At 46.1% G+C, this 60,948-nt stretch overlaps 7 protein-coding genes across 10 annotated transcripts; 4 read left to right on the forward strand and 3 right to left on the reverse strand.

The window, feature by feature from the left end:
• The first annotated feature begins 9,893 nt into the window (after window positions 1–9,893).
• On the forward strand, window positions 9,894–42,655 carry Cad87A (cadherin 87A). The gene is made up of 15 exons (XM_002137879.4): window positions 9,894–9,925; window positions 34,101–34,163; window positions 34,222–34,568; window positions 34,640–34,785; window positions 34,861–35,168; window positions 35,235–36,334; window positions 36,701–37,717; window positions 37,780–37,830; window positions 38,981–39,580; window positions 39,646–40,244; window positions 40,305–41,088; window positions 41,149–41,424; window positions 41,601–41,863; window positions 41,925–42,258; window positions 42,321–42,655. The coding sequence occupies exons 2-15, from the start codon at window positions 34,109–34,111 to the stop codon at window positions 42,393–42,395; spliced, it is 5,955 nt and encodes a 1,984-aa protein (XP_002137915.2). The 5' UTR covers window positions 9,894–9,925; window positions 34,101–34,108; the 3' UTR covers window positions 42,396–42,655.
• Window positions 38,082–38,906, reverse strand: LOC13036446 (uncharacterized). Its single transcript, XM_003736781.3, has 3 exons — window positions 38,616–38,906; window positions 38,351–38,551; window positions 38,082–38,285 (listed from the first exon to the last, which is right to left on the reverse strand). Exons 1-3 carry the CDS (start codon window positions 38,846–38,848, stop codon window positions 38,150–38,152), a joined length of 570 nt encoding a protein of 189 aa, XP_003736829.1. The 5' UTR covers window positions 38,849–38,906; the 3' UTR covers window positions 38,082–38,149.
• Window positions 42,656–43,974: 1,319 nt separating the features above from the next.
• Window positions 43,975–45,102, forward strand: Dnali1 (Putative inner dynein arm light chain, axonemal Dnali1). Its single transcript, XM_001359602.4, has 2 exons — window positions 43,975–44,571; window positions 44,626–45,102. Exons 1-2 carry the CDS (start codon window positions 44,202–44,204, stop codon window positions 45,003–45,005), a joined length of 750 nt encoding a protein of 249 aa, XP_001359639.1. The 5' UTR covers window positions 43,975–44,201; the 3' UTR covers window positions 45,006–45,102.
• Window positions 44,625–54,823, reverse strand: LOC4802795 (RNA helicase aquarius). The gene is made up of 7 exons (XM_001359603.5): window positions 54,617–54,823; window positions 53,734–54,552; window positions 47,988–49,022; window positions 47,461–47,924; window positions 46,168–47,383; window positions 45,658–46,026; window positions 44,625–45,595 (listed from the first exon to the last, which is right to left on the reverse strand). The coding sequence occupies exons 1-7, from the start codon at window positions 54,728–54,730 to the stop codon at window positions 45,113–45,115; spliced, it is 4,500 nt and encodes a 1,499-aa protein (XP_001359640.3). The 5' UTR covers window positions 54,731–54,823; the 3' UTR covers window positions 44,625–45,112.
• mthl5 (G-protein coupled receptor Mth-like 5) lies at window positions 50,448–53,732 on the forward strand. Of its 2 annotated transcripts, none has more exons than XM_015182608.2 (6): window positions 50,448–51,073; window positions 52,090–52,214; window positions 52,277–52,447; window positions 52,515–52,696; window positions 52,756–53,259; window positions 53,324–53,732. In XM_015182608.2, exons 1-6 carry the CDS (start codon window positions 50,725–50,727, stop codon window positions 53,580–53,582), a joined length of 1,590 nt encoding a protein of 529 aa, XP_015038094.2. In that variant the 5' UTR covers window positions 50,448–50,724; the 3' UTR covers window positions 53,583–53,732. The 2 variants fall into 2 exon arrangements, with proteins under 2 accessions (XP_015038094.2, XP_001359641.4); XM_001359604.5 differs by having other exon boundaries at window positions 52,759–53,259.
• Window positions 54,824–55,209: 386 nt separating the features above from the next.
• On the forward strand, window positions 55,210–57,985 carry LOC4802797 (sphingomyelin phosphodiesterase 4). Its single transcript, XM_001359605.4, has 6 exons — window positions 55,210–55,345; window positions 55,404–56,518; window positions 56,587–56,856; window positions 56,922–57,219; window positions 57,276–57,536; window positions 57,611–57,985. Exons 1-6 carry the CDS (start codon window positions 55,313–55,315, stop codon window positions 57,914–57,916), a joined length of 2,283 nt encoding a protein of 760 aa, XP_001359642.3. The 5' UTR covers window positions 55,210–55,312; the 3' UTR covers window positions 57,917–57,985.
• On the reverse strand, window positions 57,918–60,369 carry sad (Cytochrome P450 family protein sad). Of its 3 annotated transcripts, none has more exons than XM_001359606.4 (6): window positions 59,898–60,355; window positions 59,626–59,835; window positions 59,261–59,484; window positions 58,680–59,059; window positions 58,410–58,616; window positions 57,918–58,336 (listed from the first exon to the last, which is right to left on the reverse strand). In XM_001359606.4, the coding sequence occupies exons 1-6, from the start codon at window positions 60,122–60,124 to the stop codon at window positions 58,031–58,033; spliced, it is 1,554 nt and encodes a 517-aa protein (XP_001359643.3). In that variant the 5' UTR covers window positions 60,125–60,355; the 3' UTR covers window positions 57,918–58,030. The 3 variants fall into 3 exon arrangements, with proteins under 3 accessions (XP_001359643.3, XP_015038095.2, XP_015038096.2); XM_015182610.2 differs by having other exon boundaries at window positions 58,206–58,336; window positions 58,688–59,059; window positions 59,898–60,369; XM_015182609.2 differs by lacking the exons at window positions 59,261–59,484; window positions 59,626–59,835; window positions 59,898–60,355 and adding an exon at window positions 59,128–59,193.
• Window positions 60,370–60,948: the final 579 nt, after the last annotated feature.

Raw genomic sequence — 60,948 nt, forward strand, 5'->3', positions numbered from 1 at the left:
CATATTTGAGGAGTAATTAGTATGTGAGGACGGCAAGAAATATTCGATTTGGTTGGAAAGTCCATGTGTTTTTTTTTTAACTTTTTTTTTATGGGAAAAGGAGTCCTAGGAGTCTAAGGAGTTGTTTGTTTCTCGTGGAAAGCTTTAAGGATTCCCAGGAAATTGTGTATTTCCTGAATCTAAACTGAATACTACATCATTTTCCTCAGTAAATTTACAGATGAGGATTGCTAACTCGTTTTTCGTTTTTTCGAAGGACAACGACGACTGTCCGCTAATGGCCTAAGCTGCAAAACGAATCCAAAACCAAATCTGAATCCGCAACCAAACCGAACCGAAAAAAAAGAGTGGCGATTGTCTGTCGACAGGATGTCTCCGGCGACAAAAGTCTGGCAGCAGCCGCAGCAGCAGCAAGGATTCCTCCTGCCATTCGACTGCATTGCCGCCGCACTGCCGCCTGCCCCATGAACTTGAGTTTTTTTTTTTGTCGTGGCTTTGGTTGGGGAGTCGAATCTCTCCTCTCCTCTTCCCCTCCTGACCCTGTGAAACCAGGGAAACGGTTGCCTTTCTTCTCTAACGAGTTCTCTGCCGCAGCCGAGCTCCAGTGCCAAATTTACTTCAGTTTTTTATTTGTCGCTGCTGCTGCTGTGGCACGTAGAGCGTGTTAAATTTTCCGCACGCATTCTGCTATTCTCCCGTATCTCCATGGCTATCCCTATCTCTGTCTATACCTATACCTATCTCCATCTATCCTTCCTGTCCTTGTATTTATCTGTCGCCCTTTTGGCTACAGGGTAGCACTCAGAGGGTCTACCCTGGAAAATTCCTAGAATAGATAGCCCTAAGGATGGGTTGGATCTATGTTATTATCTACTAGGCGACTTTTAGCACCAAAAAGATACTGAAATTGTATTTTTAAATTTTCTTTAAAATTTTTTTATTCAGAATCGTAATCTTTCAATTGTTGTGGGTGACACAATTTTTTAAAATAGAACGCTCTAGTTTTCTACAATGCTCTATGAAGGAAAGAACTACGTGTTGCCAAAGCTTGATCATAATCAGGAATTAAAAACTAAAGTTTCTTTGGGAATTAGCTCCAATTAGAAAGTATTCTCCAGCATGCCTCGAAAAAAGTATTTTCCGTCTATAATTTCACATATTTTAATAGAACTGCCAATGGTTTGAATCCCATTAGAGCGTACCTTTCAGTCGCAACATTCTGTACACTTTTGTTGTTTTTTTCCCCTCTCGATGAGTGCACTCCATTGCGAGTGGCCGTCTGGCAGTTTGCCAAAAAACTGTCAAAGCAATACGAGACAACGTGCCGCATGCCCCCAAAAACATCCCCAAACCCCTTTTATACCCCCCGGAAAAGTGGAATCTCCTGCCGCCAGGAGACAGGGACATGTGTGAATGCCGCCAGGAGGTGAGTCTTCCTTTGGTCCAGTGGGAGGGAGGGAATGCCATGGAAGTTCTATACAAATGAAAATGCAATTCACACAAATGGACTTTTCTCTCGTTTCGGCGTAAAACAGTGGATGGGGAAAATGGTAGAAGGGGAAGGGGCGTTGGTTGGGGTGTCACCAAAAAAAAAAAAAATCAGCGATAAACGTGGACAAGCGGCAAAGATTGAATTAGTTTGTTGGATTCTTTTTTGGAGAGTAGGAGGGAGAGGGACTACAGAGGACTACTCCACTGCAGCAGAGAGCATCCAGTAAACGGATGACAGAGGAGGATAACGGGAGTATATCAGAGGGATAGAACGAGTATAAATGATTTTTTGGGGGGGGAAGAGAGGCGGAAGTCTGACGGTTTTCCCGCTCGTTCCCCTCTCTTGTCAAATGCATTTATTGATTTACTCCATAAATCTTTTGTGTTCAATGGTTTTGCAAAAACGAACAACAAACAACGAATAAAATGCTGGCTGCTGAAAAACAAGACCCCCGTATGGCCGTCAGATCCATCTCTATCGGTGGCATCTAATTGGAAGACATGCAACATGCAGCAGCAGCAGCAGCGGTGGTATCAGAATCTATTGTTTCGTTGCGGATTTCGTTATATTTTCTATTTTCATTCAACATTTAATTGAAAAATGTGAAAATGGATCTCCATCAAGTGGTGCCAGATGCGGAAATGGTGTTTCGAGAGGCTGAGGATTACGATTGGAAGTTTTGATGGGTGTTTGAGTGTTTTTGGGGTTGCTGTTAAAGAAATAGGGTCCTTGGGGACTTTATTATATTTGAATCAACTTGTGAGGGGTTCAAGAATCCCCTAGAAACCCTTAAAGAAAACATAGTCGGCTTTAAATCCGCTTAAAAATAAATAAAATAAATCGATAAGGATATCAATTTGAAATCGATTAATGATTAATCATAATCATAATAATTAAACTATCATCATAAATTATATATTATAAATTATATATTACAAATTATTTTTATAAATTATATATTATAAATTATATAAATGGATTATCTATGAGGATAGACTTTTGATTTTGACTGATTCAAACCTCTTGGGATCGATTTCGATGGATGCATATCGATTTGGAATAGAACATTGTCATTTTTGTATTATCGAAGAATGATCTATTGTATAGATTATTATGGATGTACAAATGGCTTTATTTCCTCATTTAGTTTGCCCACGATTCAAAGAAAAATAGTTGGCCTTATACAAAACTTGAATCGTATTTCTGAAGTAGATCTCTTTTCTAATAAATTGAGTAAACTCTCCGAAAGAAGAACCACAGAAACATAACTGCTAAGAATGCAAACAGACGCCGCCAGAAAGGGGAAGAGGCTTGACCTCTGGCCTCTGTCTCTGCCCCCAAAAAAAGATACAAACGAGTAGTTTGGAACACTCGTAGTTTTGCCTGCAATGGCAATTCTGTGTCCAGTCAACAACACTTTGTTATTAAGACTCTTTTCCATATTCATGAATTCCCAAGGAAATGCTGAATGAATGATTTTGAATAATGATTAGACTATGCATTCGATTGGCCATAGAAGCCACAGCAGAAGCAGAACAGAGTGCAGCATCATGGGGAGATGCACTTTCATAAATATTCAAAACGCATTTTGTGCATCCTCCCCCATGTGTGACATTGATGCCACACGAGGCTTGGTGCCTGCTGCCTGGGATGTGAGTGCCAACTCCATGTGTTTGGTGTGTCCGAAAAATACCAGAGATAATGCCTGTTGTATGAATTCATTGCCGAAGAGAGTCTTGGGACTATCCCTTACATTTGGGAAAGTAATTATGAAAGGTATCTACTACGAAGTTTGCATTTGTGGATCCCATAAGAGAGACGTTGAAAGAGTTATATAGAATAACTAGAATTAGACGTAAAAACTATGCCGCACAATCTGTGAGATTTTCAAGTGTTGTTCCAGTGAAATCTTGGGGCTCTTTTATTTGGAATTGAGTGGATTTCTAGCTTTTACTTAATTTGAAATCTAGCGACTATTTTCCCAAGGGGTTTATAGCACGGGGTTTTGGTAAAAGTTGTTCCTTAAATGTTCCCTTCTGTTGATTTCTGCATAACATATTGCAGGGCATCAAGAGCGGAGGGACTGCCCTGCTTGTTCCAGGACTCGCTGCTGATGTCCATGACTGATGTGCTGTTGAAAATGCATTTATTAAATTCATGCACTGCCCACACGAGGCACTCGACACTCGACAGTCGACAGTCGAGAAGAAGTGCTGCAGTCCTTAGGAGGCACGGGGATGACAGGGACAGGGAGAGGGACAGGGACGAAACGGATGGATGGATGGACAGAATCCATTTCCTGAGACTTACTCGAGTGGTTCTTTGCTTATAGCTTGATTTATTTATTTGCTTACCAAAACAACAAGTGATGTGAGTGTGGCAGAGTCAGGGGCGGGGGGCAGGGGCAGGGGCGGGGCAGGGGCAGGGGCAGGGCTAGATAGAGTCAGAGGCAGAGGCAGAGGCATCAAGCCATCAATTAGGCCCCAAAGTAAGCCAGCAACAACAGTTGTCAATTAAATTCGAATGCCAGGCAAATTGTGAGCTCTATTTCTTCGGTCTGTTCTCCGTTCTGGTTGGTTCTGGGCCCCTGGCCGTTGGGCTGGCGACTAATTGGGTCTCTAAAAGCGGCTGAAACCGAAGACGGGTGAAGCAGTGAAGCAGTGAAGCGGAGCGGAAGAGTGGAATGAACATCTCTCAAAGATTTCCATTAATTTCGAGGAATAAACGGAACAGCCTTCACCTTTACCCCAGAATTTACCCCAATGCCAGAATCCCCGACTAAGACAGAAAAATGTATAATTACAGGGCAAAGCAGAATCCATCGCCATCCGTTGAGCATATTGACCTCCGGCCAAGTGGAACGTGTCGTCGACTGTTGACGACGAGTACGGTTAGTTAGAGCGAGAAAGCGAGTCATCGAACCCTTTGATGGGTGCTTCAGACACCCCGAAAGCAAAAAAGCAAAAGCAAAAGAAGGAAGGAAAACACAAATGAACAGTTAGCCAATGTCATTAGCTTTCGTTCGAGCTTTGGCTCTCGGAAGAGAGGGTTACCCAAACAGTTTGCGAGGGGTACCCTCTACCTCTACCTCTATGGCGACCTCCTACAAGTGAAGGATTTTGAGGAAATTGTTAAAAGTTGGAATGTTGGAAAGCTTTATCATCATTTCATTCTTGAACCTGAAAAGACTTTCTACTCGTACAGTAGATTTCCAGTAGATGGGTCCTCTTCTAGGTCTGGTTATCCCTCCATCCGGTTACCATAGAAGGAATACTTTCATTAACACCACAGACTACCCTCTTTCTCCGTCTGCACTCCGACTTTTGCTCTTCCATGTGTTTGCTCCTGTTGTTCCTCCTTCTTACGGTTTTTGTTGTGCTTGTTGTCTGTCTTTCACCATCATCCTGCGGGTCACGCGCATATGCATGAGGATGGAATGAAGGAGGAGAGAGTCTGGTGGAAGGCTAGGGGGCATGGCATGGATTGTGGAAGTGTTTTGGTGTGTGTGGGGCAGTCAGTATTCATTGGTGCGTGGTCTGTTTGGTGGAGAACCCGTCTCCCTGTCCCTTCCTGTCGTCGTGACGTCGGGAAACCTTTTCTGTTGACTTTTCCACTTTGACGAAATTAAATCTGCAATGCAAAAATGATGATGGACATGGGGCACATGGCACATTGGGACTGGCGTGTGTGTTGCGCTTGAATGGTAATTGAGAAAGTCAGATAGAGACAGAGAGAGAGCGAAACAGAGAGAGAGAGAGAGAGAGACACAGTTTTACAGTTGAGAAGAGATTCTGAAACGCTTAGAGTATGTGACTTTTCCATGGAAATGTTTAAGGAATTGGCCTTCATTGTAAAGCGAATTGGCTATCATTAAGATGCCAGATGGCGAATGGACTTGATTTGAACTGTACATTCAAGGTATGTTCAAAAGACATATTTTTGAACACGGGTACAATTTCAGTAAACCGAGAGGCAGAGTACAGTCCGAGTCATACATTTCCACACATGTATTGTATGTTTGAAATGCCTTTCCATGCCTTTCAAGTCCGAGTATTCCTTGATTCTGTGTCCTTTGCCATTTTGCCTGAAGTTCACTCACTCTCAGTTCTCGGAGTACCCCAAAATGCTCAGCAGCTACGTCCAAGTCCAACAGGAGGAGAGGGTGGAGCAGGATGAAGGAAAAAGCGGAATCAGCAGAAAAGTATGTTTAAAAGAAGGTGTTGCACGAGTCCATTCTTCCAACTAACCGATAATGTTCATTCTTAACCTGCGCGACCCGATCTCCGCATGTTCATGGGAACTATGCCTTACCTTCTATGGAATGTACCTTGTCCTTGGAAGCAGCAGCAGCAGCAGCAGCAGCAGTGGGCAGCGGCAGAGGTAAGAGAATCAGCAGGAGCGGCGAGAGATAGGGCCCCGCGGGGGAGGGGGGAGAACAACTGAAATGGCTTTAGAGTGAAACACTTTAGTAATTGGTAGCTTATTTCCATCAGCAGAAGCAGGCGGACAAAGAGAGGAACAGCAGGGATAGAGATAGAGGCCACTGCCTCTAGACGGAGGGAGAAGCAAAGTAACGGAAATGAAGGGACAGTGTCGGAGCCGGAGAGCAAGAGCAAAAGCTAAAGCTAACGGCATCACGATTATGCACAAAAGCAACGACACGACTGTCACAAGCTTAATGTGGAAACGTCGCACAAATGAAACAAATGCAAAAAAGCGATAGCAGAGGGAGGGGAGGCGAAAAAACAGCCGAGCTTTAATGTACATGTGTGTGTGTTTGTGTGCGTGTAGACAGATGAACTTTACATACATACATCTACAATCTACATACATCTACAATCTACATACATCTACAATCTACATACATACATCTTTCTACTGCTATCTCTGCCAATCTTAATCTATGAAAGTCCAAGTTCTCTCTATCTCTTCACCTGTCCGTTAAAAATATATACATATGTGTGTGTGTGTGTGTGTGTGTGTGTGTGTGTGTGTGCCCTTCGGGAACAGCAGCAGCAGGAGAAAAAAGGACCGGTTCTCTCTTTGACATAATTAAACGCATTTGAAAGATGAAGATGTCGTCCTTGTCGCAAATAAGAAATGTTGAGGAACAAGAAGGAAGGAACAACCAGCAAGATGAAGATGAAGATGAAGATGAAGATGTGGGATGGTGACAGGCAGAGACCCACCTCATCTCATACTCCCCCCCCCACTCCCCTCCCCCGTCACGATTCCTGTCATGGTTACGTGCTGTAGGGGGTAAAAGGTGTGGCCATGTTGCCACCTACGCTACTACTCCTCTCTTCGATGCCTGGAACCTCTCACTGATGATGAAGCTGATTATGTGAGGGCTCTCTCTCTCTTCTAAGGCACTTCTTGTGCTGCTGGCTTCTTATTCCACTTGTTCTGCCTCTTCTGCCATTTTTTGTGCCTGTAGACCGTTGATGAAGATGAAGTGCGCCTTGTTTGATCAATATTGCACTGAGAGAAAACTAGCATGCCATTATATCACACATTTTAGAGTGGTACTTCTTAAAGAAATGTTAGAGATTTCTTTTTATAGATCCCAAGAAAATAAATCTAGAGTTCTGCCTCTTCGGCTTAGCTGCCAAGCAAGATCTTTAATCAATTTCTCTCAGTGTACACATGCAATAGATGTAGCAGGCAGTCACCCAGGCATCCTCACCTCAAGTTGAAAAGATTTGTGCGGCATTCGAGGCATTTGATTTGAGTTATTTAGCAGGTCCGTCTACTGATGATATTTTCTCCCGTCCATCTCCAGCATCTCCTCTGCCGCTTGTTGTTTCTGGACATTTAATGGCTGCCATTTCTCTTGTTTAAGGTGCGAACGCATCAGCAGGGCCATCATTGCTCTCTCTGGTGGATGCCGCTGCTGGGGCATTCATAAATTATGCAGACATTTAGCGGCACGACCACGAGCAGCACATTACGTATACGCGGCGTGCCGCGCCGCGCCGCGCCGCACGTGCTCCCCGATGGTCCGTGTTGATAATTATACACTCTTTCCGAAGAGCACGGGGATATTATGATTTTAATTAGATTTATGATTTATTTGTGTGTCAATTGGATTTTGCAGATCCATTTTATCTGGAGATCTGCATAGGTTACTATATTAAACAGAAACCATCTTTTAAGATGGGGAAATCATACAATAACTATTTATAGGAGTATCTTCCATGAGAATGATGGCTATCCCAGAGTATCTATCGCTTCGGGCTCACCTTTTCTACGATAATCTTCTTCCTTAAGATCTGTTGTTGTTCGTTCATCCTCTATCTCTGATTGTGGGTGGAGGGAGTGTTGTTCTTGTTTGTCAACATGGCCCACACTCGATGTGTTGGTAGCAGCAGCAGCTTCAGTATGTGTGCCTCTCTGGCTGTTTCTTGTGTCTGTTTTTTCTCTCTGCACAGCCTGCGGCCATGTTGATAACTCTGATGACGTTGATGAAAAACTTTTGATTGATGTGGTGGCAAAAACTTCATGTTTGTCATTAGGCGCCACACAACTAGAGCAAGACGGCAGAGAAAGGGGACTCCCCAGATAGAAGAGGCAGAGAGAGAGCCAGGAAGGAGGGCCTCCAAGTTTTCGGCATAACAAACGACTGTCGGGGAAAAGTTCTCCCTGCCATTTCTCCTAGGGTTGTGGCTGGTGGGATGCGTGTGGCGGCACTTGAAGTGCTTGAAAGACAAAAGTTTTGTTTATTAATTAATTGAGGAGGGCTCGTGCATGTGAGTGCCGCAACCAACCAGAGTTGCCCGTCTATCTGGCGCCAGAGTTAACAATCGGCGTGAAAAAACAACAGTGAGAATTGTGATTGAAATGGAAATTGTGTAAGGGAATTAATTTGACAGATTTTCAGTGAGTTTTTGGATAGGCAGTGGATAAAACGGCATTATAAAAATAAAATGCATTAAAAATTCTATACGGATCTTCCTTTTAGGCATTTCTTTCAGTTTTTGTTGAAATTCAATTGAAAAAAGAAACAATTGCATTCCTCGCATTCGGCGGGTAGCCCTGGCAACCCTGAACCAGCACCGCTGCTCCTGCTGCAGTTCGGTCTTTCTTCTGTAACTGTGGCTGTACCTTCTGTTGGTCCTGTGCCTGTGCCTGTACCTGTGGCTTACACTTACCTCCAGTTCTCTCTTAGATTTTGTCGCCTTCGAGGCTTCCACGGAGTTGTTGGCCATTCATTATGGCGTGTTTTTTCCTCCTCTGCCTAGTAGTTGCAAGTGCTTTTGCTCAAAGTTGCAAGGCAACACTACAATGCCACACACACACACACACACACACACACACACACACACTTCTCCTACTTCGTCGTAGCTTTTTTCTCTCTCTCTCTTCCTTTTCGCTGGCTGCTTTTTAAACTTTTCTCGTTATTTTTGCACATTCGCTTGGGTTTTATGGCCACTGGAAACACTAATTACCTTGTTTTTCGGAGAATTAACTTTTCGATTACTGTTGCTGCGATGTTTGTTACTGGCACTAGAGAGGGGGGTAGGGAGGGGCAGGGAGGAGAAGGGAAGAAGGACGAGAGAAACTTACAAGTGCAGTTTGCAAAAAAATAAGAATTAAATGAAAGCAATCAATGTGTGCCAGCGAGTAAGAGAAGCAGGGAAATCTTTTCGCTAGTAAACTTTTTGAAAAATTACAAAAATATGGTAAAAGTTGAAGAAATTATGGCCTGAATTTTGCGCCCCACACACAACCCCTTTAACGACACCTCCCCCTCACACTTTTGATGGCGTTATGGCGGTTAGGGGTTAAATTGAGGTCATCCTTGTTAAAGTGCAGTAGTTATTTTTCTGTAAAGAGAGAGCTTTTAGCGGATGTTGTTGCTCATATTCGTATGCACTTACATGGGTATGAGTGTGTAGGTGTGTGTGTGTGTGTGCTTAAGGGCTGCCACCTATGTACACTCCTCTGCGAGCAGAGCAGCTTAAATACTTTGATTGTTGCCACAGCTGCCACTGCCGCTGCCGCTGTTGCTCCTGCAGTGAAGGCAAGTTTTCCTTACGGCAATTTTTCCCCTTGGGAAGCTCTTCTTCGAGTGTTTTCATTAAGTTGTCGACTTTGAAGAGAGTTTATGGTTTATTAATGGCAGTTCCTGAAGAGCAACCACTCTCAATTGAGTTTGTTATCAAATCCTGAGTTAATCTCTCAGTCATTAGCCGAAAAGCAGCTTAATTTGTGACATTTCTATCAGTTAAATGTTTGAATGCTTAAATTGCCTTTTGAAAAGGTTTTACTTGGCAAAGTTTAAAGTTTTCAGAGCTTTAAACTACTTTTGCACTTTAGAACTATAACTTTTCCTTGGAATGAAAACTCGTTTCTTGTAAAATTCACTTCACTAATGATTACTTTTCCAATTTTGTCTTTCAGAAAAAGTTGGACTGAGGGTTGCAGTAAAAGGTAAGAAACTATTAAGAATACAGGAAAATAGAGTAAAAGGGTATCTTTATGTGGAACTTTCCTGACTAAATCTCTCTTGTGAAATGTATGGCAATGCCCTCTGTCCTGATTAAAACACTGGCTGGGCGCTGCATCAAACGGCAGAAATACTTAAAGAGTGGACAGGAGAGGGCAGCCCGATCAGGAGAGGGACAAGCAGAAGCTGTCTTTTCTACCAGGAGAGCAACAGCCTAAGGAAAGCGTCCTTCCCTGCAGTACGGGTCATCGATGACTCAGCTGCTGACACGTCGATGACCGCGTCACTACCCCCGATGACATAGTCGATGACCGGCCATACGCTGAGCTGTTTACTTTAACATGGAGATGTCCTAGGGCATAATCGATGACATTGTCATCGAGCATTGCCGAAAAATCATGAACTTAATAAGCGATGATTTTAGCCGAAAAATCATGCATTTTATAAGTGATGATTTTTCACGAAAAATCATGCATTTAATATAAAAAAGTAATACATTCAATTGTTTATTTTTCCAATTAGTTCTATTTATTAAAAATTATTATTAAATATTGTCTAAGGATGCCAGAGCTTTGTTTTTTTTTTGCCCCTACGCCCTTTTGAAAATAGCTATTTTTAATATTGTGAATAGCCTTCCGAATCACTTTTTCTGCTGGCTCGTTGGGTATTTTCATCTTCACCGCCGCTGAAATAATATGGTTATGTTAATTAATTAATTATTATTTTTTTAAAAGTTTTTTTTAAAACCTACATTCTATTTCTTTATTCTTCTTTTATTCCCGAGCATAAGAGAATAATAAAGAAATATAATGTGAATGCAGTGAAACATTAATATAATTTGAACACAGTTTTTTTTTTAAATTTAACCTTTTATACAATTGAATTTTCTTTATTTAACACGCGCACCACACATATTATTAATTATTTAAAAACTGCACTCACCTGATATTAATAATAATCACAGATTATTTAATTTCACTTATTAAAACTTCGATTGATCAAAGCAAAAGAGTTCTGTCGACGCAGGCGCAAAGGAGACGAAAAGATAAAGCGAAGTTCTCTGCTACTGCGCACGGTCGGCAGAACCGAATTACGTTCGGCACGCGCGGAAAAGAAAGAAACAAAAGAAAAAACAAAGGGTTCGATTTGGCTGGCGGCGTCTACGCCTAGACGACATTGTAGATGGCTTTCGTCATTGTTCACTGCTGGTACTGCAGCTTCGTGTGCGCTCTTCGGCTGCAGTGGCTTCGTGTGCAGCGCTTTGATGGTCTGCGCTTCGTCTTCCGCTCAACGCTCACCTGCCGAGCCTCGGCTTTGCTTAAGCACTTCCTAAACGGGAAAGCAGCTGCATTCCGACACTCGGCAACATTTCTTGCGAAGCAAAGCAAATGCCACCTTTTTTGGGAAAACTTTAAGTACGCTTTCAACTTTCTGGCTCACATTTCCGCTGCTTCAGTCCCGAGCCATCTCTATTTCGCTCATAACGTCTTCCTGTCAATCTGTTTCGAGTGGGAACATCTTCATGGAGTTAATTACAAGGAAATGTTACAGTGATTTTTTCTCCAGCAAACGCCCGCCGCATAACGGGGTAGTGGGGGGATTGGGTCTGCTTCTTTTGCTTCTGCATTTTCTTTGTGCCTTGCCATTTGGTCATTTTCAAATGTAATTACATTTCATTTTTCTCGCTCTCTGTCTGTGCCCCACTCCAAGTCTCACGCTCTTCGTCCTTGGGCGGAGAGTCGTTCATTATCCGGGGCTGTCCATAACATTTTGTTGCACAGTCGTCGGTAATCTTGCTGGACAAGTTCCTCCTTCCCCCCTCTCTCTAAAACTCCCTCCCATCATCAGCCTTCTTACCTCGGTATCCTTCCCACTGAGTAGAGTCCTCCCCGAGTCCAGCCTCCTGTTCCTTGGCGACTGTTTAAATGTCAGTTAAAATCCCATAAATTCTCCTTAAATGACTTCTGTCTGCCGCAATTTCGTTTGCCAGCAGAAGCAGCCCCACGTTGACCCTGGCTGCTGGCTCCTGGCCAGAGAGAAGGACAGTGAGAGCGGGGGAAAGGGGAAGGATATGACCAAGACGGATGATGGCCAAGAAGAATTGCAGCTTTGGCTAAAAGCTGAATTAACTCTTAGAAGCAGAAGGAAATCGCACAAAGATATAGATATCAGAAAAAAAAATGTAAATTCATTCTTATGCTACACTTTTTTGTGTGTGTTTTGCTACTAAAAATATTCATAGGGGTAGATTTGCTACAAAAAATACTTGCAGGGTATTTGTCGACCATTCTGCAGAAGAAAAATGTCTCAAAGCTCTTTAAAGGTCCAGAAAATCAGTCTGTGGCCTTCAAAGTTTTTGAGGAATGCATCTCAGATTGAATGATTTTTACTAAACAATCATTTAGAGTGTATTTCCACGAATATATGAAATTTTAGCATACATTCTCTTCGGGAATTCCCCTGCTTTCTAGGGGATGCAACGATTTTTCCCGACTCTTTTGGGGGGGAAAACGACTGCAACTCGCGCCACCCATGGAAACTCCGTACAACTCTTACTAAACTTGCAACTTTTGCAATTGGTTCAATAAACTCATTAAATGCTTCCAACTTTTTTTGTCCTCTCTGTGTTTTCTTCTCTCTTTCTGTCTCTCTGTTCTGTTGTCCGGCAGAAAAGTTTTTCCGGGTCTGAAATGGCGGTCATTCGGTCGCTTCGCTCCTTTTTGGCTCGTTTTCAACTTGTCGCATTATCCTTTTTATTGTCGGCGACATTTGCAACGCATTATCCTTGGACGCCATTTATTTTGCTTTTATTCTGTTTGCATTTGTTGGCCGGGGAAACCGAAACCCTCGGAAACGCTGGGTTCTGTTTCTAGAAGGCTTCATAGCTTGGGGCTTGGGGCTTGGGGCTCGTTGCAGTCGCATTAGAGATTTCTGTGGGTTCTCTGTGGGGCTTAAGGATTGAAATTTACGGATTTTTGAAACAGTTTTCATTATGCAAAAGGATTTCCATTGGTTTTTGGCCACAAGGAATCGAATAAATAGGAAAATATAGGTATAGGAAATACAATAGATTCCATACCAATGGATATATAGCTTTTTCTGGAGATCTACTCCCCCAGTTTTGTTGTGTTTCTGGTTCTTGCCTACGGCATTGGAATTATTTCCTGCCTATTTTCTGTGGTCTCTGGCTTTTGTTCCTCGGTTTTCGGAGGGGCCACGGCTTGCCGACGACAGACAATAAATTTTGTGGGGCCACATTTTAATTTGTGGTAAGAAGCAGCAACAGCAGCAGCCGCAGCATTGGCATATGGGGACGTGGGGTATCCGTTTCCGCCTAACACCTTGGCCTGGGTCCTGGTCGTGGCCCTATTTCCGGGTTGGAGGTTGCAGTTTCGGTGTATAAACCGCAGTATTTATCGTTGCCAGGGCCTGAGCCTCCAAAACCGAAACCAACACTATGCTAAGGAGTAACGCAGGGAGCTGCCACAGAGAAGAGGAAGGAGGCTGCCACAGAGAGGAGAAAGGAAGCTATAGGCTGCAAGGGTGTCATAGAAAGGGTGTGGGGGCTGTCAATTTATTTGTTGTACCACCAGCCGCAGCTGCCTTTTTGCCTCCTGCCTCTTGCCACTGCCTCCTGCCTCTTGCCACTGCCTCCTGCCTCTTGCCACTGCCTCCTGCCACTACCTTTTTGGGTTGTGTTGTGATTCTTTTCCTGCGGTTTTGCCAATTTGTCGGGTTTTCCTGGTTTTTGTTCGGGCTGTTTTCCCCAAAAATTCTTTATGGAAACTTTGCAAAATTCAAATTCAACGGGTACGGGGGAAGGGGCGGAGGTTGCATCCCCCCCCGCACTCTTCCAAGCTGCTACTCTGCCACTTTTCCACTTGCACTTACTTTTCCCCCGAATTTCGTATTGAGTTGACAATATTTTTAATAGAAGAAACTCTCGTCGGAGAGGAAACTTTTCTTTTACTCCCAACAATTTTACAGTCACTGTCTGAAGGTGTTGGTGAGTCGAGGGGGGGGGGGGGGCACCCTATAGGGGGGGCTAGAGAGGGTGTCTCTGTTTGTATTTCAATTTGTGAGCCTTTTATAGAATTATGCACTTTTGTCAGCCTTCCTTCCACTGAAGGGGCCCGGTCCTTGCCACTGCCCTCTTTTCTGCCTTCTGTTGCATGAAAGTTTCTTCTGCTCGAAGTTGCCTCTTCATAGAAGTTGGCCAACAACAATTTTTGCGAGCCAATTGAGTTGCAAGTTTTTCGGTGTTCCACTTTGGCGTTGTCAAGTGCATGCCTGGGAGTCCTGGATTCCTGGTTTCCTGGGAGCCTTGAAAGGGGGGAACCATCCCCTAAATATGATTAAATGCGGGAGTTTTTCTCAGAGTAAGCGTTTCGGAGTTTTAGCCGTTGGATTTCCTGTGATTTTCCCCCCAAAAAACATAAGAACCAGAGCAGATCTCCTATCTACTATTTATAATCGTTGACAGCCGATTCGAGTTTAATTTCTTAATAAATAATAATAATTTCTTTCTCCATAAGTACTTTAAAATTTGTTGAGATACATTTCGTATCCGTATCTGTCGTATCTCGCATCTCGTATCGCTAGTTATATGTGTAATTTCCCATCTAATTGGGAATGCTAATCCCAGGGAGGCAGCAGCACTCCCAGCACTCTCGACTCTGCCTCTGCCTGTGCCACCGATTCCTGAGTCCGATTCCAATTCCATTTCCATTTGCCATAAAAAACATTGCTGCGGAGGAATTTGTTTCACTCTCTCTCTCTCTCTCTCTCGTTCTTTTGCCGCCCCATTCGTTTGCACTTTGCTCCACCATTTGGCAGTCCATAAACATTGCCCCCCCCCCTCCTACTCCCCTCTGTAGCCCCATTAATTTCCGTCTAAGCCCCTGGAGGGGAGGAGTAGGAGGAGGAAGCGGAGAAAGCGGGGAGCGGGAAATGAATGCGAAATGTTTCACTCGTTTTAATCATTAAAATTGTCTGTCAATTAAACAACAAGATTGCTCACCAGGTGGCAACATTCCCATTCTTATAGATCCTTTGAGGAGGTAGGATGTTGCCACAAATATTTGTGTGTGTGAGTGTGTGTGTGTGTGTGTGATTCCTTTCTTCTGGCGGCTGTCTTCAAATTAAAAAATCCCCGCCACACGTGGCAAAACAAATGGCGGCATGGCGGATGCCACTTCTTGTGTGCCTTGCGGCAATTTGTAGTCTTTCGCATTCAACGTTTTTATTGCAACACAGAAAAAGAGCAGGAGATGGTGCAGTACAGCAAAGGAGTCGGTGGGCCAGGAGGAGAAGGAGGAGGAGGGCGAGTGCCAGGCGGGTGGGGCGTTCAAGGATAAGTGGAAGATGCAGAGGAGGTGTGTAATAAAGCTTCGATGATATATGTGCATGAATAAGAAGGTACATATATACGATATATAGTACAGTACTCTTTATGTATAGGACGATTTATTCCAGCTATTGCCTCTTGGGGTATCGAAAAGCGAGTGTGTCCTGTGGGCACTGCAGAGCCGTCTCCCTCCTCCTCCTCCACTGCCTCCTCCTCTGCCTCCAGCTATGATTATAAGCCACAGAACGAGGCTTCCTTTTGGGGGACTGCTTTCTGCCGCAATGCCATTGTCCATGATAAATGGGCATAGGAAAGAAAGAGTGAAAGAAAGAAAGAGTAGGGCTACGAGGAGGCGGGGAGGATAAGTATCGGAAGATAATGAAATTATTAAAATTCACACAAGAAATATCCTTTAGAAGGGAGATAAATGAAGACAATTTTTGGGGTGTTCTAAAAATAATAATAAAAATTAATTTTGAATATTTGTTTATGAAAATTTGTATTTATGTCTGGAGGTGCAAATTCTTTCTCTGATTCTTCGTTCTATCTCCCATCTGCTCCTTGTATCTTTTCCTCTTCTTTCCCGCTCTTTTCTCCTTCCTCTTAGCCTCTTAGCCTAAGCCCTAGCCATCTCACTCTCTATATTGACCACAAAATCCTGGCCAAAAACTATTGCCCGTTAAAACCTAAATAAGCTGATCATAAAACCATAAACCAAAATCAAGTTCATCAAGGGAGAAGCCAATAAAAGAGAGAGAGAGAGAGAGAGAGAGTACATTCATGGCACTGCTTTCCTTCTTAGTTCAGAGTTAGAGCTGAATCCATTATGAGCTTTTTGGCCTTTTGTGTGTGTCTGTTCTCATCCTCTGGAGAAGCGTTCCTTTTCCACTTGAGCTGCGTCAATCCCCGGCTAAGACTCTGTTGCCACAATCACAAGTTCATTGGCCACACAGCCACACATGGCTAACAGATGGAAAGGGACAGAGAAAAGACGGAAAGAGACGGATAGAGACGGTACCTGTAGGAGGGGCAACGAATGGAGTGATGGACTTATGGTTGAAGTATCTATAAAAGTCATTAGACTTAAAGTTTTAACAGTGTCGAAGGGTGGGAAGGGAAAGAAAAGGAGATCCTTTAGGGAGTCCTTGAGGTTAACCTGAAGAGTGAATTTCGGGTTGCCAAAAATCCCCAGAAACCTCAAAGCCCCCCCGAACTTCGGTTTACAGCAATTTTCATTGTTTGCAGAACGAAAAAAAGTAAGAAAAAGGAAAGTCAACGGAGGAAGGGAGTAAAACTCTTAAAACTCTAGCTGCAGGGCTGGAGACCCGGAGACCATGTGAGGAGCAACTCAATAAATCAATATTTGAGTGTGTCTATCATGCCACTCCTTCAGTGGACAAGGGGAACCCCTTTAGAGGAGGACCGTCTCCTACCCTTTGGCAGTAAATGCAATTGTCTTTGAAGAGCAGAAGAAGGATGAAGGACGAATGGCCCGGGGGGTCATGGTGTCCTGTCTGAGCCTCTGGCATTTGAGGAAATGGCAGATAAATTTGCTTTTAAAGCGCTTTAAGTGTCGCTCGCGTTGAGTGAAAGCAAAAAAAAAGGGAGGCACAGAGGGAGGAGTATGAGGCGCCATGTGATGGTCCACAAAATCCAGAAGAGGACGTAACGTGCGCCTGCCTGCCTGCCCCTTCGATGTGTGTGTGTGTGGCACCGAGATGATTGTTGGCGAAGGGGGGCGGAGATGATGATGCCACAGCCATGGGCCAGGCGGTGGGGGCGGCGTATTTCAGTCATAAAATATTTCAATATTGTAACAGATTTTTTACGCCCTTCCTACCTGCCTCCCACCCCTCTCTTTTCCTCCATGTTCTGTTTTCAGAGGGAATTTTGTAATCTTTTGCTCTTTTTTTTTGTTTTTGAGGGTTTTCATATTTTTCTTTTATTATAGTATGAGATTTTCTTTCTTTTTGGGTTTTGGGTTGGTTTTTGTCATTATTTACGTATTTGTAGTGCAGTTTTTTCTTGGTTTTTCATAGCTTCTTTTTGATTGTTTTTTGTTTGTTTTTTGATCAATGTGTCAACAACAAACAAGATGCAGTCGCAAAAAAAACATTTGTAAAGGCTTAACGGGAAAACCACTCATCCAATCTTTTGCTAAAATTAAAAATGAAAAACAAAAACCCCCAGAGAAACTAATGAAAAAATGTTGAAAAATAAAGGAAATCTATGGAAAAAATCCTGAAAAATCTATAATAAAAAAATATGTTAAATAAAAAGGGATGCGGGGGATGTGTACTTTGATTTTTGTTTGATGCGCTCATGCCTCAAACTGTTGCCACTGCGACTGTCTGTGGCAAGTGCCTGCCCCTCTCCCCATTATGTGTGCCACAAATAATTTGATTTCCTTTTGTGAGTGTGTGTTTTTTTTTCTCTTTCAGGCCTGCAACATTTACATTTGCATTAAATTTCAATTCGCATGGGGGGTTACCACATGCCCCTCTTCTGCATTTGCGAAGGGGGTATAATTTATAACTAAATCCCTGGCATAAGCAGCTCAAATCCAATGGCATTTGGCCATGTTTACCCATCATCCCCCCCCCCCCCCCCCCTCCAACCCCTCGGCAGACAGAGCCTGGAGGCGGCAAAGGACGGACCATTCTGCGGCCATATGTTGTTCTGTTCCAGCGCGAGAGGGAGGGGGAGGGGGAGGCTGCAAATCCGCCATCATTTGAATAGGACTACGAGCGGCGGAATGAAATTCGATTCAGATTCAGATACAGATACAGATTCGTGGATTCTGTGGAATCTATTTAATGGCATCCGCGATGTGTGTGTGCGGTCGAGAGGGTAAAAAAAGGGGTAAAGTGAGGGAGCATGATTACCAAAAGAAGGCTTTTACAGTCACTGATCGATTGGCAGGAATGGAGTTTACTTTGGGAATTGCATAATTTGTAGGGGATTGGAAAAAGGGCGGTCGAAGGGGAGGCGGGGCGCTTATGGCCAGAAGCCAATGTAATTGAATGTGAGACATTTCAGACTTTAATTTCGAGGAAATTTAAACAACAATTTTGAAAGAATTTTTTGCAGATTTTGCAGAAATCCAGCGATTCTTTAAAATTTCCCGTGAAATTTTTTACAAGAAGCAGAAATCAAGAGTTTTTTCCAGGAAAACCCCGAGGAAAGCATATTTGAAAGATACTCTAAAACCATAAAATAATTATCATTCATAAAGATGATCTTAGCTGTCAGATAAGATTAAATCATTGCAATCCCTTTTTTTAGAAAGAAAGCAATCATCCTGGCTGTTCTTTAAAGATGATTTTCACTGTATTCACGTTCAATGTACATATGTACATTAAACAATAACTGCAAACAAACAATACAATCGACAAATTTCATTTTGAATTCTGATTTCATTGTTGGTGTTCGTTCGGTTGGTTCCTGGTTCCTGGTTGGCCCATTGTTTGATGCGTATTTTGTATTGGGTTTTTGTGGGTTTTGGTGGGTTTTTCCTTTGGCCAACATTGTTTGGTCATAATTAAGCCTCTCTCTACTTTACTCTTTTCATCTCGTGGGCAGCTCTGTTTTCCCTCCTGTTTCTCATTTTTGTGATGCACTAGAGCCTCATTTGCCATCGAAATTATTGGTGGCATCAATTTTACGGAGGATTGATGGATATTTGTGGAATACTTTCATCTGTCTATTACACTCTCTCTTCCTCTCATAATACATATGCAGCTTTGCTTCAATGCAGTTTAATTTTGGCGCTACTTTTCTTCAACTACTCGTACTTTTTTCTTACCATTTCTTTTTTGATAAGTCCAAAGATACGTACGTGTGTCCTTTTGACTTGATTGTGAGCGTGTGTGTGTGTGTCCTTAAAGAGTACTAGTACGCGTGTGTATATAAGTAGCATATTGTATATACTTATACATGGTGAAGCAATAATATACACCATGTATATAAGTAGGAGTGAAGTGGAAGTAGTATAAGTGCTCCCCCAAAAATCACTTCCCATCTCAAGATGTGACCAGTGACCAGAGCCCCCTTCGTCTGTCCCTTTCCTTGTCTAAAGTCCCTCTCTCTGTAGCTCTCCCTCCATCTCTTCATCCCGGCATCTGTCAATCCTCATGTCTTCTTACGGACCCTTTCGACCAAACATTGGTACTCTCGCAAGGTACATTTAATGGTGGGTAAACCGGTAAACCGGTAAACCGCTTCCACTTTTCTTCTTTCTGTACCTCTCCATCCACTCTCCATCCACCCATAGGCATGCCCCTGTCCTATTGCCTTACCTTCTGCTTGATATACCTTGCTGCGACTTCTCCTGTTCTCGTGTTTCCCTCCCACTTGCACTTTGGTAACTCTGTTGCCTCCTTTTTCCACTTCCTGACTTCTCGTCGCCGGTTGCGTCCCCCCGTCGTCGGCGCCTTCGTTTCTTCGTCGCTGCCTTCGACAGCAATGTCAACGTCTTCGTCATCATCTTCTCTATTTCCTCCTTCCCCCCCTCCACTCCACTCCACACCACTCCTCTCTTTTTCTGTTGGGTCTTTGTTATTGTTTGTTAATATATAGTACTGCGATTACGGTATTGTTGCTGTTGCTTTTGCTACTTACTTCTCGTTCTCGTTCGTTCTCTCTTGTTGTTGTTGTTGTTGTTGTCTCCTTGCGTATGTATTTTGCTCACGTAATAACGATAATAACGCTTATTTCTTTCATTTCTTTCTACTTTTACCCGAAACCACTTTCGAGACAGAAAAAAAGAGAGCTCTCTTTCTAGTTTTTGCCTTCTTTTTTTTTTTTTTTTTGTGCGGGAGGGCACAATGTCGTTGGATGCTGTTGTCGGGAGCACTGCTGCTGCTGTCATGTAATTCTCTTAGAGCTTAGAGTAGCATAATATTTATTGTGGATTTTTTTTTGTATAGGGTATAAGGAAAGCGATATTCGGGGTATATATGTAGGACGGTGGGTGATCAAGGTTTTCGATCAGAGGGCTGTTGCCTCAAACCCCCACGTAAACCTCATAGCGCAGTTATCCTTCTTATTCCTAGATACATTATACTACCGGCTCTATATTTATTTAGGTCAGCAGTGCATTATACTCTCCAAATTTTAGCCCGATTAGTATAAATCATAACCATGTTCAGGTGTGAACAGTGGGTCTTTGAAGGGAGAAGGCATTCTTAAGTGTTCAAACCATGATGCAATTATACAAGGTGGTCTCGTCGGGAGCCGATGTTCGTTCGTGTTGTCCCTTATCGTCAGTGCATGCTTGCTTGTTGATGATGAAGGTTGATCACGGACGAATTTTTTGATATATTCTTAACCCTTATGCCCCGACAACAACAAAATTACATATTGCATATTATATAAACAGCATTTCACTCGCACTTATTGCTAGCATACGTTAAGGGACTGACTTTTGCCGACGAGACCACCTTGTATAATTGCATCATTGTTCAAACTAACAAAACGTTTTTCTTTCTATTGCGTTCAATTGCTCTCAAAAAGAGAAAGAGCTCTCAGAAAGAGCATGTGCTGCAATACATACGAGTGAGTACTCTCCCACCTTTCAAGTCTTGCATCTCTCTTGTGTTCTCTGCTGTCGTTAGGCTCTTCTTAACTGCTTGATCATCGCATAACAATCTCGTTGTTCTGCATTTGCGATCCTCGAAAAAATTGTAATAGAAACTTCCAGGAAAACCCCAATCCTCTGTCTTTTACACGGTATCAACTATTCGACTACTGTAAGCGTCCACACTTTTCTTTTAGTCTGGTTTGGTGCTTTTTGCACCATCAAATGCGCTTAACTGTTTCGTCTGCCCCTCTCCACCCTTTCCTCCCGCAGCCTGTGTCACGCACGCTGAAGGGGTGACAGCGGGGGAGCCAAGAGGGAAGCCAAGAGGGAAGACAAATTGATAAAAAGTCACAGAATGAAGTCACAGTCGTCGCATCGAATCACAATCATCAACAAACAAAAAAAAAACACAAAGGGTATGGCAGGAGGGAACTAGGAGCTCTATAGAGCTCTCTGCAATTGATAGAAACTCCATGTCTCGGGGAAGTTTTTGTTGCTGCGGGATTTCGCTTTTATTTTCGCTTTAATTTCTGTGTTTTTGTTTGGTTTAAGCTGTGTATTTTCGTTTATTTTTCTTCCGGTTTTTTTCTTAAGATTTGAATTCTGTTTATGGATTCATAGTCACGTAGTGCAGCGGATCGTACTGATACCGTGCTTGCTTATCTGCGGCCCTGACCTAAGACAAGCAAATCGGACATAAACTCTGGTTATCTGTGGTAAGTGGGTTATCCCACGCTTTGAACCAGGAAATAGTGATAAATATTGTGAATATATGATGTTTGGGAGTACTATTTTTGTGGCACGGTGAAGTTGTATTCGGGGTTCTTAGGGGTTCCGAATTGGTTACGATAAAAAAGAGGCTGTGTTAGGGAGATTTTCAGATACTAAAAAACATGTTCCATCATTTCTTTTCTCGAACGAACACGTTCAAGCATGCATGAATGGTGTTCGAGTGGTTCGAACGTTTCGAATGTACTTTATGGGGCTCTATTGAAGCTTTTGCCTCTGATGGTCTCTGATATATCTCTTTAATCTCCTTAATCGAAAGTTCAAATCGATTTAATTACACAAACAATTAGCATAGTACGAGTAGTTTCTTTTTACCTATTGCAGCAATGCCGACCTCAAACCTAATTCAAAACTAATCAAATTTGACGTCGGAGTTCAAAGTAATCATCAAATTGCTGTCTCTGTGTGGCTGTGGCTGTGGATGTGGGCAATTTGTTGATGAGATTTAATTGAGTTTATGTTCAATTATATCCTTGCTTTCTAGGCCACAACTCCAATCGATGGCGTTTCTTTGTTTGTCTCTGCATATAATTATAATTATCCAACCGTTATTATCAGATATAAGATACATCGAATGAACATTGTGGCGGATAATGGGAGGGGGACAATGTGTCTGTGTACTCTGATCTACTCTCGAGATGTAGAATGTCACTAGATGGAATGGGGTGTGGGGGGCCTTGTGTTTGGACTTGCCACCGCCTTGGGTCTTTGTCAGCCATTTGCTGTAATGCGATGCCACACGATGATGTTTGCTGCCCCACACGATGATGTTCGATTAATTTTCCAAAGATTGAAGCAGCGTTTGGTGGCCTAATAATTATGTCGATGGCATTTGGGGCACGTACAACAAACAGAGCAAAGGCACGAAAACAAACGTATAAAATACAAAATACTGAAAGGACTCACCCTGCCTCCTAGCGGCATAAAGCAGGAGGCCTCTTAAGTAGTCGTCAACATCAGTCATGCGTGCGCAGATATTTTAAGTGCTTCCTCTTGGTGGAACGTGCCCCAGCCCCCCTACGATAACCAGTATCGGACTTTACACAGTGCAACCAGATAGAGAGAGATAGATAGCCAGAAAGAGACGCCACACGGGTCGCTGCCACATTATAATATCGATGCAGGCAGGCAGGCAGGTCTCCCCTGCCAAGGCTCGTCCTTAAGTGCACCCACCCACTATCCTTCCATCCGCACAAACGCCCATGCGATTACCAATCTAACGGGTGAATCCTTTAGGCCTCTGCCAGGCGGCTGCACTTCACTCCTGATTCCCAGCCACTGCCACTGGCAGGGCTTAAGAGGCCATAATGAATGGACACTTGAAGCGCGCGAAAGAATGAAATCGCAGGGAAGTTAACTCTCAAGTGGAGTTTGCAAAGCCACGAGAAATGTGGGCTAGCAGAGCTATCGATGCGGGAAGCAGTGGTGTATAAGGAAATTCCAATAGAATCTACCAAAGATAAAGCCATAGATTATCTACCTTTACGCTACCTTTACTCTACCTTTTACTGATTACTAAAGAGTGTAGCACATCGTTTAATATTCATATTTAATTTCACTTCCGGAAGAATAACTTCTGTACAAAAGATGTGGAATCGTTTCCCCTTCCGCATTGTTTTACACCTTTCAGGGTATTCCTCCTCTGTTGTTCGTGTGCCTTAAGGTGGTCTGAATTCGGGACTCTGCAGCCACCCTCGCACTCTCCTTTCTGCACATAATAGGTACAGTCTGTGTTGTATTATGTGCTCAAGCACCCAACCACACCAGAATGGCAGTAGCATGGTACCCATACCCATTATTGCATTGCATTACTATACGAATCCCATTGCATTATAATGCCTCTGAACCGGCCTGTCTCCTGCTCCATCGATTGTTGTTCTTGTTGATTGTTTGGGGCTGGCTGTTGTGGGTGTGGTTGGCTGCCGCAATCTCCCACAATCCAGAGACAATAGGTGTTTGTGGATGCGTTGCAGTGGTTAAGCGCAGGGAGTGTTAGGTAGAGGGTAAGGCAGCGGGCCTCTAGTGATCGGTGCCCGCAAGTTCCCGCAATGAGTGGGTGGGGTTTCCTCTTCTGAAGGTTTTCTACGTACTCATATATATACTCCTATGTATATACCGATAAGATTGTGCCTTACCTTCTCCACAACATACCATATTTAAGCTCTTACGTGGTTCTTACATTGTTTCTGCTGATAATATAAATGAATAGAGTGGCTTAAAGAAAGGCCCATAGGAGTATATCTAAGGAGAAGAACAGAGAGAGTGACACCCGCTATAGGAATGCTGTTTTCATAATCACCTCTAGCGCACACACTCCTTGGCACACTCCTCCTTCCTAGAGAACAATGCATTCAGAAATAATACAAAAAACCAACAAACGGAGAGAGAAAAGAAAGAAAAATCTGCTTTTCTTTTGACGGGCGAAACACTCCATTAGAGAACCGCCTCCTGACAGTTGAAACGGAAAAAAGAGGGGGAAAAAAAACAAACAATTAACCCTGGAATGCCAGCGGTGGGTGTGATATGCCCGCTTGACACTTGTCAAGAGAGAAAAAGTGTCACAGAAAATATGTTTTTGTTGAAGGTAAAGTTATGATAAGAGAATGGGGGTCATCTATGGCCTTATTTAAATAATCATTTTTTAAGGTTAAAAGAAGAAGAAGACTGAAAAACCTTTCATCGATAAATTCTCGCTTTGGGAACTTTAAAGAGCCTCCCACCCTTAAGGGGCTTTTCATTGGGGCGGGGGCTGGGGCCGTGCCTTCAAGGTCAGGCCTCGACTAATACATTACGGGTCATTTATTTGAAATGCTCTCATCCTGGGGCTGCTGCTCCCTTGGGGGGCAGGGATTGTCAAGTGCATGAAATATTTCAAAACATTTCGAGGGTTGTGGTGGCTTAGGCTGCGTGGGGGTGGGTTCTGTGTGTGTTTGACAATCCTTCAAACTCCCGTTAAGCGGCGGCCACTCGTCAAGTGTGCCTCTCAAGAGCACCCCCTCCTCTCTTTTCCCCTCATCATCTTTCCTTTTCCATTTCCGAAAGAAAAGGGAAAAGGAATTCGCAAGAAATTTCATTTCCTGGATGTTCCACAAGAGGAGGTCCCTCCTGGACCTGGACCTGGTGGCTGAAGCCACCGCTGGGCCTCTCCTACACTCCACTCATTTATTTGGCTTTAACATAAAACCAATTTAAACTTGGCCCAAAGGCGGGGAAGCAAAGGAGGGGCAGGGACTGTTTAACGTGCCTCAATATGCAGCAGACAGACAATAACAAACTACCTCTCGCACAGAAAAAAGAGAGAGAAACCATTTTAATTTCATTTCAGAGAGTCGTAATTTTAAGTTCGAGTTTCCATTCGTGGCAGGGAGGAGAAGGGGCATGCCACCTGTCCTTGAAAGTGGGTTGGGGCTGGGTTGGGGTGGGTTGGAAGCTGCCACTTAATACTCGTGGGAAAAACAACAATGAGAGTCGGGGAAAAACGAAAGAGGAGGTGGAAACTTGATAATAACTCGAACTTTCAGGCATCGTCAGGGATTCTTCGGGGGTTTGCTTTTGCTTTTTGGCTTTATTCCACAAGAAGGAAAGTTTTGGCCGCCCCTCGCACCGCTGGAAGATGTTGTGGAGGAGGATTTGGCACTGCCACTTGTGCCTCTGCCGCTGCCTCTGCCTCTGCCCCGGCGCCTCCTTTCCTGCTTTTCATAATTGCAGAATTGTGAGAGGATTGTGGAAATTAAGCAACTCTCCTTCGCCCCCCCGCAACGCTCTCATAACAAAAACAAGCATCCTCTTAGGCGATAACGATTAAGGCAACAGATTTATGCACAAACACACACACACACACACACGAGTGGGTTGGCGTGTGGCACATGCCCCAACAGGTGCGTCCACACCACATACACCGCAGCATACAAGGAGGCCCAATCTTCTAACCCATCATCTCCTCCGCTCCTCATCCTTTTAGTCCTTTCCCGTAGTTAAGTGCAAGCGCAATTTAAATTCCAAATTTGTTAAACTGTCACAAGTGTTTTGAATGCGAAATGAGGAAGTGGTCCACCCACCCACAGCACTCCCCCCCCCTCCCCGCGGAGGGTGGGAGAACAGTGTGGTACATACAAATAGGGCACAAGTTTCAAGGAAATATATAGAAATTTCGAGGCACGAATATTCTAGGACAGCGAAAGAAATAGACATACTATATATTTTATATTGCTGACACCGCAGCCAAAACTACCTCCAAACTACCCCTCATATATACCCCCAATCATAATTCTAAGGACATCTCACTATTCCTTAAGAAAATCCTCATATCCAAACAAACAGACCTCCTCACTAAGACTTCCCCCTGGTACCAACAAGTTATCAACCTATCTTCCACTCATCCTCCCCCCAAACTCCTAAACAACCTTAACAGGAGACACCAAGTCATCCTAAATAGATTGAGACTAGGGCACAAAAGATTAACCAATGCCCACTACATGGATAAAACATCCTCCAAAGCTTGCCCACTGTGCCACAACCCAACCATAGACATAAGACACATACTATACACATGCCCCGCCCTCTGTCTTCAAAGATCCTCAATATTCCATATCACCGACCCCATGCAATACATCTCCAACCCTAACAACAAAAACGCAAAAATAATCCTCAACTATCTAGACCAATCTAAAATCACTACATTCACTACATATAACCTCATAAACAATCATCCCTGTACATATACATATACACAATTAGTATCTTAGATAATAATTCCTCCACAACATATAATAACGTATAGAACCAACCCTGTACATATGTATGTATATAAGCACTTACATCCTCAAACGTAAATGAATACTATAGTGAGCTTAAGGCCTCAGCAGCTATAGCCCCATACCCTGTTAATACCTAGTTTTAACTATTTATTAGCTTATATAAATAAATAAATAAATAAATATACGATTTTTAGATTGCTGCAATGGTAGGATATTAACCATCATCTTTTTAATTGAATAACCCTTTAAACTCTCAAGGGTGTAAATCGATCAGTTAAAGAACACACCGAAAGGGGTTTTTTAATGTGGGGGGACTTATACATGTGCGCGTATAATCCTCCCGGTTGTATCGAATTTGAGGCTACTTTCTCGCAATAATTGTTGTCGACGGATTCATTACGAAATCATAACTTTATTTCGTTCATTGGTCTTATATTTAATTTACACATTATTTTATAATTTTCTCTTCTCTCGCTTCTCTCAAACTCCTCTTCTTCGATTACTCGATCCTTTTCATTGCCCGTGATGTATCATCAAAAAGCTGCAGTACTCTGCAAGTTGTAACCATGAATTACAATAGATTATTATGATTATTTATCAACTAAAATACAATGAAATTTGTCTCCGAAATTAAAGCTTAGACCAAGAAAAGATTTTGGTAAAAGATTGAACTGAATTTTTTTTATTTTTTTTCGAAGCAAAATCCTAACTAGTGACAATAAGTTGTTTGCGGATTGTGGTTGGACCATATAATTTTGTCACGCACTGTAGTATGTGAGAGACTGCTACTATGTGTGTGTGTGGGGGGGGTCCACAGGGGCACGTGGCTAGGCTCATAATTATACAGCGAAAATCTGTGAAACCCATGAAGTAGCGATGAGCGATGGCTGAGAAGGAGGGGGATGGGGGGTGGGGTAGGGGGTAGGGGTGGAAAAGTCAGGTGAACGTGAAAATTGCTTGTAAAAAAAAGAAACCATAAGAAAAAAGGAAACGTTGGCTTTTAGGAAATTCTAGTGGAGTGGAGAGGGGGTAGGCGGTGGGGACTGCTGTGATGTGTCCTAAATAAACAGAGAGAGAGAGAGGGAGAGAAAGGGGGGGTGGGTGAGAGGCTGGCGCTCGTTGAGTTACGTTGCCACACGCACGTCATGTGGCATGTGTAGGCGAGTGTTCGGTTTCTGTGTGTCTGTGTGTCTGTGTGTGTGTGTGTGCGCTGCATGAGTAATAGTAATGATGTTGCTCCACTCAAGAAGTAGAACGTGGCATGCCCCAAAGAAGGCGCCATCGGGGCTTATGAATAAATTAAGAATTGGAGGAGGCATCCTCCCCCTCTCTCCCCGCCATCGAAATTGTGGAAAATGGGGACAGAGGGCGCGAATAAAAAAAGAGCAATTTAAATGCGAAACGAACGAAAAATGTTGTTCAAGGCGGGAATCTCTTGCGCCAAGGAGGCGCCTCCAAGAAGCAGCTGATGGTGGTTAAGGGGCCAGAAGGAGCCACAGGGCAAAAGGTGGGCCAGATAAGGCCAAGACTCAAGATAATTCCGTTTAAATAGAATCCCAAGCAAAAGGTTTATTTTTCTGCGCTCGTGCCACATGCCCCATGGCGACGCTTTGGGGCAAACAAACTGCAAGAAATAAAGAAAATGACGCCACTGACATCTCAGGGAAATGGTGGGGGTGTGTCGGGTGGCAGGTGGCAGGGGCACTCGCACAGGTGATTTACATAGTATACTTAAGTGGAGCACTTTGTGAGCTGCAGGACGCTCTCTCCGCACTTTTTTTGGGAGTGGGGAGGATATCATCATCATCAGAGCCATGACAAATGTTGCCTCCCTGGAACAAAAAAAGGAGCAGATGAAGAGCCAGCCATAGAGAGCGAGAGAAAAAGGGACAAGGAGAGAGAAACAGAGGCTAGGCTAGGCTAAAGTCCCATAAGAGTGGCAGAAAAAGGACAGAAATCATACAAAAAAAAACACGCATTTTGATGAATAAAATGTATAACAAGCGACCGAAAGACAGCCAGACAGATGAACAGATAGATGGAGAGCATAAGGAGTTTGACATTTTTATTATGTCACCAGAGACACGACGACCGGACAGAGAAATCAGAGAGAAACGACAGATGGTGGCAGCAAGCGATGAAAGAGGGGAGAAAGAAAGATGTGGAGGTGAGAAGAGGGAGGTGCAGAAAGTGGGAGAAGGATAATACCATGAAGAGGGTATGCAGGGATAACATCGATTAGGTGACAGTAGGTAGAAGATACACTGTAACCTCAAGAATACCCTCAATATATGCATACAAAACCAGTCCAACGTTTTTGTCGAAGCACATCTGATTCTGGGCAGTGTGAATACCAGGTATAATGGGTCTCCTAATGATTAGACCTCGGATTTTGCATATTTGCATATTTTTAAAGGATTAAGATAGAAAAATTCTGATGACTCGTACTCGCAGCACCTCCGATCCTCCGATCCCCCAGCCAAGTGCTTTTCAAATATAGTCAAAGGAAATCAATTGAACAAAAATTAATAATGAGCCCACGACTATGCTGATGAATGATAGATGTATGATAGATGGATAACATCCATATATTGGGGGTACTCTACAGACTTCAATCAGCTGTCCTGCCATCGATTCTGCTACCACTCTTTCCACCTCTTTCATCGTGTGTCACCCTCTGCCCCTGTCCCTGTCTGGGTGTACGTAAAATTGATTAAAATTAAAATTCACACAATTTAATGATGGTTTATGATCGATTTCTTTGTGTTTATGGATGCATATAATTGCCAACATATTATCTATTCCAGTGCAAAAAGAAGAAAAAACTTTACGCCAAACTCGAACCACCCTGGCGAATTCTGGCAATCCCGGCAAAGTACTTGAGTTGTCCTCAAAACTTGGGGATTCGTTGGTTGGAGTTAAGTCAAGTGTCAGTCAGAGTCCCTGTGGCAGGATTAGCGACGACGGGGAAAAGCTTGCAAACAGTCGCGAGACAACAAACAAGTTTTGCGCATTAGTCGTCGCAAAAATCCCCCTTCCCCCGCAAAAAATCCAATCCAAAATTCTGTGGAAATCCGAGGGAGGTCCTTGGAGCTCACCTAATTCAATTATTGTTGCTCCTCCGAGAAGCAGCAGGGACACACTCTTCGCCGTACTCGTAGTCACTGGATTGTGGCAAATGCTCGGATATATATATTTGAATAAATATGATTTATTATGTTTGACGTCGTGGACTCACCCTCAAAAAAAAAAGGGGGAGACGACCTTTGGGGAGCAGGCAATCTGCTTCAAAGCCTCAAAGGAGAAGCTGTTTTTCAAAGTCAAAGGGGAAAGGGGTATTTTCCCCCTGGGTAAAGGCTTGTGGGTCATCAACAGGTGAAAGGCAGAGGCTCTGGCTTTGGGCTTTGACAAACATGAAAGGAAAATGTGGGGAAATGTGTATGCAAATGCAATATAAATTTACTGTATGATTGATATTGGTTATGTTATGAACACGAGCCTCGTATCGGGTGTATCTGCAGATATACATATGTACACATACATATATTCTTGTGCTGCTTTCGAACGTTAATGGATGTGATATAATATTGACACAGCGACGGGCTCTTGTGGGCATGAGAGATTTCCCGGGTGCCCTCGAAAAAAAAAATGAGTGCCGGGATATTGCCGGCCGTGGAAGCCCCCAGAAAACTGCGAAATTGATGGGGAAATCGGGTGAAAAGCAAAGCTCTTTGGCTCTGACTTTAGCTCGTCCTCAGAGGCGCACAATGAAGTCGACAGAGAATTCCCAAAGAGTTTAAGGCAAATGAATGATTCAGGAAGTCATTCCCGTGAATGTTGGATGGAGTTTAAGGTTAATTCTTAGGAGATTTTTTAGAGATATATAAGGTGAATATTTGAAAGACAGATTAGGGATGTGTTGGGTAAAGGTTAAGGAAGATTTTGGTGTTGGATGTTAGGATGTTAGGATGTGGCTACTGCAAGGAAGGATGATATTTGTGGTTGAATTCTGGGAAATCTGGGAAAGTCATTGGAGATATTTAATGTGGGGTAAATGCTCCACGAATATCTTCTATAATATGGGAATAAGAACACAACTTTAGTTCTCCCACGAAAATATACAGATCTTAGTATTTTAGAGATTTAGATCCATTAAAATAACGAATTTACAATAAATTCAAGCTTCAAAATGAGTCACAAAATACATATTTTATGCACTCTTCTCTCTAGCTTTTCCCTCTTTAATTTCTAATTATCTCATGGTTCATTGCAAACATTTAAATATTGTAGGAGCTCTCTCTCTCTCTCTCTCTCTCTCTCTCTCTCTCTCTCTCTCTCTCTCTCTCTCTCTCTCTCTCTCTGTTAAATCCCCTATTAAATATTAACCAACTAAAGAAGTTTCCTCTTTATGCGCTTCGTTAAGCTTTATTTAGTCCTGGTTTTATTTTTGAGGTTTTCTCTGGGGTCGAAAATTGATTAATTGCTATATTCCTTGAACCATAAACACAGTGTTATTACACTGAGCGACAGTCGATTTGTAGAAACATTAAAAATGTTAGAAAACTTACACTTTGGTTCGATATATTTTTAGATTTATTGTATATTGTATTTTAAGGTCCATTTTAGGGTCACAATATCACGGTTTTTTTTCAATTTTTAAAATAATTTGGGGATTTATATTGCAAAATCCATGTACCAGGGCTACAATCTAATTTTTGTCTAGTGAAAAGTAACTTTAAAATTGAAACCATTTTGTCTTTGAGTGTAATTTAGAGAATAATTGAAAGATAGAACGGAGACAGAGCCAGCAACATCTGTTGCATGGAGAAATGTTATACACTTTCACTCGAAGAAATGCCTGAAAATGCGAATATTGTGGCAGGATATTTAAATGCATATTTAACTGCCACAACAGAAAATTACCATATTTGATTGTATTTTAAACACAAGAATGAATAGGATGGAAATTCTTGTCAAAATTCACACAGGGTAAAAGTTTAGGGAAAGTATTTTTTAAGGGCATTAGTTGGTGCTTCCACAGGCAGGAAGAAGACTATGAATGGCTCTCTTTTGGGTGTCGTGTGTGTCCTGTTTCGGGGACTCTCCTGGACTGTCCTTTGTAATCCCCCTAGATTATCGCACAATGGTGGTGCCACACTCACACACATATTTATTCAGTGGAACGTGCAACGTAATATGATTTAGAATGAACCATAAATTCACACACACACACACACACACACACATAGAGAGAATTGTAGTTCTAATCAGCAAAAGGACAAAGCGATACATCCACAGAGGCAGCAACACAGGATTAATAGAGCGAGCATAGAGCGAACCCATAGGGAAAACTAGTTGAATGTGGAATTGAATTCATATATCGATCATTTCCCTGAGAGAGGGAGAGAGAGTAGCAAAGGTTCCATCAGGCTGCACAGGTGGGAATAGAATGATGAAGGGATCTTTGAAGGATAAAGAGATGCCTATGCGAGATTGGGAATAGTCTGAGGAAAAGCATAAAAAAGGTTCGTATAATATGTTGTGGAAAAGATAACAAAGGACAAAACACAAAGGACAAACATGAAGAATGGAATAAATAAAGTGGGTATTCCATAGATCCCTAATGGATCCTTCTGCACCATGGATGTATTCAGCTTTGGCAACTTTGAGGTGACTTTTTGTAGCCCAATCCCGATGATTGCATTATTAAATCATTATCCATCAGTTGCCGCTAACTTGTTTTCAAGAGTCCTCTCCCTCAAAGACGAGCACCATAGAAACTTTCGCCCCAAAAAACTGAACCCAAAAGTTGATAAAAAAAATAGTTGAAATTTGTGTCGAACCCGAGAGTTTATTTGCCATTAGAAGAGGAGTATCTGTATCTCGAGCTTCCAACCGCAAAAACTTTCCAAGGGGAGCTCGAGAGGGGTATGTAGGTGCAGGGGGTTAAGGTTGAAGGGTTAAGGTTGAAGGGTCAGTGGTTCCAGCATTAACTTAAAGAACGAACGAGGCTGGTCGTCGCCTAATCCTAAAATGTTCAGTTTATGGTCCAAGCGACTGGGTAAATGATGCTCACTCTCCTCGTAGGTGGAATTTATGGACACCAAAGCACCCACACACACAGATATTGTTGCGTGTATATCCTTTATGTATAAAGAGCCGAGTGTATATATACTCTCTCTGGGTAACCCATTTTGTGGAGGTTTCTGTAGGGCACAGTGTGTTGTGTTGTCTGCAAATAAACACACACAAAACATGGCCCAAACTGAAAATATTTAGTCGGGCTTTTATGCATAACTAATTGGCTCTGGCTCTGGCTCTGGCTATGGCTCTGGCTATGGGTCCCAGGTCCAGGTCCTGGTCCAGCTCCTGTTGCTGCTGTTGCCTTTTGTGTGTGTGTGTGTGTGTGTGTGCGGTCTGCTGGTGGCCAGATATACGTGTGTTCCTCTCTGCCTCTGCCTCTGCCCCTTGCCTCTGGTCCACCCGCATGGCTGTGGACTGGACTCTGCCGTGCGTGCCGGACGCATCAGGAATGTTGGCGCCTTCAAGCGATTCCTACCCTGGCTAACCCGAACCCCGAACCCCACTCCCCAATCCCCAAACCCGTAGCGATACCAACCCGCAGTTAAAGTGCACAATTTGCCACAATGTTGCTTGTTCGCTTGGTTGTTGGCTCCGCCACCCTGCATGTTGCTGCTTGTCATCAACATCGTTATATTGTTAAGGCCATCATCATCACCCAGCATCTCTAGCTCTCTCTTTCTCTCTCTCTCTGCTACTCCCTCTGCTGTCGCGCTCTCCTTTTCTCTCTAGAGAGAGAAAGAGAGACAGAGAGTGCATTGTCAGCTAATTGAATTCTCAGCACGAAATTTAATTTAATTTATTTTTGCCTTTATTGCTGTTGTTTTTTTAAGGCCACATAAACAACAAATCCTAACAAAAAATTAGTAAATGATACGATTATATACCCTGCAATAAAAGCTTAACGGGGAGCATATATACCCTCGAAGGAGGTTTAGAGACTATAATATACCCTGCAATAAAAGCTTAACGGCGAGCATATATACCCTCGAAAGAGGTCTAGAGACTATTATATACCCTGCAATAAAAGCTTAACGGGCAGCAGATATACCCTCGAAAGAGGTTTAGAGACTATTATATACCCTGCAATAAAAGCTTAACGGGCAGCAGATATACCCTCGAAAGAGGTATAGAGACTATCCAAGGGATTTTAAACTGGGCATCAGTTATCGGGGAGCAGGGAGGTATCTCTTCAATACCTCTTAAACCATATGTTGCCCTACCGTAACACCCAAAACAATCAATAGATAATTTGGGAAAACCCCAAGTAATACTAAGTAATAAAATAATCAAAGATTTCTAAGTAGAAGATTGCGGGAATGTTTGCTATTCCTCTTTACATCGACTGTTTTTTCCAATAAATATTCAATCATATTCAAGTGTTGACTGAAACAGAGAGAAGTGCTGAATGACCTTGAGAATCCCCCAAATAATCTTAATCTGTCGGATCTTAAGTGTTCGCTGATTTATGTAAAGGGTATTCAAAAGTGAACTTTCTCCAACGTTTTTTTTTGTTCCATAGAAAATTTGTTGAATATATTTTGTTTTTTTAATTAAAAAAACAATTTAACTTGATTTTGTTGTTTTGTTTTTGTTGTTTGCAGGCCTCAAAATGAAGTATTTCCTATGGCTGTTGATGCTAGGCCTGTCCCAAAGGCTAGCAAGGGGTAAGTCATTCCCGAAATGGAACCGAAAGGAGTCCCTACATCGTTCTTTTGATTTCAGGGGAAACCAATCTCCCTCCAGTGTTTACTCAAACCCTAAACAATATTGTCCTGTACGAGAATGTGCCTCTGGGCACGGATGTCTTTCGACTCGAAGGCTACGACCCGGAGGGCAGTGGCGTGACCTTTGGAGCCATTGGCTCTGATCACTTCAGTGTGGATCCCGTTTCGGGGAACATAACGCTCGTGAAGCCATTAGATCGCGAGGAAAAGGACAGCTTGACGTTTCTCGTTTCGATCAGGGATCGCGTAGATCCCGAGGGGGACTCCGAGAAGGATAATGTGGTCCAGCAGCCGATAACATTCATCATTTTGGATGAGAACGATAATCCGCCAGAGTTTCAAAAGGTATAGCGATCGATCGCTCGATAATGATCGAAAAATAATAATAATAATAATCATTTGTTCGTTTTTTGTAGACCCCCTATGAGACAGATGTGAATGAAGATGCAGCCGTAGGGACAACCATCTTTGATAAGATTCTGGTAAAAGATCGGGATATAGTTGGGGATAGCTTAGATCTCAAGTGCCTGCCGCAAGAGCAGAGCCCCGAAGCATGCAGCAAGTAAGTATTTCCCTTGCAGGGTACATACTCGTACCACATATATGTATATCTCTAATCTGTTATCCCTTCTTCCAGATTCCGTTTGCAATTGCTCAAGCGAGAGGCCACTGTCCTCACCGCCGCTGTGGTGCTGAATGAGACGCTAAACTACAACCAAAGGATGATCTACCATTTCCAGATCGAGGCCAGCGATGGACTGCACAAAACCCAAACGACATTCGAGGCGAGAGTTAAGGATGTGCAGGACAGGCCACCAGTGTTCCAGGGATCCCTGTCGACAGTAATTGATGAGGATAGTCCCATCAATACGTTGGTGCTGACGGTTCACGCCAGAGATGGTGACACTGGAGAGCCGCGGAAGATTGTCTACGATCTGCTGACAAGTGAGAGGAGTCGCTGAATGGAGAGGAGTGTCTGGATATTAATCCCTTTCTCCCTCCCCGAAACAGATCCCAGCGACTACTTCCTACTGGACGCCCACTCCGGAGAGCTGCGCACTGCCAAGCCACTGGACAGAGAGACACTCGAGGGATCCACAGGTATTATCTCGCTGCAGATTCGCGCCCGGGAGCTGGTCAATGGAGTGCCCTCTGACGATGCCCTGACGAGCGCCACGGCCAAGGCCACGGTGACAATACGTGATGTGAACGACTCTCCGCCGATGTTCAATCGGAAGGAGTATGCCGTCTCCCTGGAGGAGAATACCTCCCCAGGGACACCCCTGGCTCTGGATATAAGTGTGAGCGATGCGGATGTGGGAGTCAACTCGAAATTCGCCCTACGACTGGAGGATGTCTCGGGGGTGTTCGATGTAGAGCCAAAGCTCGTCACGGGCTACTCCCAGGTAAACATCCGCGTGGCGAATGGCTCTCTGGACTATGAGAATCCCAACCAGCGCAAGTTTATTGTCCTCGTGATTGCAGAGGAGACGGACACCAGTCCGAAGCTCTCCTCGACTGCCACCATCACTGTGAGTGTCCTGGATGCCAATGACAACAAGCCCGTTTTCGAGCAGGAGAGCTATTCGGCTTCTGTATCGGAGGCAGCACTCCCAGGACAGTACATCGCCACCATCACCGCCAGGGATGTGGACTCCGGGAGCTATGGCGACTCTGGGATCCGCTATAGTCTGTCCGGCACGGGAGCAGAGCTCTTCCACGTCAACGAGCAGACGGGCGTCATTAGCCTCGCCAACTGCCACGATGCCACGACGAGCAACAGGCGGCAATCGAGGAGGAGGAGGAGACGTGACTTGTCCGACGAGGAGGAGGAGGGCGGTAGCCTTGAAATGTTATCAATGGAGGAGGCGGTCGACCACAAAGCGGACACGCGAGAGATTAGCACAGAGCCCCCCGTTCAATACACGCTGATCACTCAGTCGCCACCTGCCCCAATAGGAACAGCTCCTGCCACAGCCACAGATAGAGCTACAGCTAGAGCTCCAGCTCCAGCTCCAGCCCCCTCTCGAGCGAGTGCTAATGACGACACGGCAGTGGAGAGGACGTGTCTGGACTATGAAACGGATACCACGTACTTCTTGTCATACAAGGTGAGTGGTGACTGGCTCTGTCGGAGGATTTGTGTGCCCCTTGTTTGGGGGTTAGACTAGCTGATTTGGTGCGTGTGTGTGTCTCCTAAAATCCACTCTAACAATGGACAAAGTAGCAAAAGGTGTGGCTTTAAGAAGCGTTAAAGATTAAACCTCAAGAAACACCGATAGAAGCATAGAAGCACAGACTATGCGAGCCCTACTTGTATGGTACGTTCGTGAAGCAATGCTTAGGGTAGCTACTCCCTTCTCTGTGATTGTAAATGTATTTATATGATATTGAAATCACTTGATTGAACTTTATTTATACCCCTCTGTCCGTTTTGATTCAAAGTCGATTTTCATACCTGTCTAACACCTTTTCAGGCAACTGATGATAATGGAAAAGGACAAACGGACAGGGTTTCCCTGCGCATCTCCGTGACGGACGCCAATGACTCGCCTCCCGTATGCGAGAGTCCGCTCTACAGAGCCAGCGTGGATGAGGGAGCCCTCGTCTTTGATTCCCCACTAATCGTTAAAGCACGCGATGCAGACACCATGTCGAGCATTAGCTACAGGATCCGTGGCACAGAGCAGGTGGAGGGGATCTTTGACATCGACAAGGAAACGGGACAGATCAGCATTCGCCCGAATGCCACGCTGGATGTGACGAACTTGAAGAGCGACCAACTGATCTTCGTGGTGGAAGCGAATGATGGTCTCTTTAGCGCCAACTGCGGCGTAAACATCACCGTGCGGGATGTAAACAACCATGCGCCCGCGTTCGATCAGCAGAGCTACAGTGCCGTCGTGGAGGAGAACTCGGAGATTGGGACGAGCGTGGAGCGGGTAACGGCCTCCGATTTGGATACGGGAAAGAATGCGGAGCTACGGTACCGCATCCAGCAGGGTAGCTTTGATGACTTTGGCATCGATGAGCGCACGGGGGAGATTTTTGTGTCCCACAAACTCGACTACGATCGGAGGAATACCTACGCGCTGCAGGTGCAGGCCTCCGATCAGGGAACGCCTAGCCTCACGGGCACTGCCACCCTGACGATCAATGTGCAAAATAGCAACGACAAGGATCCATACTTTGTCCCTGCCACACAGCACGCAGAGGTGCGTGCGGATGCCCCACCCGGACATCTGGTGTACACGCTGATTGCTCTCGATCCGGATGTGGCCAGCCATAATGCGCTGGAGTTTGCGGCAACCGACGACATCACGGCCATCGACAGGGAGGGCAAGGAGCTGCCACACAACGAACGGTTCAAGGAGTACTTTGACATTGCGCGCAATGGTAGGGTGTTGGTAAAAAAGCAGCTGGATCGGAGTCTGTTTGCGGTGATGCGGATTAATGTCTTGGTTACGGATAGCACGGCACCGAATGTACAGCAGGTGGGAGGACTAGGACGAGTTTCTATCTGCGAGTTTCTAACCACTTACTCTTCCTTTTGCAGGGTCGCGGTCTGCTCATCATCCAGATAATAGATGTCAACAAGATTCCACCGGTTAGTACAAGATTCTGTAATAGTAATAACTTTTAACCATCGCGACAAGATGGTAGCTCGCGAGGGGGATGGTATGTCGTGGTATGTCAAATATTTAGCACGACAAAAACTTTACGACTGGATGAAACTTTACTATTCATCGATGGATCGGTGTATGTTTCTGCCAAGACCCTGATTCTGTAACGCATTATGTTACTTACATATTTAAAAGTAGGACCATCAGATCAGAGAGAGAGAGACAAAGGGAGGACTACCGGTTACTGCTTACGTTTAATCTATGAGAAAATATCGAGTCCCATAAAATATGCAACTATGGAAACTAATTTGGAAGCAAGTTCTGGTTATTGATCTCGTATTCATGCAAAGAGTTATGGCTGGGTCTAAAACTCTGAGCGTCCCCGATGGCCAGCTTGCTGAGGTGGAACAATCGGTTATGGTGACTCGCATAGTAGTTCCTGCAAGGGAGCAGGGGGAGCAGAGGTTGAGCTATCAATAGTTTCCAGAGGGAAAGATAACTTACAAATTGGAGACGGCCCAGGTGATTTTAATCACCATTTTGGCAAGGAGAACAGCAAACGGGGCCGTGCCACGGGGAAAGAGGTAGTTCAGAACGCCATAGCCCAGAAGGAGCTCGTAACAGTTGAGGACCACATCGTTGATGCCCTGGACAATGATGGTGGGAATGAGCATATCTGGCATGGAATTTGTCAGGATGGGATAGCTGAAAGCACAAAAAAAAATGATTGAGCAATTGGGATTGTGGATTCAATCCTGTGTACACTTACATGGCCACTACACAGGCCGTGAGTCCTGCGAAGGTCATAATGAATCGTACCACGAGCAGGATTGTCGTGAGCAAAGTAAAGGCGTTACGGATCCATATCTCCTGCCCGGAGGCATCCACCAGTCCCTTGACTTCGATCAGATCTCCGTATAACTTATATATGTTCAGGAAATAGGCGTGATGGAACATGTAAATGGTGTTCCAGAAAAACAGCTGCAAGTCCTCGTTGACCATTTTTTGTTTCGGATCACCAGAGGGATAGTCCTAGTCCTAGTCCTAGTCCGAAAAAATGTGATGTGATACGATGCTGTTTATGTTTTGATTAATTTTACTAATCCAACTTCAATCTACTACATTCAATCACAGCGCTTCAGTGCCCCTTGGAGTGCGGAGCAGCCGCTGATCAAGCTCCAAATGGTGGAGGAGCAGCCCGTGGGCACTGTGCTGACCATCCTTCAAGCCACAGATGAGGATTCAAGCATCGGGGAGTACAACATCACGGAGAACGAATACTTTTCCATCAATCACACAAGTGGAGCCATCTACTCGATCACTCGCTTGGATTATGAGGCGGTGAAGGAGGTGAAATTCCTCGTGACTGTCAGCGATACGGGTGTGCCTGCCCTGACATCCACTGCTGATGTTGTGGTCGACATTATCAACCTCAATGACAACGAGCCGCACTTCACGCAAACCGATTACTACTTCAACATCACAGAGAACTCCCCCCGGGGCACAGTGGCAGGAAAAGTGGAGGCCCAGGATGGTGATGTGGGGGTTTTTGGAGAGGTCACCTATACGCTGATTGGGGAAAACGATAAGTACTTCAGCATCGATGCGTACACGGGGAATGTGATGGTAGCCAATGCCTCGATTCTCGATCGGGAGCAGATCAAGGAGCTCACGCTGTCGGTGGTGGCGCAGGATAAGGCGCCAGCTACAGTGCAGAAATCAGCCACAGCAACGGTGAGTAGAGGATCATCCCCGCTCCCCGATCATTAGCTGCAACTCTTTAGTTTTATTATCCACAGATCCACATTAACATCTTGGATGTCAATGATAATGCGCCAGTATTCACCCGCGAGATGTACAACTCCACGGTGGCGGAGAATGCTGCCCATCAGCCACCAGCAGCCCTGCTGCAAGTGGAAGCCATCGACCTGGACGAGGGACTCTACGGAGATGTGCGCTACATCATTACGGGGGGCAATGAGGCGGCGCTCTTCAAGCTGGACGCCCAGTCGGGCATTGTCTATCCCGCGCAGAGTCTGGCCGGAAAGCATGGCGTCTACAATCTGTCAATCTCCGCACGCGACACCCAAGGATCCGGGACGATGGAGAGCACCACGAGGGCTGTGATTACAGTGATGCAAGTGAATCGCCATCGTCCGGAGTTTGTAATTCCCGCGCTGTACAACGCCACGATTGAGATTCCCGGCGATATTGTGCAGCCGGACTATCTGCTGCTGACGGTCAAAGCGATGGATAATGACTCGGAGGAGAACGGGAGGATCAGCTACCATCTGCAGGTGAATAACCAGAACCAGCAAGAGAACACAGAGTTTAAGATCAACGAGGCCACGGGCGAGTTGCGTGCCAGGCAGCAGCTCAATCGCAAGAACAGAGCAAAGTAAGTGAAGGAATCCATTCCAGGGGAGTCTTCGACTTATTCTGCATTTTTCATTTTCAGCTACGACATCATTTTGGTGGCCAGGGATGCAGGCAACCCACCGTTCGAGTCACTGCGCCTCCTTACTGTGAGCATTGTGGATGCCAATGAGAATCGTCCCGAGTTTCCCGATGCCTCCAATCCCTACAAAGTATCCATCAATGAGAACAGCGGCCGGGATGTGAAGATTGGACATATTCAGGCGGCATCGAGGAGCAAACACAATCGCGACATCTTCTACTACATGCTGCTGGGCAACGAGGATGGGGCCTTCTATGTGGACAAAATCACGGGCGACATTTTCACCAACAAGAGCCTGGATCGCGAGGAAACGGATGCATACACGCTGTACATTTTGGCCAGCATCAAGGCAGATCTGCATATATCCGAAGAGGAGCGTGCCTCGTTCTCCATTAAGACCCTGAATCGGGATAGCACGGTGGCCAAGGTGGCCATCACAGTGCTGGATGTCAATGACAATGCGCCCGAGTTCGAGAAGCCCATCTACTACGCGGGGGTCAATGCCAATGCGAAGATGAATGCGGCCATTACGCAGGTGAATGCCACCGATGCGGATCAGGGGAAGAATGCAAAGATCGAGTACATGATTGTAGCCTCGAATCTGTTCAAGTTCGGGGCCTCCAAGTCCACGGGCTCGATTGTCCCTAGTCCGTTTGCCATTTCGCAGGATGGAAGGATCACCGCCAATACGATCATGGCGGAGTACAACCAGGATCGTTTCGAGCTGGAGATTCTGGCACGCGAATTGGAACAGCCACAGCGTTCGGTCAGCACCAAAGTTTTTGTAAGTACGAGAATTTCTCTAAAAAGAAATATAGTTTTATCTTTGAATCTCCCGCTATAGATCTGGGTCTTCGACGGCACTCAATTAGTGCGCGTCATCCTCTCCCGGCCTCCCGAAGAGGTCTACCAGGAGCAGGAGGAGATCATCGCAGAACTGCGGAATGCCACACAACATAGGATTATTGTGGATGAGATACGCTACCATCTTGATTCGGTGGGACGCATTCGCATGGACTGGTGTGATCTGTACTTCCATGCAGTGGATCCCCAAACCCAGCAGATTGCTCCAGTTGATGAGATACTCAAGGATATCGATAGGAATTATGATTACCTAAAGGTAAGTGAATGAATCAAATTAATCTGCTGATGTAAATTCACTTGATTGAAATGGACAGAAATGGCTCAATCGACTCGGCTATTGATGCTAATTGTAGGGGGGGTCGGAATGGGGTCGGAAACGATTCCTTTTGGGTTTACAACAAATCTAATATACTCTTTGGTTATTTTTTTCAGGATTATTATGCTGGCTTTGCCATAGAGAATGTTGTGCCCGCTTACATAGCCATCGTCCAGGATGAGTTTGACCTCGCCGTTGCAGGACTTGTGGCTCTGGTGATAGTCCTCTTTGTGGGCGTCATTAGTTTCATTGTGTTGTGCTGCTGCCTGAAGCACTGGAACCTATCAGTGCCCGTGGAGACGCGCCGCAAGGAGGCGCTGATCAAGAAGCAGATCATCGAGGATCTAAACACCACAGAGAATCCCCTTTGGATAGAGCAGTGCGTATCATGACTGCCATAAAGAACTCTTTTTCTAACTTAATCTTCTTGAAATCGATAGAAAACTAAAACTGTACGAGGAGCAGGAGCTTACAATGCAGGTCTTCTCGGAGCCCGATCACATCTCCAATTCGGAGGCCCCGGGCCATCTGGATCATCATCGCAGCTCGCTGGAGCAGGTCCACCATGTGGGCCAGACGGTGGACAATACCTATGCCACCATCCAGCCGCGCAACAACCAGAATCGTCTCACGGGCGGCGCTGACGGTGGTTCCCTGCGAAGCGGTGGAGCAGCCAGTGCCGGCGGAGTTGGTGGTGCAGGGTTGCTGCTCGCTCGCGTGGATCCGCATGAGTTTGCGGACTATGCCACGCTGCGAAACAATCGAGCGCCTTCTGTGAGTAGCAAAGGATTCGCCCTATAAAGTATTTCTGCTAATCTTTGCCTGTTTTTTTGCAGCTCTACGAGTTCACGGGTTCCACATTTCAGGCACCCATACGGGATGGCGACGATGCTGTGGCAGAATTGATCTAAGCCTCAACTGGAGCCACCAGCGCCAAACAGATGTGTAAATTACGTTGTAGCTATCTGTGTAATGGATTCTGATCTGTGTTGTATGTCCTGAGTTCGCCATTGCGTATAAACCATATATTCTAGACACACACACATTCACAGAATACTTATATATAAAGAGCATATATACATGTATCGTATGTAGAGCGTAGCCTGTATCTTAAATGCCAACGAATACATAGAGAACTCAACAAAAAACTAACCAAGAAAAAGAAAAAGAAGGAACAGAAGCAACTAGAACTACAAGAACCCATAGAGGAATTTCTCCCGCATAAATAATGACAATAATATATATGTACTATTATATATTGAGAATGTCTAGCCGTAATGAAACAATATATGAGAATTTAAGAGTTATAATATGTACACCCTTCATCCCCACGGCTCACTTCACTCGAATGACTTCCGCGATATTAGTTTTAACACGTGTCTACTCATACTCGTACAGTCCAATGTCCAATGTGTGTCTACAAATCTAAGTTGTAATAACATAAGCTATACAAAAAAAGACTAAATTATTTGCTCTTCCAATTCCGTGTTACGTATTACGTTTAGTTGTGTCGCCGCCTAACATTTAGTTCTTTAGTTTATAGTGTAATTAGCCAAACTTGCTCATATCCATAAGCATCGCATCCATAATTAATTTAAGTTCGGAGAATGAGAATTGTGCAAAGAATTATTTTTAACCTACTTCCCCCGCTGTTCGAGTCCCCCCACGAACAGTGCCAGAAAATCATTTGTGTTTGCATTTACATAAACATACCTATTATATAAATAAAATACAAATTTAAATAATTTAACTTGTTTGTTTTTATATTATAAGCCCATCTTGAGATGGATATTTTTCCGATCCTAATCGGATGAGAAATGACAGAGTAATAGTGGTTAAATCTTAAACAGGCACTGTCCTTGATTCCTCCAAACGATCGGCGACATTCTCTCGCGTGGCCACTGATCGCACAAGAAATTGTAGAGGAAAGATGCCATCGAGGATGTTTCCCCAATCACAAAACGACATGCCGCGCCTTGATCAGCCCGTAAATAGTCAAAAAAATGTGAAAATTGAATCCGACGTGAAATGGCGAAAACAAGGGAATTTTGAAATTCGATACTAGGCGAACAGAAATCAGCAGTAAGCAACTTTAGCGAATGCGAAAAATTGTTGCATACTTTTGGGGTTGAACAATTCGTGGGGAAAATGCAATACACTTTGTTTTTAAAACCATTGACCTTCTGCTGATTTCTGCTTGCCTGGTATCCCAGCTCTGAAATTCCAGTTTTCTGCCTTTTGAGAGTTTGCAAATTGACGGTTGTTGTTCTACAAAAACAATAATCATTTTTGTTGTTAAACAACAATAACCTGCAAATCCTTTATTTGTGATTCCTTGATCGGCAGAATAGCACCAGATCTTTTGCAATCAGTTACAATAGGGATAATTATAATGAGGATATTCATTTTTTTTCTACTATGTTTCAACTATTCAACCCTTGTCAGTTTCAACCTTTTCCAACCAATCCCATTTTTTCTTTGTTGCGACAACCGAGTAAACAGAAAAGGCTTCCCAGCTCCTGCACGTTGCTATCCGGCACAGGGGAAATAACAAACCCAAACCACTGGGAGAATTTCCCTAGCAAAGGCATTTCCGATTTTTCAATCAACAAACTTTTTGAATACAACACGGCAAATAACAAGTCTTTCTCACATTTAAGTTACATTAAAGATTTTCAGCAACAAATAGAAATTATATTTGAAAGAATCGCGCCAAGATGGATGAGCTAGAGATTACTAGTGTGGGCCAGTTCCAGACGCTGGTCCGCTATAACAATCCAGTGCTGGTGGTCAAGCATCCGGAGAAAAAGGGGGCTCCGCTGACGGAGTTGGAGATGAAACGTCCCCAGACAGCGGGTGCTCTACTAGATACCAAGCGGGAGACCGAAGAGATATTGAACTCGATTTTACCGCCGCGTTGCTGGGAGGAGGATGGTCAGTTGTGGCAGCAGTCTGTGTCCAGCACCCCGGCCACTCGCCAGGATGTCATCAATCTACAGGAGATGCTGGACACTCGCCTGCAGCAGACGCAGGCACGCGAGACGGGCATCTGTCCAGTTCGCCGTGAGCTCTACTCGCAGTGTTTTGGTAAGCTAAAATCCCTAAAATCTCCCTGCGGCAATTAATATGTATTCCTTGCAGACGAGATTATACGCCAAGTGACCATCAACTGCTCGGAGCGCGGACTGCTGTTGCTGCGTATCCGTGATGAGATTGCCATGTCCATGGAAGCCTACGAGACGCTCTACTGCAGCTCCGTAGCCTTTGGCATGCGCAAGGCATTGCAGGCCCATGAGGAGAAGGAGATGCTGCGCGATCGCGTCAAAACCCTGGAGATGGAAAAAGAGGCTCTGGAGGAGATTATCGCCGACATGAAGCTAAAACAGGAGCAGGCCGAGCGCCGCAATGCCGAGCTGCGTGCTTCCGAGGAGAAGAAGTTTACCGAGGAGATCACCTTCCTCAAGAAGACCAATGCCCAGCTGAAGGCACAGCTGGAGGGCATCACTGCGCCCAAGAAGTAGTGATTCTTTTAACTTAATGTGTGTGTGTGTGTGGGTTCTTGCATTTTTGCTTAAACATTGTTGGAAATTATTGAAATTATATTTTTGAAGCAACTAAGCAGATCTGCCTAGAACTGTGCCTCAGGCACCTTTTCCGATGATTCCTGGCGAGCCTTATCGAAGGCTTCTTCCTGAACCTCCTGCTGTGGTTGATCCTGGCTCTTCTCTGGCTCTGGCTCATCCATAGCGATCTCGTTGAGTATGGGCGTGGGCTTGAAAACCTCTGGTGCCTTCTTTCCAGCGGGTGCTTCCTTGGCTGCCCGCTTTTGGGGGGGCTCCTCAGCGACTTCCTCTGGGACAGCAGCTCCCTCGTCATCATCATCATCTTCGTGAGGCAATTTATTACGCATGGCCCGCAACTCCTCCTCTGAGGGCAGAGTGTCCTTTAGATCTTCCATTTTGGCCATATACTGCTCGTACACGTACTGCGCCATCTCAGACATGTTTTCGATGGATTTTAGGGACTTGGTGGGCACTGTATCCGTGGACAATCGTTCCGTGGGGTAGCTATCGCCGGGAACCAGTACCAACTTCAAAGATCGCTGTGTTAGCTGTAAGGGATTAAATTTATAATACAATAATCCTTCATTAAGTTTCGTCCAGGCTTACTCACCAGCTTGAAGGTGTTCTGCAGTTCTAAGCAGTTCTTAAACAGCGACACTCGACCAAAGACATAGAGGCCGAGGCGCGCTCGACTCATAGCCACCACCAAACGCCGCACATCGCGCAAATGTCCCACCGCCTTGGTGCGGACCAGCGAAATCAGGATGTAGTCGTTCTGCTGGCCCTGGTACTTGTCCACGGTCGTGATCTTGTGCGGCCAGCCAATGAGTGGATTATTGCCACATCTGGCGCCGATCACGTCGCGTATGAGATGCTTCTGGCCGTTGTAGGTGGTCAGAATGGAGACCTTTTCTGCAGGATAGCCAAGCAGACGCATGTACATATACACCGCCACGACGTACTCCGCCTCTGCCAGATTCTAATCAAAGAAAATATGGATTTAGTAATGCGTTTGTGCAACAAAAGATGGTATTCGATGTACACCTAAGAGTTTATACCAAGGACGTGCCCAGAGGGGAATAACCTTTCGGGATGCTTATTTAGTTGGGATGATTCATACCTGATAAAAATAGGGATTGGGTTCGCTCTCGCCGACGCCCTTGAAATCCTCCACATTGATCAGCTGATAGTCGTGGGCGAACCCTGGATTTGCCTGCTTGTACTCGTCCCGCTCAAAGATGTGCTGCAGATCCTCTAGCTTCTTGTAGCGCCACTTGTACAGCGAACAGATGCTGGCCCGCGCACGTCCCTGTCCATCCAGATCGACGGTGGGAACGCCGAGGCGCACCAGGCGGGTGAAGAGGCTCTGCTCCATGTTGGAGTACTTCTGGAAGGCCATGTTCTTGATCACAGGTGGGAGCTGGTGATGGTCGCCAATCATAATCCAGCGCTTAAGGCGATTCAGGCCATCCAGGGGATTCTGCAGCAGCAGGGGAATGAACGTCTCGATCTCCAGGATCTGCGCTGACTCCTCCATCAGGATGTTGTCATAGCGGAAGCCCAGATTGACCAGTTCCTTGCGCTTGAGCGCCGCATGGGTACAGGTCATGGCAATGATCTTGGCCTCCTTCACGAGCAGGTACTTGGAGCGGTCCAAGCCCGTGCGCAGCAGCTCAAAGGCGCGAAACTCCTCCAGCTCTGTGAATATGTCAGAAATGTAGCGGAAGTTTGACTCGGCTGTGACCAGGAGGTCCTCGTATGTAGATCCCTTGAAGAGTGGCTGTGGGGCATCCGCAAAGAACTTGCCGAAAGGGAAATCCTTCTCGAACAAAGCCCTCAGCTTGTCCAAGTCCGCCTCCTCCTGGTGAATTCTGATCTGGTCCTGAAACTTCTCCCAGCGTGCCATCACATTGTACAGATAAAAGTATCCAGCTGTCTCGCACGTGTAGGCATTGTCACCGCTCACGCCGAGGGCCTCCTGGAGACGCTGCACCTGGTTCAGCAGATCCATGCGCTTGGCCAGCACATAATTCACGCGCCCATAACGGCTGTAGTCCTTCTCCGTCTCCAGGGCCTCCTCGCCATGACCCAGACGCAGCAGATGTCGCTCGTCAATGTCCAGCGCCATGATCTTCTCGAACAACTGATTCAGCGCCTGATTGGAGTGCGTGACAATCAGGGTCCGCTGGTTGGGCTGATTGTGGTAGATGTTGGAGATGATCTGGACGGCCACATCGGTCTTTCCCGTGCCGGGGGGACCCACCACCAGTGTCAGACCCGGCTGCATGCCAGCGCGAATAGCCTCGATCTGTGTGGGCGTAAAGCGAATGGTGTTTCTAGGAAAATAAGGGACGAAGGATGGAAGAGGGAAATGAAATGAAAATGGAAGAATTAAACCCTTAGATTTACTCACTGTTTGGGCTTGTCGCTGGGATAAGGTCCCCTGGCCTCGTATTTATAGGGCTGCACTACAATCGATTTGCTTACAGCCGCCTCCAGCTCCTGTTCATTCTTCTCTTTCTCCTCTCCATCACTATCCTTTTGCACGGGCACATCCTCAAAGATCAGACGATAGGGTGGCAGTCGGCTCTTCTCTGGGAGCTCGCACTTGAGCTCGTAGCTGGGGAAACTCCCCTTCAGGTGTTCGTAGTCCAAGAAGGTGTCGTTAAACTCCAAACTGCGCTCCTGATTGGGCATGTTGCTGTAGTGGGCAGCCCCCGGATCGCCATATCCGAGGAGTATGTCGTGCAGCCAGGGCGGCACCACGCATTCTGTGTTCATCAGATGGCGAATGGTCTCCAGGACAGCCTTGAAGTTGTTCTCCTTGGGTTTGCGACGCATAAGGATGTTGAAGCTCTCGTAGACATCATCGCCACCCTGCAGAGGGAAGGCTTAGCATTAAAGGATTACTGGGAAAGATTAGAGCAAGGTTCTACTTACATCCTGCAGATCGTCCATGTCCAGGCGATACTGATTCGAGTCTAGCCACACACGGTAGCAGCGTTGCTCTCCCGGCAGCTGGGGTCGCGGCTCGGGCCCATCTTCGACAACACGACCATTGGCATCCAGCATACCTTCAACCTCGCAGCCCCGCACACTTACAAGTCCCACCTGTGGGATGAAGGGCTCACGGGGATTGTATTTGGTGCCATAAGGCTGTGTGGGTTTCACGGTGATCAGGAAACAAACGTCGTGCTTGCGCAGGTTCTCCCACTCTGTCTTGATCTCGCGACGCACGGAAAGGGTCACGCCCACGTCCGCTCGCACTCGCGAGGGCTTCTTCTCCCCGATATGCGGCTTGGCCACCTCCACGACAGCGAAGCTGGCGATGGGTAGGGCCATGCGTGCCCATCCCCCGAAGACGACGTCACCGTCCTCCGACTGCCAGGGCAGCATGCGGCTGACGGCATCCTCGATGTCCTGCCGGATCTCGTAGGTGGACTCCAGGCGGAAGAGATTGAAGTTGCGCAGGAGGTAGTCGTGGAGCGTGAGGAACTGCAGATTGAGCTTGGGCAGGGCTAGGCAGCTGTCGCCCGTGTAGTACTCCGAGGGCACCACATTCTCATCCCAGACCACTTGCTCCGTGGGGTACAACGGCATCTCGTTGAGGGCCTCCAGCTGGGAGCAGCGCTTCTCGTGTCGCGTGATCAGCAGCTCCCGCAGGAAGGCCTCATCGAGGCGGTGCCACTCGAACGGTGCGGCCACCTCCTCTGGCACTAGGTTCAGAAACGTGGCGATCTGCTTCAGCCCCTCCCCATCCAATCCCCCAAAGTGCTGCTCCAGCGACTCCCGATTATCCACGGTGGCTACATTGGATAGGGCGAACACGCGCAGACTGGGAAACTTGGCGAACACTGCCCGCTGCAGGGAAGTGATCTTCTTGTAGTGCAGCTGGGTCATGTCGTGGTCGGTGAGGGAGTTCCCCGTCACATCATTGATCTCGAAGCGGGTGTAGAACTTTAACATGTCGAGGAGCTGTAAATGGGAGGAGTGTATCGGTTATTTATGCGTTAGATCATCAATTGTATCGACATCCCCATCGTCTACCCCCGTTACCCGCTGAACCGCTCCTGAGCGATACGCCATGCGCGAGCATTGAGTGGAACGAGTTTCGTTGTTTTACTACCTGCCCTCGTGAATTCTCTCTCTCTCTGCGGCTCTCTCTGACTCTCTTTTAAGTTCTGTCACATAAACTACAGGTATCGCAAGTCAAAGTAAAGCCAAAGCCGGTCTGCCCCCTCATAAGGTCGATACGTCATCAGTTTGGGCAATACAACTCCCATACATACATAGGCAAGTATTTAATATTTGCGTGTGTTAGTTGAATCGCTCTCTCGGGCTAGATTGTGAGAGCGAGAGAGTGCTAATTAAGCAAGGTGAAAAAAAGCGGGTCTGTCTCTAAAGAGCAAGCGGAAGTCCTTATGGGGGAGCAAAAGCAGTTATATTGGAGGAAATTCGACGCCGTTCAGGAAATTCAATACCAAATCTGGGTTTCTGAAGGTTAGCTGAAGGGTGTTCCACCTTCCGAGTGCATTCTGATTGAACAGCGCCAGGCGAAATCGCCTCCCTCCACTCCTTTCGATTCATATGCGTGTTTTATGGGAGGTGTGAGAGGACAAGGGGACAAGTACCATTCACAGCATTGAAAGACAAGCCACGCGCGACGCGAGGCTACAGGCTACAGGCGAGAGTGCAGTTATCTCGCTTGCATGGGAATGCAGCGGCATCTTATCACACCATCGCCATCAAATATCATCCTGTTAGTAGAAGGGAGGGTGGAATTACACATACACACACTCTCACACACACACACATGCATCGTGCATTCCCTCTGCAGGTTCCTGGTTTGTCTTTCCAGACTGCCGCCCCGCCTGCTCCAATTGATAATTTCCGTCGCTCAATTTAAACAAAAACACTAGCTGAAGAGGGGAGCAGGAAAAGAGAGAGGAGAGAGCAAAGCCCTGCTTCAACTTTCAATACCCGATACTCAGAATGAGTATAGGGGTATATTGGGTTTGTGGTCGTCTCGTCTCCGACCCCCTAAAGTATATACAATACATATATGTATTCTTGATCAGCATCAATTTGCATCAATAGCATCTCTCGCACGCACTCCCTGTCGTTTAATTTTAGCGCCGTCTGGCGGAGGAGAGAAATACTGATTATGCATCGGGTATAAATGTAGAGTTGCGGTCGCAGCAGCAACTCCCAATGTTCACCCTCGTTTTTGTTGTGTCTCGGTGGTTGCCGACTGCGCTTCGTACAAGGCATATTATATACAAGGTAAGGCAGAAATGCAAGGGAAACTAGCGGCAGAGAGATTAGTATGAGACCGGTACACCTTACCATTCATTGCATATACCTTGAACATTGCCGCTCTCTCTTTCTGCAGTCACTAGAAAGCCAGAGCAGAAGCAGCTCATTCAGCCGTCGACTTTTGAATTCGAATGTTCTCTCTTTTACCGCGAAATTCGAAGTTCCGATTCGAATAAACATTTAAATACAGAGGAAATAAAACCCTCACTGTTTTTACGGTTAATCTGAGACACAGTCAGTCCCACCTTGAAGCAGCTACAGTTGTGCGTAGATAAAGTCGACAAAGAGTTTTTTCCTTAGTGTCTTGGCATAAACGTCATGATCTTGACTTTTAGCCGGCTTCAGACTGAGAGACACCTTGATGACGCATCTGTTGTCCAACACAGATTCACATAAACCCGCGGTTACCTGTGTACCTCTGTCTCTGTCTCTGTCTCCGTCACCGTCACCCTGTCTCCCTGTCTGTGTTTTGAGTCTGTTTTGTGTGCGAAAGATGCTTGTGAAAACGCTTGGCGCGCAAAAATGCAGCTGCTGCTCTGTATATGTTCTGATGCTACTGCTGCTTCTGGTACCATCCCGAGCGAAGGCCCATATAAGCAGCGGATCTTCAGGCCCAGCTCCAGCCGATCCCGGTCTGGTAATGGTCAACAAATGCTGCGAAAAGTTTGAGATACACGTGGATAGCGAGTGCCAGCAGGTCAACCAAACGGGTGAGTGCTCCTGCCGTTCCCATCCCCCCACCCTGCCCCCACTCACACACACGCAACGAGGTTGTCTTGGCAACCGGAGTTGGCCATTCAACTCTATGGATTTTCCCCCCTCTGACATGCATGCTACACCAGCAAAACATATGTGTGGCCAACATTTAATGGCCCATTTGTTGGCTATCAGTAGATCAGTGGAACGTAGCCAGTGCCTCCTTCTCCTTCTCCCGCTCTGAAATGTTTTGAAAACAAACACAGAGAGGGGCTGTGGATGTGTGGGGATGTCTGCCTGCAATCCTGCTGGCTGTTGCTGGCTGCTGCTGATGATATGATATGATTTATGCAGCGAGGCATGGCTACTGTGTGCACTTAGTAAGATAAAGGGGGGCGGCTTTCAAAGAGGAAATAGGTTGGTTATTAAGTTTAAAAGATGGGAAATCTTTGAAAGTGATACTGAATGTTATCATGGTTCGAAGATAAATCATAAAAGACGAAAGATATTTATGATTCTTTAGACTTTAGAGGCTTCTAGGGCTCTGCTCATGACAAAAGCATTCCTAAACTCATTCCGTATTCAACATTGGAACCATTGCCATTGATGTGACACATATGTATGTAGGAAAAGTGCTACAACAAAGATGAATCATTAACAATTAGTCCAAACAATCGCACACTGATCTCATCTGAGGATTAGTCAATGACCGAAGATTGGAAGAGTGTAGCACAGTCTAGTTTCCGTGTACTTCTGATTAGCATATCAAAAGGAATGGGTGAATGCATCCTATCTCTGTGGCAATTGGAGGAGAACAGATCCCCCCACAAATCGCAAACTGAAAGCCAGCTGAGAGACGATGATGGAATGGCATGGCATGGGAGCACGTTGTTTTCATGCAGTCTAAATATTTATAGAAGTGTAGATTTCCCCTCGATCCCCGGATTGTAACAAAGGCAGACTCTTGAAGTGTTCTCTGTTCTGTTTTCCAATTGAAGAATCTCTCTCTCTCTATGGCATCCGTTTGCAGACTACTTCCAGCCCATGTTCACCAGCTATGGTGGTGACCAGAACCGGCCCGTGCGCTTCAAGTTCATCATTGGCATTCCCAACTGCGGTTCCATGCAGATGTGGCCCATCTATCACTATGCAGGGGTGAGTACTCTCTCTGTCTCTCGTTTTTTCCATAGATTCTATAGACTCCCTCTTATATTCAGAGCTCTGATAAGCTGGTGCTTCTGGACGATGGCAAGCTGAGGCACTACACAAACGCCGAAGACGAGGCCGCCGAGCAGCGTGGCGTGCAAACAGACTACGAGGATGACATAGGTGGGCGAAGGGAGCCGCTCTATCATGACTACGATCAGGGACTCTACTGCATAGATAGGGTATAGGGCTTATAAAAAACTCCACGCCCGCCTCCTTCTATTCTAACCAATAATTTACATTCTTTAGGCCACTTCTAGCACGGGCGAGGAGCATGTTCTGTTTGCCAAAATCTGTCTGGCTAAGAAGGAGATCAAGTGGAGCGACTCGAATTTTCTGCTGCGCAAGATTCTCAATCCCATCTTCCATGGAATATCGCTGATTATCCTGCTGGTCATAGCCATTATCTACTTTATCCTGCCTACCCTCAGGTTAGCTCTGCTGCCTGAACTCTGACCCCATTCATGCTTTAATTGTTGCTTCCGTTCAGCAGAGATTTAGTGGGTAACATTGTGACCACAATAGCCGTGTGTCTGATGGTCAGCCAGGCGGCTGACCTGGTGCGAATTTTTACAGAGCTCACGAATCACGTAAGCTTCATTGTAGCGGACATCATCCTGTGCTTCAGCCTACTGGCCGCATTCTTTTGGCTGAACAGCTTTGGCTACTACATCTGGAAGACCTTTCGCTCGAGGAACGTTTTCCTGCGCGTCACCGATGGCAGGAAGTACTGCTATTACTCCGCCTACGCCTGGGGCTGCACAGGCACAATGGCAGCCCTGGCGGTATTTGCGCATTTCTTCCTCGATGCCGATTCGTACAAGCAGGAGCAGATGGTGGGCGAACAGGAGACGATTGGGTGGCTAGGCATTTGCATATTCTTTGCCCCCATTGCATGCACCATCGTTGTGAACACCTTCTTCTATGTGACCACCAGGAAGCTGATCAACAGACGCACCGTCTACGGACGCATTGCCCACAAACTGAAGGCCAAGTGAGTAGCTCTAAATCGTACATAATCGTTCATATAAGACAATATTTCCTTCTACGTCTTGCAGCTTCATAATGTTTTCGCTGATGCTGTTGGTCATGTCCGTGGCCTGGCTGTTCCTCATTATGTCCTGGCTGCAGCTAGATGGTCTGCTCTATGCCCACATTGTGGTCAATGCCCTGCAATGTCCGCTGCTGCTCTACATATGTGTGCTGCGGCAGCGCCATGTGACGTTTCTGCTGAAGAAATCCTGCTGCTACAATGAGCCACCCTCCACAAACGACTGGGGCGACGAGCTGCACTACATGAACGGCAACGACTACTGAGAATATTTATCCACCGACTCGGGTTACGTCTAGGATCTAAGCTCTAGCGTCGCTAAGTGTTGTCTCGTAGATTAGCAATGTCCAACATTGAGATTTTTGTACTTAAACTTAACTAATTTATGATTAAAACCAAGAAAAGTCTGACACATACCTGCCCAAACAGCTTTCCCTCCTCGCGACGCACCAGCGGCGACAGCAGAGCCCTCACAATAAGATGACAGTCATCTAGGACGGTGTTGAAGAAGCGCCGCGTGGGCAGAAGGGCCTCCAGATCAATGATGAACTCGAGAAAGCGCTCGCAGTAGTGCACCAGACCGGGTTTGATCTCCCCCTCGGCGGGAATGCTCTCGAGTATGTCAAGGAAGTCGATGATGAGGTTCTGCATAAAGTACCGCTCCCACAGGACTTCCGCCTTGGGTTCCTTGTCTTTTTTGAGCAGGCGTTTCCAGTATTTCCGCCACTTGGGCACCTCACGCAGCTCCTGCTCTCGACGGCGGGGCTGCAGGCAATGCCACATGGAGAGGGATACGAGACGCTTGGCCTGCTCACGACATATCTCGATCTCCATACTGTTGAAGCAATGATTGAGGAACATCAGTAGGGCCGTGCGTTCACGCAACGTGCTTCTGGCTTCCTTCGCCCCTTTATCCGGCAGACACGACTCCAGAACGTGGCGGAAAAAGTCTGGATACTGTTCTGGTTGCTCCTCGAACACATTCCACACTTGAACGCGTTCGCGAAACTTCTCGTTGGCCATGATCACAATGGACATGAGGTGGGCATGTGTCGCTGACTCTCGTTTGTAATTTGGCCACAGATACTGCTCCAAATACTGGCTGAACTCAAGCATGTTGATGCGTCGCGCTCTGTGGGTGCCTCCGATTTCCTCATTGTAGATACGTTCAATGACTTTCGCGCTGTACGGCAAATGCTCAGCCTTTGTGTCCGGCGACCAGTACTGCGATGCAACCTATTAATGCAGATTGTTATTAGTTTTTAGCGGCATGAAAGCGCCTGTCCAGAGGAGCACCCACCTGCCATATGACGTCGGAGCTGAATTGGTCTAACGTCAGAGCGCCGGCCTTTTCCTTCGACTTATTACTACTGTCCTTGGCTGTTTGGGCTCGGGTTTGGCTCCTGCGTTTCATTTTTCCAGCAAATTTCTTTTTCCTAATAACTTTGCCGGCTGCGGTGTGACCCGCGGATTTATTTATACTGCCTACCCTCAGAAATATACCAGTACTATCGATGTATCGTTGAAATATACCGACCGACCCTCAGAAATATACCAGTACTATCGATGTATCGTTGAAATATACCGACCGACCCTCAGAAATATACCAAAATATACGGTCTCATTGTAAAAATATACCGTAGATATACTGACGAATTCATGTTCTATTATACATATTCCTCGTTTTTGATATTCCGTCAAATATTACTAGCTAGATAGAACATTTAGCAATGCCCACATAATTTTATCCTATTGATGAATAAATTTTCTTCAAGACTGGCTAGTTTTTAGTCCTTGCTTTCATTGTATTTTGGCTTAAACACGGTTTGCAATTTAATGTTGTCAACCTGCTCGAAGAGAGCCTGACTCGATCATCGGCTATCGATACAAATTGCAATTCCGCTTGATAGTATCGATAATATCGATAGCTGAATGTTTTTAAAGTCCATTTAATTGTTAGTCTAAAGTAAGCATATTGCGCCTAAAGGACTCCAAAATGATGGCAGCTATACCACCCGAGAACATACTCGTAAGTAGACTGGCATGATTAGGATGTATTTACTGAATTTGGTGAACTGCAATTCCAGAACCGCGTTCTGTCTGCGCTGCGGCTGTCCCCATTGGAGCGGGTGAGAGAACTGTTAATGCTGATGGAACGCTGCTCGCTGCGAGAGCTGCAAGAAATATTCCCCCACATTGTGCATTACATATTCGGGGTAAATGGGAATCCGCTGGGCTGGGGACTGCGCACGACGACACCGGAGAGCGGGATGAATGTTTACAAAACGCTGGAGCAGTTCTTTGGCGTGTGCGGCCCCTGGATGATCGTGTGCCACAGGCTGCTGGCCGAACAAGCCAAGTTCGTGATAGACATCAGCCTGTTGCCGGTGAAACTGGTCACAATGCTGCAAACCGGCCAGAGTCCGATGTTCTATTCGGATCTGCTCAACATCGATCCAGAGAAACACCAGGTGTCAACGCTCTCCCTAAATAGCTTCGACTTCTACATGCTACACTTCGTGCTGCATGGTCTACAGCCACTGCACAGCATCGATCCCGTCGCAATGCAGATCCACAATACGCGAAGCAAGACCGTGTATCTAATGCTCGTCAGCGAGTATCTGAATAACTTTCTGCCTCTGTTTCCTGATGCCCGCATCGAGCCGAGCTACTTCAGTGGCGGCGTCAAGGCGCCGCAGCCCTTACCCACACAGTCGCTGCAGCCGCAGCGTCAACCGCGCTTCATAAGGATACCTAGCTCCTATCGCAATGGCAACAGCTCTGGCGGTGGGAGTGGCGGCCCGGGAGGCGGCAACATCTCGCCACAGTCGATGTCAGCCAGTGTCAGCGCGGCCCGCAACTATGCCTGGCGCTCAGAGTCGGTCCTTCACTTCTTTGTGGACATCTGGCTGCGCTACGACGTGGAGTCGGAGCATCATCTGCCCGGCAGCGACTGGGTGCGCGCTGTCCGCACCTTGGTCAAGCAGATTCACTTCTTCGCCAGCACGGCCCCGGTGGATCCTACCTCACTCTGTTCGCTGCGCAAGCTGTCCCTGAGCATGGTCAAGGGGCGCATATATGCCTTCCTGTCGGGTCTTATTGATCGCTGGCCGCTGGACAGCTCACTGCTGGTGGTCCTGGAGCTGTGGTTAAGCTATATACAGCCATGGCGATACACTATGGCCATCCTCAACAGCAGAGAGTGAGTAGGGGCAGCTCTTACGAGGTTGAAAGATTGAAACCATAAATATCCTTTTGCTTTTCTTTTAGATCCGGCCAAAGCTACAAGCCGGCCATAACTTCGGCCTACGATGCATTCATCATGGACAATCTGATCGTTTACACGCATATCTTCATGCAGCTGCTGCCGCAATTTGGACGTCTCGATTACACCGTGTACCGCAACTGCCAAATGCTGAACCGCCTGGCCATGACGTTTGGCGATCAGAATCTGGCAGAGCGTTTGCAGCGCTTCGAGCGCTTACACTCGGGAAATTCCTATGGCTTCGACTCGCCTCATCGTCAGACGCACTTGCTGAGGTTGGTGTACATTTCGTTGTAAATTGAATGCCCCTTCTAATTTGAATATTTGTGCATTCCTCAAGCAAATCCCTGCCGCAGAGCGCCCAATGGTCGAGCATGCCCAAACTCTTTAGCGACACCATGCGCGCGGACATGGAGAACTTTCTGTTTGTTATCAGCATGGCCCGGAACCAGGTGCTGCGCGAGGTTTCGCGCCTGCGAATGGAGATCTTGGAGAAGCAGCGTTTGGAGGGATTCCTCAAGAACTTTTTGCACAGGATGTGGAACGAGCCGAGCCAGGACGAGACGCTGCTGGCCGATGTGTCGCGTGTGCCGGAGGTTCTGCGCCAGTGCATCGATCACCTCTGTCGAGCATTTGATGTGAGTGACGCTTTCATACGCCTTGTTTGTTTCCTTTTTAAGTCTTCCTCTTGTAGTTGGATCAAGCCAATCTCTCCATGCATGAGACGCTACCCGAGGAGTGTACGTTGCCGACCTCCATCTCGGCGAATAATCGCAGCTTCTTCAATACCAGCGACTCCCTGCTGGACACCTCAAGGTTGAACCCACGGCAGATGTCGATGAATGCCTCCAACTTGACAGCTGCCATCGATCCGGCGCTCTTGCCCATCCAGACCGGCGAGATCACGTATTTAGTCAGACGGCTGCACAGAATATCGGATGCAATTAACCAGAAGGTGCGTCTCCACAGGAATTCTCTTCTCTCCGAATCCCACCTATAGCGTTCTTTTTGCTTTTTCTTTTCTTTTAGTATAAAATCCAATTGCAATCCTGGTATGAACGTCAGGATTACTTTGGAAGCTTGACGCGCCAACTGCTGCTGGCCCCCATGATCGAACAGTGGTTCGATAAGCGGGACGGCAACACGGACATCAGGGAGAGGACGGTCACGGCTCGCATCTCCCTGCGGCCGCTCGCCTCCAAGTTCCTTCTATCCGTTGTGGCCTGCTTTATGGTCCTGGGATTCCTCTTCCTGGGATCGGCCTTGAAGGGTGTTGGCATCCTCTTCACCCTGTTCATGGGCTACGTCCTGTTGATGGCTATTTGTTCGCCCTGAATTATTGTTTGAAGTCTGAAATTTATATATTTGTATAAAACTAAAGCGAAACTACGATAACGACTACGATTAGGATTAGATGAACTGCGTCTGTGTATTGCTGTGTGTATCGTATCACTCGGAAGAACGCGGCCGAAGGGCCAGGCGCAGCGTCTGGTCCGGCACTGTGACCATTCGCAGCATACAGTCGACGGGCTGCTCATTGAGGCACTGCATCTCGAACTGGGTGGTACATTTGCCCAGCAGCGAGTGCAGCTGCTTGAGAGCCACGCGCCGCCCAATGCATGACCGCTGGCCGATGGCGAAGGGTAGGCTGCCGTGCGATCGGCCCACACACCAGCGTTCGGGCAGGACCCGCTCCGGCTGCTCAAAGTGTGATGCATCGCGGCCTGCCGTGTATAGTGAAAGGAGTACCAGGGTCTGAAGGATGGTGAAAAAGATGAGCAATCGATGGTTCCTGCTGTGGAGCTGAGAAGCTCACACATTTACTCACATCTTTTTCAACAAAGTGGTCTCCGAGATGAGCATCCTGCGGCAGGTAGCGTCCGACGAATGGCGCCACGGGATATAGACGCAGGGACTCCTTGATCAAGCCGTGAAGCAGCTGCGACTCGGACGCCACTCGCTCCCTGGCAAGGCGGCTCTGCAGCTGTGGCTCCCGCGAAAGAACGAATAACGCCCACTGGCTGCTGAAGGCGGTCTGTGCGGGAAGGGTTTCGAGTTAGTCAATCAATTCGGCAGCTTGTGCTGTTTTAATTCACACCGTGTCACCTGCTGCTATGACAAGGTCCACAAAAATCCGCTTGATCATCTCGCCGGGCACCTCTGCCGCCTGCAGTCGGTTGAATAGCGTCTCCTCCCGCTGCTCCAGCTGCTCCAGGTGCTCCAGCTGTCCGTCTTCGGTGATCTCCCCTCCAATGCAGTGGTCTATGATCGCAGCGCCCTCGCGCAACACTTCGTTCACATTGCTCTCAAAGTCGCGCCAAATGCGGAGGCGCAGCAGCTGTGCCAATCTGGGCGGAAAGGTCATCAGTCGCGAGCTATGCTCGAAGACCTTGTGCACGATCTGCGTGAAGTGGTCCAAAGCCGATTGTATTTTGGGGCAGGTCAGGACATTGCTGCCAAACATGATGCAGCAGAGCACTATGGATGAAGAGGGGTGACGGAATAAGTTATATCTTTGTTAGATCACGAAAATACTAGAAAAATACAAATCTTCGTAGTTTAGTAGTATATTTTGTTCAATTTCCAGAAAATTCTAGAAATATAACAAAAAATTTGCAAATGTTTCAAAGAAATACTTTTGAGACGTAGTTCTAAAGTTCTAAACTCCGAACGACTCACCTTCTATGGACCAACGGTAGAGCTGCTGCTCCAGATTCGGCAGCTCATAGTAGCTGGGACTCCCTGGGACGTCGCACTCTGCAGTCGCCTCCTCGGTGCGTGCGCGCCACTGGTCGACCAGCTGCCGCGTACAGCTCTCAATATGCACGTCCATCCAATTCAAATTTCCGTTGAGGAGCAGGCGATTAAGTATACGCCGATTGTGCAGCCACTCCGCCCCCTCCCTGTGACATTAGCCATGCAGATGGATGCGAAGAGAAGCAAACATTAGCTGAGAGTAATTTGCAATTCATAGACAGAGTCGCAACTCGCGGTTCAGCTCTTTTTCCAGACTTTCGCCATTGCGTCGTTGTCGCTCCACTTACATAAAGAACAGTCCACGTTGGCAGGCATGCCGCTGGTTGTACAGCGTCCAGGCATCTGGCAGCGGATGCTGCGGATATTGACCCTCGTGCAGGAAGACCCCACGCATAAGAGGGGCGGACGACACGAACACCGCATCCTGAGTACCGCCCAAGCGTTCCCTGAAGATGGGGCCGTACTGCCGATGGCGGGAATCGATGTACTTGTGTAGTCTGCGAGGAAGAGAGTGGTCGATCTATAGAGTAATCCATTCTCTAGGTCGTTCTTTACTCACTGTGTGGCTCCGCCGGCGGCTATCAAATCCAGCAGGGTCCCCACCACAGGCAGCCCCTTGACGCGGGGTATGGGCACGATTTCACCCCCTTTGGGCCTGCACCTGTTGCTGCCTGCTGTCGCCTTCGTGAGACCGGCCTTCGATTTGAACTGGCACAGAAGGCGCACCAGAAGCGTCCTCAGCAGCTGCTGCAGCCAGTGCAGTAGGCTCGTCCGCTTTCTGTTCATCTCTTTCTCTCTCACTGACAATGTCCCAGCGGGGGGCGGGCGGAGGAAGAGCAACAGGGCTCAGTGCAACACGTAACACACGTCCGACAAAGGGCCAGGGGCTGACTGATTCGACATGACGCTGGGCCGCGGCCTTATAACCGAACAGCAGCAGCAGCAGCAGCGGCACACAGAGAACGGAGAGCTGTGAGAGCAGGTAGGCCCTGTCGATGTCTCTCCCTCGATCGGCCTCAATTGATATGCGCAACTTCCATCCAAATCCAAATCCACATCCACGCTGCTGCTGCTCCGGTAAGCGTAAGCACCTTGGTCTCCGTCTCCACATTTCAAAGCGGGGTCCGTCGCGGCGAGAGACGCTGAGTGGACACAATCTGTATTGTCGCTCCCCGCTCGATCGATTCGTGGGGATATTGCTGGCCGTGCAATTTTTCGAGAGACGCAAGAGAGAGGTCCAAGGTTTTTACTGATTTCAACTCCTCACTCAGTTGGATTTTGGCAGTTATCAAGTCGCTGTGACTTTATAAAGTGTTCTTTAATTGAAATGCACACTTAATTGATGCCCACCACAGATGTTCGAGTGCTCCTGTTCGAGTCCTATTTAATCTGCTTGTTCTTGAAAACACAGTGAAGTGAACTAAAACACATGCTTACCACAATGTAAACAACCAAATTAAACTGCCTGCCTGCCACAGTATAACCATTTGGCCCCGTTAAAGTGCGCAGTTTTGTAGTCTTGTGTAAATTTGAGAGTTGCATCCGCCGGCTTGTCCGTTAATGCGAACTACGAACTGGAGTTCTTGTTCGAATTTTCGAACTGCCATGCG

This window comes from Drosophila pseudoobscura, chromosome 2 (genome assembly GCF_009870125.1).
Source record: "Drosophila pseudoobscura strain MV-25-SWS-2005 chromosome 2, UCI_Dpse_MV25, whole genome shotgun sequence".
Lineage (NCBI taxonomy): Eukaryota > Metazoa > Arthropoda > Insecta > Diptera > Drosophilidae > Drosophila > Drosophila pseudoobscura.

What these genes read in the sequence shown, in the direction of transcription:
- Cad87A (XM_002137879.4), top strand. Translation starts at nt 34,109, where the DNA reads ATGAAGTATTTCCTATGGCTGTTGATGCTAGGCCTGTCCCAAAGGCTA. An exon ending in AGCCCCGAAGCATGCAGCAA is followed by an intron (nt 34,786 to 34,860) that starts GTAAGTATTTCC and finishes CCCTTCTTCCAG; the next exon opens with ATTCCGTTTGCAATTGCTCA. An exon ending in CGTACTTCTTGTCATACAAG is followed by an intron (nt 36,335 to 36,700) that starts GTGAGTGGTGAC and finishes ACACCTTTTCAG; the next exon opens with GCAACTGATGATAATGGAAA.
- LOC13036446 (XM_003736781.3), bottom strand. Translation starts at nt 38,848, where the DNA reads ATGGTCAACGAGGACTTGCAGCTGTTTTTCTGGAACACCATTTACATG. An exon ending in ACGGCCTGTGTAGTGGCCAT is followed by an intron (nt 38,552 to 38,615) that starts GTAAGTGTACAC and finishes TTGTGCTTTCAG; the next exon opens with CTATCCCATCCTGACAAATT. An exon ending in ACCTGGGCCGTCTCCAATTT is followed by an intron (nt 38,286 to 38,350) that starts GTAAGTTATCTT and finishes GCTCCCTTGCAG; the next exon opens with GAACTACTATGCGAGTCACC.
- Dnali1 (XM_001359602.4), top strand. Translation starts at nt 44,202, where the DNA reads ATGGATGAGCTAGAGATTACTAGTGTGGGCCAGTTCCAGACGCTGGTC. An exon ending in GCTCTACTCGCAGTGTTTTG is followed by an intron (nt 44,572 to 44,625) that starts GTAAGCTAAAAT and finishes TATTCCTTGCAG; the next exon opens with ACGAGATTATACGCCAAGTG.
- mthl5 (XM_015182608.2), top strand. Translation starts at nt 50,725, where the DNA reads ATGACGCATCTGTTGTCCAACACAGATTCACATAAACCCGCGGTTACC. An exon ending in CCAGCAGGTCAACCAAACGG is followed by an intron (nt 51,074 to 52,089) that starts GTGAGTGCTCCT and finishes ATCCGTTTGCAG; the next exon opens with ACTACTTCCAGCCCATGTTC. An exon ending in GACTCTACTGCATAGATAGG is followed by an intron (nt 52,448 to 52,514) that starts GTATAGGGCTTA and finishes TACATTCTTTAG; the next exon opens with GCCACTTCTAGCACGGGCGA.
- LOC4802795 (XM_001359603.5), bottom strand. Translation starts at nt 54,730, where the DNA reads ATGAAACGCAGGAGCCAAACCCGAGCCCAAACAGCCAAGGACAGTAGT. An exon ending in ACATGGACGATCTGCAGGAT is followed by an intron (nt 47,925 to 47,987) that starts GTAAGTAGAACC and finishes TTCCCTCTGCAG; the next exon opens with GGTGGCGATGATGTCTACGA. An exon ending in CCAATCCCTATTTTTATCAG is followed by an intron (nt 46,027 to 46,167) that starts GTATGAATCATC and finishes TTCTTTGATTAG; the next exon opens with AATCTGGCAGAGGCGGAGTA.
- LOC4802797 (XM_001359605.4), top strand. Translation starts at nt 55,313, where the DNA reads ATGATGGCAGCTATACCACCCGAGAACATACTC. An exon ending in CGTCAGACGCACTTGCTGAG is followed by an intron (nt 56,857 to 56,921) that starts GTTGGTGTACAT and finishes GCATTCCTCAAG; the next exon opens with CAAATCCCTGCCGCAGAGCG. An exon ending in CGGATGCAATTAACCAGAAG is followed by an intron (nt 57,537 to 57,610) that starts GTGCGTCTCCAC and finishes CTTTTCTTTTAG; the next exon opens with TATAAAATCCAATTGCAATC.
- sad (XM_001359606.4), bottom strand. Translation starts at nt 60,124, where the DNA reads ATGAACAGAAAGCGGACGAGCCTACTGCACTGGCTGCAGCAGCTGCTG. An exon ending in GCCGCCGGCGGAGCCACACA is followed by an intron (nt 59,836 to 59,897) that starts GTGAGTAAAGAA and finishes TCTTCCTCGCAG; the next exon opens with ACTACACAAGTACATCGATT. An exon ending in CAACGTGGACTGTTCTTTAT is followed by an intron (nt 59,485 to 59,625) that starts GTAAGTGGAGCG and finishes CTAATGTCACAG; the next exon opens with GGAGGGGGCGGAGTGGCTGC.